Below are 54769 nucleotides of genomic sequence, written 5' to 3' on the forward strand. Positions count from 1 at the left end.
TTTGCAGATAAGGGCACAAAGTCGATCACAGGCTTTTCTCTCTTAGCACTCATGGAAGACAGAGCAGAATCTTTTACTTGTCTGTAGCTGAAACCTAAAGTCATCAGCTCCTTTTTACAGAATCTGCATTGAAATGTATCTATCAGAAACTTCATAAGCACATCAAACAGCGAGGGAAACACAAAGCAGATTGTTACTGACAGGTTTTGAGTTAATCAGTTCCTCTTGACCTGAGTGAATTCTGTGAGAGAAATCACTGTGCCAAACCAAACTGTAATGAAGTTCCTGCTGTCAGCAGACGAGCAAGAACATCTGGAGTGGGAGGGTACAAGAATTATGCTGCAAGAGTGTTTTGCTGTTTCTGGTTTTATAATTTTCTAGGAAAGTACAGCTGGAGGGAAGGAAATAAAAATATAAAGAATTATTTTTGAGGTCCAGGAAAAGCCGAGCTGTTACACACACTGCATGTGATGTCAGTATGTATTTATTTTTCCCTTTGTTAAAACTCCTTTCCTTTCACAGATCATGTCAAGGAGGGGGAATGTCCTCCCATTCTCATTCTTCTACTTCCTACTGTCATGGTCAATCTAGTGACAAGGCAGGTAAGAAACATCTTCCAAAGAGGATCCAAACCCATCCTGTTCCCATGCCTTTCACATTTTGTTTTTCATCCCTTTTCCTGTTACTACCAACCTTGTCCTATGACTTCCACATCTGCAATTGCAGCGGGGATTAAACCACTCACAATCAAAGCTCTTCATTTCAATGTGGTTTGGCTCCAGTTCCAGACACAGGCTGATCTCCTTTCCCATGCTTTTGCTCACAAATGGGTATTTAAATTGTGCATAAATAGAAATGTCAGTGCTGCAAGAGGCTCTTGATTTCCCCACCAGAGCAATCAATTCTTCTTTCTTTCCACAGGGCAGTCCAGAGTCTGTTAAGATACCACCGGCGCGTTGGGCTTCCCTGATCCACTCACTGCCATGGGAGCAGCCCGGCCCACAACAATTCCTGGGCTTCTCCTCAGATGATCTCCTTCTCCCTTTTCATGCTGTCCCTCACTGCAATCGCTGTGCCTACACACACATTCCTGCAGTGCACTCGCTGCTCTGCTGCATGACAATGCCTCCAATAAAGCTTTACCTTTCTGCAATGCAAAGAAAACTGTGTCCAACCATCTGTTTGGTTTGTTAATATTGTATTTACATTTAGGTGGAACAAGCGAGATAAACAGAAAAATTAAGGTTGGGTGAATTATGTGCTGTGGCCCCAAAGAAATGTGTGAATCCTAACTCAGTTGATGTCTGGATAAAATTCTGGAGATGAATCCACATTAAACTCAAGAGTGACACCTATGGGGAAGAGAAAGGGGGGGGGAACCCCTTTTTCATAGCTTATGTTCCAAGGGCTGTGCGAGTAGTTCAGCAGCTCAACTGAAAAATCAGGATCAATTACAAAATCTCATGAAAATTTTGTCAAATCAAAACCACTTTCCTTTGAGTCACTGAACAAGAAATCAATCCCAGCCCTCTCCCAGCTTCTAGATGAGAGTTCTGTCTAATCTTGTTCGATAAAGCAAAGGGTCAGATCGGGAAATGAGTGAGGTGTATGAAAGAAGTTCTCCTACTAACTTAACGTTCAGTTTTTGGGATTATTCCTCCTGCTAAGTTGGAAAATCTGGGCTCAGGACTTTTATTTGCTAGTTCCATATGAAGGAGTGTGTTTCCCTATTCCATAAGGCCATTCCCAGCTCTGCGTGGAGGATGGCAGAGTGCAGGCAAGGTTCAAACTTCCTAAACAAAACCATGCTCACGTTATTTGGGCTCAACAGAGGAAGGTAAAATATTTCAGTCATTTCAAACTTACAGATTGCATTTCAGTGTTTGGTTTGCAGGGCTGAGGAAGCTGCTGAACAGGGCTGGTCACATAGCAGGGGAGTGGCTCCACTGCCACCCTGTCCCAGACCCGGGTGGGTCTCACAAAGCTCGTGTTTTTCCCTGAACAGCTCCTAAATCACTGACATTTCCTATCCTGTCACACACCTGTGCACTTGCACTTCGGTCTGCAAAGAGATCTGGGTCAGGCAAAACATCTTCGTTTTGGATAACAGGATAGTTCTTAGTTTAAAATGCATCAAACTGTTCCATGTTACAATCCAAAGCCAAATTCTCAGCACAGTAGAAAAGAGATGAGTCAGAGAAACGATTTCCCTGGGAAACAAAGGAGGTTTGTAAAGTCAAAGAGGAAATACCTGTCCCTGGAGTCACGACAGGGCTCTCCTGCTCCTGTGCCAGTAACAGACTCTGCTCTGCCTTCCACTCCCTTTTACTTCTCCCATCAGCCAGTGCTGACCACCCCAAACCCCTCAGCATCAGGCAGCTACAATGGCCTTTGGGATCAAATACCTTCTTCAGCCACAGTTTAACTAGGAAGAATGTTTGTGATCCCAGAAAGGAGCCAACTGTGTTCTGGGCTGTCTGTTGGGAACGTTCTTGAGTCTCCTGCTTCCCTTCTGCTCTTTTTTGGGTGGGGCAGTGTCCATACAGGCATTGCTGTGGTTGAGCCCAGTTCTGCTCCACTGGTGTGTCCCAGGAACCACAGAAATAGGTCCCACAGCTCTGTACCAGGGACAGGATTTATCCGTAGGTGACAGACAGCGTGTCCGTCTGGGTCGGCTCACACGGCATCCTCTGGTGGCAATTCAGGAAATATACACCAGGATTTGTGACAGAAACTGTTGTAAACAGTCTCCAAATTAAATTCCAGCCTCAACCCTAAGACACGGTTTGGCCAAGGAAAGAACAGCTTAAGAAACAGTAAAATCGGCAGGTTTGTATTTTCATTTCGCTCGGGAGGAGGGTGAATCCAAAGGTGCTGTGTTTGGCGGCCGGGCCTGCAGGGGGAGCTCGGTGCCGCTCCCGCTTCCCAAGGCCCCAAATCGCGGGATCGTGGCTTTGGGAGGGTTCGAGGGACTCAGTTCTGGCTTCTCCCTGGATCAGAACGTACCTGCAGGATTAAGACCCACAGCACGTGTTTCTTTTTGCAAAGGAAGCTCTTAGGTATGGACGGGTACAACAGCCCACTGCGGCTCCTGGTGCCTTTGTGCACACTCCTGCCAGGCCATGGCACTCCTGGCCACACGGAAATGGGACCACAGAGGTGACACAAGAGATTTCCATCTCGGCCCATGAGGACTCAAGAAATGGGAAAAGAAATTCTGGCTCACTGTGCCTGTGACAAAAAGAGAGACGAGAGGAAGCTGCTCCTGTGATATTTCTCACATTTACCAGCCCACCATAACCATGACAAATAACAGCAGCCAAGTTAACCAAGTACAAGAATTCTTGCAGGAAAAATCCTTTCTCTCCGTATTCCAATTAACAGTTTCTATTCTTTCATGTCATACATAACACAATGGAGTGGTAATCCCAACAAACCTCAGAATTCTTTAAGTATTTCCACATTGTGGCTGTTCCATCCCTGGAAGTGTCCAAGACCAGGTTGGACGGGGCTTGGAGCAACCTGGGACAGTGGAAGGTGTCCCTGCCCATGGCAGAGGGTGGCACTGGATGGGCTTTAAGGTCCCTTCCAACCCAAACCATTCCATGATTCCATGATGAAGGACAAGCACTCTCAGCCACACTGGGGCTGACTCTCAGAGCTGTTTTAGCAGCGCCTAAAGAGAGGTTTCTGCAGGCTGCAATTACTCCTAATAGCTCCGTTTGGGAGCCCACGCTCCGTGGCTCCGCCAAGCCTGGCTCCAGGGAACACCTTTCCCTGGCACACCCCTGTGCTCCCAGCCCTGGCTGGGATCAAAGGCACCCACAGCCTCAGTAATCAACATTTTCTTACAACATTCCCAGTGTTAGTTCAGTTCTTTCCCACAACCCGATGTCGACAATTATGGCAGCACCCAAAAGTTCACAGCGATCACACACACGCAGAGATTTTAAACAAATGCCAACTGCTCCTTTCTGTTGAAAATGTTAGAAATCATTTCACCAGTTCTTACGTTATTAAAGCTGAATCCATTAGGAAAGAGTGAAAAGCCACTTGCTTTGGTGGCCTTGGGCTGCCCAAAATACAGATAACTGGCACAGACCTCGGTTTTTGATGAAAGGAAGATTTAAAGCTGAATTGGGGTGTCAGAAGCTGGTGGAAAACCACAGCTCTCAGTTAAGGCAACAGCCAGGAGTGCCCAGGGAGGGACCTGCCTGGTACACACAAACACGGGGAAAATGCTCCTGGTTGAAAGTGGCACAAACTGTTAAGAGTAGTCAGAAATCCCCTTCTCCTCCCCTAAAGGTGTGTGGCCAGCCAGGGCAGCCAGAGCCAGGGCTCCCAAGGGCTTTCTGTGGGCTGAGAGTTGCCATGAGAACCACGTGTTTACAAACACCTCCCTGGCAGCAGCTCCCAAACCGGAGGCTCCAGGACTGGCCCTTGCAGAGCAACAGCTGGACTTTCTCACTGAGCCCAGCAGAGATCTGGAGACTCCGAGAATTCCTCTCAAGCAAAACTGAGTATGAAATCACCTGTAGGATTGGGGAAGCCCAAATCCAAGGATCCATCAGGAGGGTACTGAGAGAGCTCCTTGTTTTCAAATCCAGAACATGTGTTTAAGGCTTGCACAGTAAAATCTCAGCCCTTACTGGAAGCCGTGGCTTATCCCTATGGTCAGAATATATTCTTATGAAATTAGCAAGAGAAATAATAATCTATAATTCTGTGAGTACAAATACGTATGTATAGATATAAATATATGAGCACATAGATAGAAATAACACGCATACAAATGTTTTACAGAATAAAGCAGCTCAGCTCTGCTATGAACCCCATCTACTCTCTGTTTCTCCCAAATCTGGGATGCATTTTTGAGTAGGAATTTTCCACGTGGCCTATGGGAAGATCCCTGTGATAGCTCCAGGCCTCCTCCCTCGCTGTGACTGCAGCTGATGTGGCCAGAGTCCAACACCCAGAGCTCCCCCGGCCCGGGACAGGCTCAGTGTGCCGGGGTTTGGCAGAGCCTCTGCGCTGCCTCTGCCGCTGCCTGCACAAACCTGACTGCTGGAACACGTCCCCCCGGCCCTTGGATGCTTGGCTCTTAAATAATAGTTTCCAGCCCCATCATACCTTGCTGAGATTTACCAGCCAGATAACAGGTTAAAGGAAGTGTAAAAGTACATCCAGTGAGTTGTCTTTCACTCCTCAGGGCTTGGTGCCCAACTGAGCCTTCCTTCCCACACAATCTTTAATCACACGATAAGAAAATCTGTTTTATTTTCCTGTCTCAGGTACTTTAGTCCTTTATGTGCTTTATCGTTAGAGTTCTGGATTGATAAAGACTTTGAAGTTGTTTATGTTTCTAGGGTAACAGGGACAATAATGAGGCTTTTCCACACCACAGCCAGTTTCAAGGATTTGCCAAGTATTTACACTGCTCGCAATTACTGAAGTGCTTGAGCTTTTCAGGATCTTTTACGTATTTTCCTCATACTAATCTATTAAAATATTCTATAAATGGCAACCGCTGAGAAATTAAATCCTGTAGCTCTGCAGGAGCCTGGACAGGAACGGTTCCAGTTCAGCTCAAATCATTGATCCATCGTTTCTCTTCTGCCAGAAATGACCCAGAGCCCTGGACAGAAATGGCTTGTCCTGTCTCTTACTCTCCTCATCTCTGTTAACACAGAACCCTTAGATGACCTTATTTCTCACCTCTTTCAGTGCAGAAATTGTACTTTCCCACATGCATTTCTCTTCACCACATTCTCTCTACTTTGCAAAAATAGTCATTTTGAGCAAGTTCCCACTGTTGCTCTGCTCTTCCCTCCCCTTCCCCAACCGCTCCCAGCCGTGTGTGCACGTGCTGGGACCTGCCCCTTCAGCACAGAAACATCCTTGTCTCTGAATCTGTTGGCACATTCAGGGAATATATGGCAATGCCAGGTTTGTGAGGATTAAGGGAAAAGATTAATGATGGGCTATAAAAGCCAGACAGGTGAGAAATGTATTCTGGGCAGACATTCACCACAGTTACCTTGCTACCAGTTGCAGATCAGAGCCTGTTGTCATTGGTTCCTCCCACAAGGAAGTTTAAAGTAAAAAATACGGAATTTTGTGCTTGAATTGAAGAGCTGCAAATGTTTCATGCCTGTGGTCTTCAAAAGGGAAGAAAAACATCCCAAGTTGGGATCTTAAGAGGGCCTGTGGCACAATCGGTTGGGTGGGGCAACCAAAGTTTGGATGAGCAAGAGAAGAGATGGAGACTAAAAATGTGGATGTGAAAAGGCAGCACACTATCACTGATGGAAGCAGAGACAGAAAGGAATAATTACCAGAAGGAACAAACGGTTAAACATTTAAAAGGTAGATTCAGAATAATAACTCTACATTGCTCATTCATCCACAGAAGCATCACTGGAATTGCAGCCACCAACAAAGCTGGTTAAAATGTCCAGCAAGTTCATTTAACTGAAATTGCATTAGCAACCCCTGGTAGTAAATACAACAGGATGTGAGAAGAGAGAAGGATATGCCAGAGTCACTCGAGGGCAAGAAAAAAGGGTTTACAGTTAACAAAACTACACTGAAACAACAAGAACGATTTTATAAAGCAGCAGGGACTGGTAAGGCAGAGCTCATAAAAGTAAAGCAGAACCCACTCCCAGCCAGGAGCTTGGGTGTGACTGGATGACTTTGCTTGAAAAAATGTGTCTCCCTTCCCCTCTGATAAGGTGCAGATAAAGGAAAATCCCTGTTCTGACCATTCCTTAAAGGGGAAAGGCTGACCCTACAATAAATTAGGTTTATGGTACTGGGAGAAAATGAGACCTATGCCGACTGCTAAAAGCACATTCTTTCACTGGTCATATTAAAGGCTTTTCCAAGCATTTAAGTACATGTTCTCACCTTAAAGGAGTCCCTACAAAAACAAACACATGCAGTCATTGAGGTAAAACAGAGATGGAAGTTAAAAGAAAAAAACAAAACCTTTCTGGAAACTTAAAATTCAGCACAAATGCTGTGTGAGGGACTGATTTGGTGCTAGAAGTTTATTTGGTGGTACAAATCAGATTAATCCATTTGACAGCGTATCCCAAGCCTTTCCTCTCCTGACATTTTCAGCTGTACTTCCAAACTGCCACGAAAAGCTGCAGTTCATTCTTCGGGAGATTCTTCCCTGCCAGACAACGCAAACCCACCGTGCCTGCAGTACCTGATCAATATTCTGCCAGTGTAACACATGGTGATTGCTGCTTTTACTCAAGGCTTGCAGAGGGAGTGCAGAGGCCTTCCAGAGCCACATTTTCATGAGTTGGATCATAAAACAGATATACATTTCATTTTGCAAAACCCAAAAATACACTGCTTTGAGGTCCTGACGTGGGAGTCCGGGGAATGCTGAAGGAGTATCTAAGGGGAAGGACATTCCTTTCTCCTTGCAGCAGGAGACAAATCTCAAAAAGGACACACTGGGATTTATTCTCCTTTCAGCTTCTTGCACTTCTGTTCAGTGCAGAAAAGCACATGGACTGATGTTCTTTATGCTCCAACTATGGACTTGAGTATTTAACGATAAAATAACTGTTCTCCTGCAGCTTTCTCTCTGTCTGCAGGCAGACTGCAGCCTCCTGACACCACCATTCACCTGTTCACAGCCCTTGGAACAGTTACTGGCCAGGCAGGTTTGTCCCACCCGGGGCTGAACAGGACATTCAGGTCATTTCTCTGGCAGCAGCAGCAGCCCTGTGGCTCTGAGGAGAGGCTGCACAGCTTCACTGTGCAGGTGGAGAGCTCTCTACAGACAGGAAAGAACTCAGCTCGATGTCCAGGGCTGAAGTGTGGTACACATCCTGTGTGTATCCAGTGATTTATTCCATCCCTGAGTCACTGCACGGTTCCTGATAAAGGTGATACAGGTGCTGTTTGTTCTTCCCGGTTCCTGATAAAGGTGATACAGGTGCTGTTTGTTCTTCCCGTGTGCTGTTTGTTCTTCCCCTCCCTGAAGCTGCCCCGCAGTTTGACACCTCTGTACACAGGGAGTGCAGCTCTATTGTGTGGCCTGAAATACCTGGAGCATTTTTCATGGGCATAGAAAGGCCTGGCTGCTTCTGAGAGCTGCAAACGCTGCCAGGACAGCACTCCCCCTGTCTCCAAAGCACTTCTGGGGAGCTCCAGAACTTTGAAGGGAGTGAGAAGGAAGGAGAATGGAAGGAAAGCTGTGATTATCCCCTCGTGTGTTAGGGATGCTTAGGGAGGAGCTTGCAGTAGCAAAAGCTTTTTGAAAATCCATCTTGCATAACAGAAGACTTGAAAATTTTAGAAATAACATTTTCATGACTCTCAAAGACCAGAAGAATAAGTGATTCTGTTTCTTCTCATCACTTCTCTCTTCGAGCAGCAATCAAAGGACTCAGTGTAGAATCAGGCACTTGTTTCTGCTCACTCCCCAGGTACTCAGGGATGTTAATGCTTCTCTTTGCTACAAATGCAGCCATGGCTGCTTCAGAAGGATTCCTGTGTCTGCAGAAAACCAGACTCTCAGAGGCAGCAGGTTCTCTGTCAGCCAAATGGAATGGAGAGCAAAGAAACAGAGAAAATGTCACTTCTGAAAGAAGAACTTTTCTCAAGGGAAATGAGGAAAACAGAGGGGTAGGAACAGGTTTTGTCCACGTCCACACACATTGTTCACCAGCTGGGGTCCTTTCAAGTTCCGTTATCAGGCTGAATCACCCCGTTAAAACTCTTTTATGAGATTACACAAGAAAGTCTTTGTGTGAGTCCCTCTGTGCACTCCCACCCCTTTGTTTCCATGCAGGTAAACTCTGACCAGGTGTAGGAACGCTCCCCTCGGCACGGAGACGCCTCCTCCAAAGGAGGCAGTGGTCAGGGGGAGGAATCGCCTCCCGTGTGTGGAGGTGTTTGGGAAGGAATCAGCCCACTCCACAGCCACTGACCAATAAGGGAATTGCCGTGTTGGCAGAGGGCTTAGGGCTAATAAATTCCACGGGTCTCAGATAACACATTCTGGAGACAACTCCCATTGTCACCGGCTTAAAAGCAGTGGGGTGGGGGAGCAGGGCACACTCCTGCCTCGGGATCAGGAACGTGTTAGTGCAGCTTGGGTTGGGTCCTTGGTTTTCCTCGCCATGGCCAGTTACAGCTTCAGGCAAACCAGCTCTTCCGTGGTGGGGGGGCCCGTCGGCTCCTCGCTCCGGTTCGGCGGCAGCTTCAGGGCCCCCAGCATCCACGGGGGGTCCGGGGGCAGGGGCGTGTCCGTGTCCTCGGCCAGGCTCGTCTCCTCGGGCCTGGGGAGCGGCCTGGGGGGAGGCTATGGAGGCAGCTATAGCAGCAGCTTTAGCTATGGGGGCGGCCTGGGAGGCGACGGGCTCCTCTCGGGAAACGAAAAGGCGACCATGCAAAGCCTGAACGATCGCCTGGCGTCCTACCTGGAGAAGGTGCGAGCGCTGGAGGAGGCCAACTCTGACCTCGAAACTAAAATCCGAACCTGGTACCAAAAACAAGGGCCAAGCCCAGCTCGGGACTACAGCGCTTATTTCAAGACTATTGAGGACCTTCGAGACAAGGTAGGTGTTAATATTTACCAAAAACCATCTTTGATTTGCTCTTAGGAAGCACAGCATGAAAACCCAAAGAGCAAACCTTCCCCAGGGAGCCCCCAGAGGGCCTTGCAGGGAGATGAGATGGATGTGCAAGGAATGGGCGGGGGATAAAGAAAATGTCAGTAGGGAATTACCTGCTTTTTAAAAGCTAGCCAGGAGAAGGGACAAAACAGTCAGTGTGGGATGTCTGAGTACTTAACTCTCTGATAGTGTTTGCTTTTGTACACACACACACATACATACACACATGCTGGTCATGTACACACCTATGACCAGTTAATGTACATATCACCATATATAAACTGATATAGAAAGAGAACCAAGCAGAGACAGCAACCTGCTTGTCTCTGTACCTCTCACCTGCCATAAAGCTTGAAAACCCTTAGAGGCCCCAACATATTGCTTTAACAATGAGAATAAAAATGGGCTAAGGACAATTTCTCTTTCATCTTTCTCCTGCTTAACCTTGGAATGGAGATAAGAGCACTGAAACATTTGGCATAGGGAAGAAGGAAGCAGCAGACACGAAGTAATCAATGCCATATATAAATGCAGGATTTGCCCCAAGAGCCCATGGGTACCTGATAACAGATTGCTGAGGTGATACACACCCTGCAAAACACAGGCAGTCGCTGATTAAACTATGTAAATAAATCAAAGAAAACTTGAGGTTTAGTTTTCGGAGTTCAGCCTGGAGTTCACGACCGCTCCCATGCAGGTTCCTGCTCCTCCTGCAACCCATCCACCTTCACTCCTGACTTAGAATCTGAGCTCTGCTGAAGGCAGAACTGGCAATGAGACTTTTTCCCTTCAGTATTCTTTTCCCACCTTTCTTTCACTCCCCTTCATTAGGAGAGGGTAAATGTTGTTCCAGCTGTTTTTGTGGCTGACCTTTTGAGTTTTAGAAGTGGCAGGCAAAGACGTACTTTCCAGGTAAAACTGAACAGGGATTCCTCCTAAATAAACAACATTGCCTTTAGAGGCTTTCATGATGCATTAAAAGAATAAATAAACACTATCCTGGGTGTTCTAGGAAATAAAAATACGTTCCAAGATGGTACCTCTAAGTCCTCTCCCCCTGAGCCAGTCCATAGTTTTGCCTCACAGTGGAGAGAGGCTTGAGAGAAGTGGCTTTTCTACCTAAAGCCACTTCACACACCAGACACAAGGATACGTCCAAAGCTGCCAATCCTGGCAGAAGTCTGAGATAAATCTGTGCAATGTGTTTGCTGTAGATCATTGATTCTTCCCTACACCTCTGTTTGCAGTAGCTACAGACGAAATAGAGTCTTCACTCTTACCTGCAGAGCAGGGAGGCAGAGAACACTTGTTTCAGCCTCAGCAATGAGCTCTCTTTGTTTGCAGATCCTTGATGCCACCATTGACAATGCCAGGATTGTGCTGCAGATTGACAATGCCAGGCTGGCTGCCGACGACTTCAAAACCAAGTGAGTAGTTTTGGAGAGGGGAAAGGTCTCGTGAGTAGGCAAAAACCCCTGTTGAGCCAAAGGGCAGTGAAACAAGAACAGAATGGCCATAAAACCCCCGTGTGAACACTGGTTTGATCCTGTCTGTGCAGCTCAGCCCTTCATGTATTTGCTAAAAGCACCATCTGCACCACATAAATCCTACAAACCCAGACACATTCATATAAAATAAAGTGTTTCTTGTGGGCTGGTTAATCAGCGAACCTGAATGGGCTTGTTTTGCCTTCTGAAGGTTTGAAACTGAGCAGGGGCTTCGCCAGAGCGTGGAGGCCGATATCAACGGGCTGCGCCGCGTCCTGGACGAGCTGACCCTGGCCAGAGCTGACCTGGAGCTGCAGATCGAAGGGCTGAAGGAGGAACTGGCCTACCTGAGGAAGAACCACGAGGAGGTAAAACCCAGGAAATGTGTTTGAAAGCAGCACTATAGAGACAGCCTGTGGAGATGTGGAGTCCCTCAGGATTGCCCTGGGGTCTCCAGTGGTGAGGAAAAGATTTCTGTGTAGGCTGGGACACCCCACCAGTACTTCAGGGCAGTCAGTCAGCCTTAGCCCTTGAAGGAAGAACAGGAGGTTCATAATGTTTTCAGTGATGATTGTGCCCTCTTTTGTCTCCTCTGCCACCCCCACAGGAGATGAGTGCCCTGAGAGGACAAGTAGCCGGCCAGGTCAGTGTTGAACTGGACTCTGCTCCAGGCATTGACCTGTCCAAGATCCTGGCGGATATGAGAGACCAGTATGAACAAATGGCTGACAAGAACAGGAAGGATGCTGAGGCCTGGTTCCACAGCAAGGTAAAAACCCTCCATACTGTGCAAATACTGACCAAAAAACCCATGAAAGAAACAAGTGCTAAAAGGCACAGAAAGCTGCTGTGACAGCCCTACACCACCCATCCTTCTAACGTGGTGTTTTCTCTGTCTCAGACTGAGGAGCTGAACCGGGAGGTGGCCATTAACACCGAACAACTGCAGAGCAGCAAGTCCGAGGTCACTGACCTGAGGCGCAGCCTGCAAGGGCTGGAGATCGAGCTGCAGTCCCAGCTCAGCATGGTACGTCCAGCTCTGCCCTGCCTGACCCCCTCCCACCGAAATGGGCCCGTACTGCCCTCCCTCCACGGGGTCCTGTACGTGGCACCAGCCCCTCTGTGGTTCCCCCCGGCAGAAAGCGGCGCTGGAAAGCACCTTGGCCGACACGGAAGCGCGTTACGGGGCGCAGCTGGCGCAGATCCAGGGGCTGGTTGGCAGCATGGAGGCCCAGCTGGCAGAGCTCCGGGGTGAGATGGAGCGCCAGAACACCGAGTACAAGATCCTCATGGACATCAAGACTCGGCTGGAGCAAGAGATCGCGACTTACAGACAGCTGCTGGAAGGCCAGGAGTCCCAGTAAGAACCTTTTGTCTGACCCTGCCGTGGTGCTCACTCGCCACAAGCACCTCAGTAAACACAACACTCCTGGGGTTCTACGGTTTGTAACAAATTAATTGTTCTGGACCCTGGTGGAAGTAGAAATGTTACAGCTCCCATTTACATGGGATGAGACCTCAGAGAGTTTCTGAAGGGGAAGACAACACAGGAGATTAAGTGTAACTTAACAGTTAGAGTGATCAGCTGCTTCACAGTCAGGAAAAGTGCAGTTAATAATGTTTTACAGAGTATAAAAATTAAGAAAGAATTCCCATAAACTTCCTGTTGCCAAGGCAGAGAGCTTTTACCCCCCAGGAATCAGTGTGGAAGGAAGTACGTGAAGAGAAGGCAGCGAGGCTGGCCCTGCTCAGCCCCTGAGTCACCCCACACGGGAGCACAGCTCTCTGTCATCTCACACAGCCTCCAGGAGGGAAAAAATGAGACAGGGGTGGAAAGGTTTTGATTTCCTCTATTCCTCCTTTTCCATAATTGTCTTCTCCCAATGCAGTCGTTTAAAAATATATTTCTTACAACAACTCCCTCTCCCTGGCTGAGAAGGAGCACAGGGAGATGGGTATCCCTGCTTTAACTGCACCACAATGTACCTGACCGACAGAGAATTTGCTCTCATCCATCCTTGTCTCACACAGCATTTCATGTGTGTTAACTCCTTGTTCAGCTGTTCTCTCTTTGTTCCACAGGATGTTTGGCTCCCTTTCAGGAACTCCTGGTAAGAATCCTTGCTCTCTCAGGAGAAGCTTTATTTTATAAAAGGAAATACACATAACTCTGGTACTTTGGTCCATTCTAGAGACGGGTCTGCATTGATTTGCCACAGAAAAAAATCTAATAAGTAACAAATGATGTCTCTGGCTAGAATTGAACAAATTTCAGCCATTAAAAGATGTCAGACATGAGGAAAAAAAATCCCAGACTCTGCTACAGTAAAGGCAAAGTAAAGCACAAAACACTTAATCATTTCCCCAGATGAAAGGACACGGGAACTGAAGCTTGGCCAGCTCGGGGGAATTGCAGGAACACGCCACTAAAACCTGCCTTGAGCTGTTAGAGGTCAGCAGTATCTTAAAAGGGATGAGTCAAATCCAGGAGATGGAGAGGAAAAGTTCTGAGAGAAGGGAATGAGAGACGAGGCCCAAGCCAAGCTCAGTGCCTGTCACAGAGTGGGCTCATGTGAGCTGGGCTTAAATAATTGCTGTTCCTTCTCTCCATGTTATTGCAGACAAAAGAGACAAGCGGGGAGATGGGAAACAGCAGTGAGGATCCTCCAAAGGTCATCTGCAAAGTGAGAAAAAACAGACAGCACACGGGGATTGAGACGGAGAGGAATCACTCTGAGCCGCTGGAAACGACTTTTAAAGCACAGAAAGTTCTTGGGCACACAAAGTTCAGGCAGCTTCACCCACAAAGTGGTGATTCAGTTGCAAATAGAGTCAGCTTTGCACTTATTTCTAGGTCTTGCATGTACTGAATTGCTGCATCTACTCAAATAAAGATGATCTTCTTGCAATCTTTGCTTCTTTGGAGTTACTGTGATATGTCAGTGCAGTTTGGCTTTACTCAGGCAGGAATTAGCCAGGCAGCCTCCCCGAGAGGGGAGTGCTCACAGTGTGGGGGTGGCTTGGGCTCCATTCTGATTCCTTCTGTCTCCTCTTGCTGGCAGGAGCTCAGAATAAGGAGGCAACAGCATCCCCAGCCCCTCAGCGGGGCACACAAGAGTGACTCGGGTTTTTAACTACAACACTTTGCACTCTGCAGAGCAGGGGCAGTGGGATGGGAAGTGATTCCAGAGAGCAGCAGGAGCTGGGGGACGTTTCATTAGGGTAAAACATAAAGCTGTTAAACTGGGTCATAGAAAACTCCTACAGGAACAAACAGGGTGAGCAGCAGTTGGGAGAATTCTTCACTTCCTGCCCCAGTTCACACAGAGGTTACCAACCTTTAGCACCAATTTCAGCCCCCTTCTCTCTCATGCTGTTGAAGGCATATTATCCCAGCTGAAATTCCAAATGGAATCACCTTCCAGCCCCAGAAATCAATTATTTCATTTCCTACCACCCCTCTCCAAGCTGACAGCTGAGGAAACTTTTCAGGGCTTGTGCTAAAAGCAAACCATGGCTCCAGCCCAACCAGCACCTTCCCAGCTCCTGCTGTCACCAGAGGCTCCTCAGCTGAGGGGGAGTGAGAACAGGGATATGCCCAGACTGGAAGTACCCCAACACTGCTCTCCCCCAGAGTGGATCAGAGTGCAGCCTGTGATTCAGGGACACATCACCTGATCCTTCAGCACTTCTCTCCTTGGCCTTGAGAATTGTTCACGAGCCCTTGTTCACACCAGATTAATGGAGTGTTCTCGTGGCTCAGAGCACCCCAAAGCTCTGGACCTGCTCCCTCGACACAGGACAACCCTCTTCAGTTGGTTTTGGCTCAGTGGTGACTCAGGTGACCTGTCAACACCAGCTGTCAGTACTGACACCGACAATGCCAGCTCTGCCTCTGGAATGAGGCATGGTGGCTTTAGGCAGTGGCTTCACTGTGACAGGGAAAAACTGTGACAGGAGACAAAAACAGTGATGAAAAGTAAGAACCAGCAAAGAGACACAGAGAAAGGGACAAGATGGGGAGAACAGGGGGAAACAGGGGCAGAATCGAAGGGAGCAGTGGCCTGAAAAGCACACGGGGAGCAGGGGGTTCTTCAGGAGCTCACCCATTTCTGCGGGGTTTGCTTTGGGAAGAGCCAGGAGAAGCAGCTTTCAATGCTTCAGCACAGGCAGTTCCTGAGGGTTGACACATTTGCTAATGCACACTTTGTACCAAACTTACTCCCTACAACAATCAGACCTGGAAACCCCTTCAGAAGACAGGACAAACAACTCCAGGTTTCTTTTTTAATCTTAACAAATCCCATTCCCTGAGAGCAGGTTCTTGTGACAAAACCAGTCGGGTTTTGGTGCAGATTTCTGGTGTTGTCCAGCTGCAAATGTGAACGTCTGGCAAGAAATTCTTTTTGCTCCAGGAATGCAAACTATAAGAATCCTGAATTCTTGCTTTTATAGCCTAATTTTATTTTATAATTTTACTGATTTTGTCCCATATCTGTAGGACAATGAAGGATTTCTGGTGAAATGTTTAATATAAATCGCATACACACTATAATTTTAGAGCCTGGTTCAGGGGAAAAAAAAAAGTTTTGTAAAGGTCTGTCAGGTTCTTCTCTGAGTGATGGGTCTATCACTCATAGAGTGATCACTGAGATGACAAACAAGCTGCTGCTTGACTCGAACTTGCTGTCCTGAGAGGAGGGGCTGAAGTGTGTCAGCTCCGTTAATCCCACAGCAGAGGTAACAAAAGGGTTTGTGCAGCACAGACATGTCAGGGGATGTGTTCCAGGAAAGCTCCGTGGAAGATGACAAACCAAGGAGTTCGTGCACCACAGGTACAACGCTGAGACTGTGCAAGGGACAAGTCTGTGTGTCAAGACACTGGATAAGGAATCTCAGAGCAAAGACAGTGAGACCAGAATAAAGGCATAAGCTGGAAAAAGGGCTCTTCTTGTCACTTCAGCAGGTGATGGGCTTCTGTTTCCCTGTACAGACCATAAGGAGAAATGGCTGTCTGAATAATCTTTTAGGACATGACCTGTATTGGCTGTTTGATTTATTTTTAGTTTCCCAATGGTAAATATTAAGAAACAGCTTTTATCTGCTACCTGTTTTGTAAGTGTCCATCTGATCCGATCCAGAGTGACGCCCAAGGCACGTTAAAAAGCAGCAAAATGTGGTTCACCAGTGACCTACCAAAGGAGTTATCAAGCCTGAGTGAAAGAGGACCGAATGAAAATTCCCCAAAGTTTCCTGCTGAAGTTTGTGGTATTTTCTAGAGGTCTGTTTGCTGGTTGTTTGTTGTTTTGTTTTTTTTTTTAATGGAACTTGATTTGCCTACTGTGTGCTCACTGGGTTGAACAGCCCCTGGCAGCGCACACACCTCGGGGCACTGACATTGCAGGGGTCTCAAAGAGACTCCTTTTATCTTTGGGAGGATTTGTCTGAACTTGTCTCCTGAGCCACCAACCCTTGGAGACACACAGATCTGGCAAGGTATGCAGAGCCATTAATCTGCCCAGCAGCAAAACTGAAGGGTTGTGGCAAAGGGCCAAGTTCGGTTTGAAACATGTTTCCAGAGCTGAGAGCACCCCGTGTTTCGTGCTCAGCCGTGCCCAGAGCCAGCCTGGCAAGGGACATCACAGCTGGACTTGGCCATTTTTTCCCTCCCCAGTGCACATCCCCGGGTGAAAAGGCTGCTCACCCCTGCACCTGCAGTAACATCTCAACATCCTTCACCCGGGGAGTGTCACCGTGGTGTGCAGAGAACGGGGCTCTCCAAACTCCCCCCCTGCCACAGTCCCCACACCCCCATCCCAGCAGGGTGCACAGGCAGCTCACACCTCCTCATCTTAAGCCCATTTTCCTTAAGTTTTTCAAAGTAACAGGATCTTAGTCCTCCTACATTTCCTCTGCTAATTACTTCAATCTTGTGTTACCCTTCTTGACTATCTCACGAGCATTAATAAATTAACTGTGCCCGCTCTCCCTTGCACAGTGATGGACGCTGATTGTTCCTCACACGATGCCATTAATAGGTGCTTTTTCTACTAAAAATTCGGACTCCAAAATCTAAATATTAGTTCCAAGCAACAATCAAGAATAAGAACATTTCAAATTCAATTCCAAAATTTTAAGGGGAAAAACATGGATAGAAAAGGACAGATAACGGTGAGATGAAGTGATGATTTTTCAATGAAAGGAGAATTTTACTTTAACTTAGTTTTCAGATCAAGTTGATTTTCAGAATGTAGCCATGGTGAGTGTTGTAAACGGGCAGGTGGGGTGGGGCTGAACTCACTTTGTTTTTCCACTCTTCAATGTCAAAGAAGTAAACTCCAAGTTTCAGAACTGTAGCCCGAAGAAAAAACACTCATCTGATTCATGCCTTTTGTTTAATTAAAAAAAGAAACCCCAAGCCCAAGCCCCTGCGATGTGCTGCCAGCGCTGCTTGTCAGGAATGTCATCATAATTGGCCTCACCCCCAGGGAGGAGGAATTTTGGAGGGAGGGCTGCAGTGGGGTTTCAGATCGTGAGGGTATAAAAGAGGCACCAGGGCAGTGAAGGCACAGCCTCTCCTCTCTGCCCACGCTGCACAGCTGCCCTTTGCTCCTTCCCTTGCTCCAGCCATGGCCACGACCTTCATGAGCTCTTCCTCCACCTACGGGGGCGGCTTTGGGGGCGCCGGGGGCAGCTCCCGCCTGTCCTCGGTGCGCGCCGGGGGCACCTTCCGTGCCCCGAGCATCCACGGCGGCTCCAGCGGCCGCGGCGTCTCCGTCTCCTCGGCCAGGTACGTCTCCTCTGCAGGAGGCGGCTACGGCGGGGGCCTGAGCGCCGGCTTTGGGGGGGGCTACGGAGGAGGCTTTGGCGGGGGGGCAGCCTGTGGCTTTGGTGGAGGGGCTGGCTTTGGAGGGGGCGCTGGCTTTGGAGGGGGCTCTGGCTTTGGGGGCGGCTTTGACCTCTGTGGTGGCTTTGGGGGCGGCGATGGGCTCCTCTCTGGCAATGAGAAGATAACCATGCAGAACCTGAACGACCGGCTGGCCTCGTACCTGAACAAGGTGCGGGCCCTGGAAGAGGCCAACTCGGATTTAGAAGTGAAAATCCGAGACTGGTACCAGAAACAAGCCCCCACCAGCCCCGCCCGGGACTACAGCAATTATTACAAGATAATTGAAGATCTCCAAGACAAGGTGAGACATTCATATGTAGAGGAGTTATAAGAACATAAGAGAATTATGGTACTGCATATTCCATCTCTTGAAAATAAGCTCAAATAATTAGAAAAGAAATGCTGAATTCCTCAATCCCAAATACACTGAGGTCATGAGCATTCTAGCAGAAAAGAGTAGCTTGTTTTCAATTTAAACACCAAGTATCTTATCGTGACAATGTGGTGTTTGTTGAAATTAAAATGTTCACATTAAAAGTCAGCAAAATGTGGCAAAATGTGTTTAGATTTATCAATATATTTTTTCAGGAATCAAATCGTAAAGAATGTGACAGGTAGGCCTCAAAAGCTGGAAGGGTAATTCTCCTGGCTACAGATAAGATCAGGAGTTGTACACATGTATTTCCTAATTATGGTTCTAATCCATGTTGCAGAGAATCCTCTGGTTTGCTCACGGAATGTGGATCCCATATTTCACCGTTACTCACAGGAACTTTTCTCTGTGATTCTTAATTGCCAGATCCTTGCTGCTACCATCGACAATTCCCGGGTCATTCTGGAGATCGACAATGCCAAGCTGGCTGCCGACGACTTCAGACTGAAGTAAGTTCACCTGGGGCACATTTGTCTTCACTCCGCTTGTCTCCTTCTCTCAAAACAGTTTTTTGAAGCTTGATGTTACTTTTTATGTAGAAAATAAAGTTCTTCAGTCACTGAAAGGCACATTTTGAAATTATGGGCAGGTATTTTTCCTTGGCAAATTCCAATGCAAAAAACCCTGGCAAACAGAATCAACTGATGAAGGACCAATTCAGAATATAAACCTGACAGAACACAACCTCCAGATCACTGAGCAGTTTGCATAATGAGTTATAGCCCAGCTCTTCATTTTTTCATGATGCTCTTAACCATTTTTACTAACCTGAGTCATGGGGGAAAGAAGGCAGGAATAGGTTGGGATTTTCACTGAGGAGGAACAGAGTGGCAGGAAGAGATCATTGTGGGGCTGCAGAAATTCTCTGCCACAGAGCCTGAAATTTAGAAAGGAAAGACCAACATGGGGCTTTTCCATCCCCTGGGCTCAGCAGCACATTCAGTCCCTGCACAGCTGCTTTCCCTTGCAGTGGTGCACCTGCAGGTTCTTATTTTCCCTCTTGTGTCCCAGGCAGCCCCGGGTTACCTGTGCTTTCCTCCACTCCAAATCCCAGAGGACACTACAAACGGCCTGTCCTGTGTGACAGTGTTTCTGTTGATGCTGATAATCCTCATTAGGTTCTGCCAGGTGAATGGTCATGTCCTCCTCAGGAACAAAATGAGATGGCAGTGCCTGTGCTTCCATGTGCCATAGCTGGATGTTGGAGAAAAACACGTTCGCTCCTTTTACACTTCTTCTCAATCTGTATACTTTCATTTACAGCCCACTGTTCCTCCTGTATTCTGTATTAAACGTGATCATTTCACACTGTACTGAGTATAAACTAGGACACGTTCCAGTGCTTGTTTCTGTTTTGAACTGCAGGTATGAGAACGAGCTGTTCCTGCGTCAGAGCGTGGAGTCCGACATCAACGGCCTGCGCCGTGTCCTGGACGAGCTGACCCTGTCCAGAGCTGACCTGGAGATGCAGATCGAGAGCCTGAAGGAGGAACTGGCTTATCTGAAGAAGAACCACGAGGAGGTGAGTCCTGACAGTGCAGAGAGGAGATCACTTCCCTTTGGAATTTATGTCTCTTGTAAATGAAGCATAGGTATAAGTCACATGTAAAAATGTGTGTGGTGTGTGAGTACACGGAGAGTAGGGAAGCTCGTGCAAGGAGAGAGAAAATGGGATAAATGTCTCATGTGTGTTGTACCTGTGAGACTTGACAGCACAGGTCCTGTGTGCCATGGCAGGGATCACTGGGGCAGGAAGGGTGTGAGAGGAGGGAACCTGATCTTTCTGTGTCCTCTGCCTTCCACTCACGCAGGAGATGAAGGAGTACTCGAACCAGCTGAGCGGGACAGTCAACGTGGAAATGGATGCGGCTCCTGGCATCGACCTGACCAGAGTTCTCTCTGAGATGAGAGAACAGTACGAAGCTCTGGCTGAGAGGAACCGGAAGGATGCTGAGGCGTGGTTCCTCACTCAGGTACAGTCACACATGCCTCAGCATTACCGCCCTGGCAGGTGCCTCCCTCCCCTCTCAAAATAATGGAATTTTTTTAATACAGTATATATGTGATTTTACAGTTGTTTTTTCCTTGCAGACTGATGAGCTGAACCGTGAAGTTGCCACCCACACACAGCAGATCCAGACCAGCAAAACGGAGATCACGGAACTGCGCCGCACCGTGCAGGGCCTGGAGATTGAGCTGCAGTCGCAGCTCAGCATGGTACGGACCCACCCCGAGCACATCTCCAGGCGCTGCCTCACTCTGTCCCCATCCTCCCTTGCTGTCTTGCCTCTCCCTGTCCCCCTCCGTGGCACAAACCTGCATTGTAACCTGTTCTGACACAATCCTGCTTTAGAAAGCCGGGCTGGAGGCCAACCTGCGGGACACGGAGGGCCGGTACTGCGCGCAGCTGGCCCAGATCCAGGCCCTCATCACCAGCGTGGAGGAGCAGCTGAGTGAGCTGCGCTGCGACATGGAGCGCCAGAACCAGGAGTACAAGATGCTCATGGACATCAAAAGCCGCCTGGAGCAGGAGATCGCCACGTACCGGCACCTGCTGGAGGGCCAGGACTCGGCGTACGTGACTCTGTCCCAACCCTGAGAGCAGATCAGGGCAAACACAGGGACTGTGTGGGGTGGGGTCTGGGGCTGCCGGGCTCACCCCACAGAGCTGAGTCACTGCACACACAGCCTGGGGGGCACTGGCAAAGCAGGTGCCCAGGAAAATCCCTGGTGCTGCCATAACTCCAGCTAAATCTGCACATCGGTGGTGCTGGGGATTTGAAAATACAAATGCCACCAATTTGACTGCAGTGAATTACAGAAGGCACCAGGCACCATACGTACATCCCACATAACCCTCTGTTTGCACTGGAATTAGAGCCTTCAGCCTGAAACTACCTATAAAAACCTGCTCCCTGTATTTCTTTAGCTCTTGGTTTTCCTCATTTGTGCAGAGGTGAAAATATCCATCCTCACACACCAGTACCCCCATCTAGAAAAGAGCTTAGTACAGACCCCAGCTTACTTCAGGAAAATCTGCTTTTTCATGCCCACTTCTCATATCTGATCTACACATGGAATTAGTCCTTATATAGTTTCTAGAAGAGGCATTCTGAGGAGAGCAGCAGTATATGGAGATATCAGGACAAGGAACTGGTCTGACAGCTGTTCACATTCCCTCTTAAGTACCCAGGGGTGGCTTTCAAAGCTGAAAGCACCTTAACACCACCTCTAGTAACAACACACCTGAGAAACCAGCCATTGAGAGCAGCCCTGTGAAATCCTGGCTGTTCACACGAATTCCTAAATGAATCAGTGGTTTCAGGGGACAGGGTCAGGGATGGTCATTAATCAAATATTTCTTCTTTTCTGCAGGCTGTCAGGAGTCAACCCCAAGGACGGTAAGAAACATTTTTATTTAACAAGGGGCTGAAATGAACAGGCAAAATAGGATTAAATAAACCTATTGGCTTTTTGCCTTGGATTTCTTCTTACTACCACAGATTCCATTCTCCCTGCAATGACCACATTCCGTATCATGTAGAGGCAAAACCATAACACTTTATTTTATGTTCACTTTTGAAAGCATCACTTTGCCATAACAATTGCGCGGAAATCTAAACCACCAAAATCTCCCAAAGATTTCTAAATTCCTCTGCTATTCACACAACATACAAGATACTTCCAAATCCACATGTGATGTGCACTCCCAAGCTTTTCTGGATAAGGACCAGGAGGGAAAGCAGATAAGATGTAAAGGCAGTTCTGCCTTTGATATGTGAAAGATCTTGTGAGGAAACAAACACAACCTCATTGCTCAGCTCCTCAGGGTCTTGGCTGTGCGGTGTTTTCTTTCTTCCCTATTTAATTGTTTTATTCCTCCTCCAGCATCATTTGGGACCAGTGGAAGAGTTCGCATTAGCACAGAAGATGAGGGAAGATCTGGATCTGGATCTGGTTCTACCCGTGACAGGAGATTCCAATAAAGAAATACTGAATCCCCTCTTTCACGTGATGCCACATGGAACCAGTGCAGCTTCTATACTGGCTAATGCTGAGAGAAAGAGCCTTTCACTCCCCCAAATCACAAGAATGTATCCAAGAATGTCTTTCCTTAGATTTGTTCTGCCTTTGTACATGAGCATTGACTCGCTGGGGCGGAGATGCCTGTTCTCTGTCAGTGCTCTGTTGTTTCCTACATAATAAAGTTTCTGTTCTGCTTGTGCAAATACATCCAGTGTGATGGAGTTTTTTGGAGTCAGTGTGGCACTGCCACACACAGCCCACACACAGCCCACACACCCTTCCAGCGGGAGTAACAACAGCAATAACAATCATAACTTTAATAATAATAATAACAACAGAGATGGTGATGAACAGATATAAAGTGCCGTTAAATTCGTCCAGGGATCTGGAGCTGGCAGCAGTAAAAAATGGAGAAGATAACATAAAAAACCCTAAAGTTTCTTGTCCTCAATGCCAAGCACACAATTCATGCACAAATAAAATGCACCTCTGCAAAAACTGGTATTTTTCCATCTGTATGTTTGTGTTCCTGTACTGCCTTCAGCACAAAGAGAAATGCTCTCAGCTCCTGAGGAAGCTCCAGGCATGGTCCAGGTGAAATGAGCTGCTCAGAGTTTGCTGTGACTGTTTTGGTTCTCTCCCATCAGGCAGAACCTCCCCATTCCGTGTCAGAGCTGTGGCTGCTGCACTGGCCACACCACCTTCTCCCAGCTGCAAATCCACACCGGAGGAACTGAGGAGATGCTGACAAAGCTTTAAGAGCCTGGTGAATCCCAGCCTCAGGAGTACATAAGGAGTTACCTAAATGCTGTACTTTGCTCCCATAACCTGTTTGGAAAAGGTGTCCTTAGCCCCATTGATGGGTATTTCAATCCACATAACAGTGTCTGCAAAAATGATGTAATTTCTAGAATTTTATTCTCCTTCCAACCTCCTTAGAGCCCCTACTTTCGTGTTTCCTATTTCCTGATACTTAAAGAAGAGAAATCTAAACTGCTGGCACCACCAGTTTGGCCACGAGTGAGGCCACAGGATCACTGGTGCCACTGGTAAGAAATGCACATCCTGCTGTTATTCCCACTGGAAGGAACTGGGAAGAGGTTCTTGAAAAGCAACATCACAGTGCACCAGAAAAGGAAAGCCGAGCAGCACAAATGACCTTTTTTCCTGATCTGAGGTGACTATTGTTTGTATCATTCAAACAGCAAGGGGTGGAATTTCCTACAGCCACAAGCAGCTATCCATCCACTTGAATTCCAAATGGAGGAGTTGAATGAACCAGTGATGGTTGCAGGACATTGACCTGTACGATGTAGGTATCAAAATATTCTCCTATACTTAAAGTGCAGCCTAGAAATTCAGCTCAATCTGCTTTCCCTGTTCCAATTCAGTATAACAAGCACAATTCTGAAGTGAAGCAACCCAGGACAGTGATTCATTCAGCTCCATTCCCCAGCACTCAGCTCCCAGGGAGCATCCAAGGGTGCCATCTGCTGACAAGGGTTTATTTCCTCACTCGGATCATCACTTCCATTCTCTGCTCTGGGTTAAAGTGGTGACTAAACCCCAGACCCACAGTGCAGCCTGACAAAGAGCTGTGTCAGGTTTGGAAGTAAGTTGTTTGGTCTTTTTCATGGATCTTCAACATGTGTGAATGAAAATTGTGTGGTGTCTTTTCCAGTTTGGAAAGGTTGAGCTGCAGAGGAAGCACTTCCCGTGTCCCAGACCACCTGTGCTCTGTATTACTTGTGAGAGAAAATACAATTCTGGTTTTCACAATGTGGTAACTTCATGAAACTCTCAGGGAGTAGGACAGAGGCTCTCTGGTCTCACACACTGCCAGTCTCACTGCCAGGCAGCTTGGGAATATCCCACGAAACGAGGGATTCATTTTATTTCACATACTAACTCTGTACCTACATGTGCATTTCCATTTCCATGTAATAGTTCATAGACAGCAGCTTGCTGGACGGAGATTCAGTCTGAAAATGATCTCTGGTGAGATGAACTGAACAGCAGGATATCATCAGTTCTATAAAATTTGAGGGTTTTTTTCAAGTTAGGCCCTCAGTTTTTGTCAGGTGCTTCAAGCTCACCCCGCTCTCCAACAGCAGGGCTGGCCCTGAACTGCAGCTCGGACAGTGGCTGCTACCAGAGTGTTTGGGGAGAGCCAAGCCTGGCACTCACTGGATAACCCTGTTTTCAGTGGGTAGTTGTCCCAAGCAGTTACAAACGGCAGCATCTCTCCACAGCGGAGTGCCTGAGGAAGGAGAGGGAGCATGCGCTCCATGGAAAGGGAACTGGGAAAAGGAGAGGAGCAGGTGCTGAGCAGAGCCGAGCCCGAGCCACAAGGAGGAGCCCCGCACCTGCTCCGTCAGGAAAGAGGCCGGGAGGTACCCAGGGAAGGCTGGAGTGCGGCAATTCCTGACTGCTGCAGCATTCCGAATGAAACAGAGAAAAACACACCCCTTCAGGTTTCTGCCAGGACGGTGTAACTCAGCTCCGTGCAGTCTCCCTGACCCCACCAGGCTGAGCAGCAGGGCCGAGGCAGACCCCGGGAAAGGGCTGAGCTTTCACCTGGGTAAGGAAACCAGCCTCTTCCCAAATCTTTCTCCTCCATCCCATCCCTCAGTTGCACACCAGAACTACCCTTAAAGACAAGGTAATCCACTAACCCCAGCGGCTGCCATGGGAACACTTCCCAGTTTAGCCCCCCCTTACCAGCAGGAGGAACAGGACTCGCCCGTTCTGTGTCTGATGGAAGCAGCTCCACAGAAATCACTGAGTCTTTTGAGGAAGACTATTCCTGAAGGATTGCCAGGTCCATTTCTAAGGCTGGCAGCTTTCAATGATTACTTGAAGCTTTTGAGTGTTGCTACAAACTCACACTGTAAATATTTTCTCTAGCTAAGAATATAAATATCTTAACTGTGTTAATGCTGGGAACAGTAGGAAATCCCTGCATTGCTGCCTATTGTGACAAGACCATTGGAATAGGACTGAACCTCAAATCGTGAGAAAATCAGTAGAAAATATAAAGTATCTAATTCTCATATATTTCCCCTGCGAATGGGCAGCTGTGGGGAACAGCTGGGCATTGCTGACTCCAGACTGGAGGTTTTTTAGTGTAGAAGTTGGATCACTTCATTAAAGCCTGGTGTCTCCTGCAGGCTGAAGCTGTTGGTCATTAATGATGGCTGATAAGACACGCTGTTTTTGAGGATCCACAGGTCTGAGGATCCACAGGCTGCTGTAATTCTACATCTGAGAATTTGGACAGAAAGCATCTGCAGAGCCCCATCCCTGCCCCAGCTCCCCATTTATTCCCCTCATGAGCAGGAAAACATAACATGCTAACTACAGGGTTAGAGAGAAGTCTGAGGCAGAGCTGATCCTGTTCCACACCTACGGATTTTGGCCACACCTCATTATTATCATATGAAAAGAAAAAGAAAAAAAACCCAAACAAGCGAAAGGAAAGCAATCCGGTATGTGGCTGATTCCAAACAACAACAGTGTGCAGGCTCATAAATGCTTCAGAATTGACCAAGAGGAAGCACGTTTCGTGATGACACAATCTTGTTGCTGTAGTCATTCATCGAAGGGAAACTCCCACAGGAAAAGGCATAAAGCTGCTCAGGGAAGGCGAAGAGGCTGCTCAGTGCTAGGCAGCCAAAGCCGGGGTTCGATTCACACAGAGCTAAGCATGAGCACCAGCCAAGGCCCTTTCCAGTTTTTTTCTGGGTCCCTCAGGGGTAGTTCAGGGTGTGGTTTGGCCCAGCAAGGAACTTCTTACAGAGCGTCAAGTGCAGACGGTGGTGCCAGCAGCACACATCCCTCCTTCTCCTCCGCCAGACCCCTCTGGCTGCCTGCAGGAGGGGCACCCTGGGCAGGCTGCGGCGAGCACCATGGGGAAAGCATCTTCCTGGGGGGCAATGAGAAACAGACCATGCAGAACCTGAATGAGCGCTTGGCTGCCTACCTGGACAAGGTGCGAGCCTTAGAAGCAGCCAACGCTCAGCTGGAGAGCTGCATCCTAGAGTGGCACAGGACAAAGTCTCATGGAAAGAGGCATGACTTCAACCAGTACGAGCAAAACGTCACTGACATGCAAAGACAGGTAAGTCAGAGCTGGGACTGTGTCATTCTGTGCTCTTCTAAGGAATCTGGGCTCTCCTTTATGCTGGTGGCTTTCCTCTGAAGAAGTTAAATAAAACCTTTGAAATGTTAGAAATCCCCAGGAAGGTGGTTCCAGGGCCTGGGCATAAACATTCTTTGTGCTCACCAGGAGGAGACTGGGCACAAGAAAGGCTGGGAGGGGGCGAGGGGGGATTGTGCAGAGACTGGAAGAATAGAGGGATCCGTGTGCTGCCAAGTGTTCCTTTCTGCACTGAAACTGGGTTTTGAGTAACTGCGTCGGGCAGAATTCTGGCTTTTTGACGAGCAAATTACAAAGCAGGAGGAGAGCAGAGCCTGCCCCTCTCCTGCCGCTGTCTCCAGACAGACTGGGGCATTCCAGCTCTTTGATTCCTGCGGTAGCAGACAATGAAACTACAGGAGTTTTGGGACCAATGAGCTTATGTAATCAGATGGAAAAATACTTCATTGTAATTAAGAAAATAGCAGTGACAAATTCCTTGTGGATGTTTTCACTATAATTAAAAGGAGAATTTCTGGTTCCTGCCAGTAGTTAATATTAATGTTCAACAGTAACTCTTTCAATCTCCCAAACTCACGTGTCTTCAAATTTAAGCATAATATTAATCTGTATTCATAATGAACATCCTTAGCACTGTAACCAGCTGTGTGACTAATCAGTGTAATTAACTTTACATACCCATATGGGGCAAAACCCAAAGCTCTTCCAAATGCAATGCTGTCGTTTTCCCTCCACTTTTTACAGTACGATTACTTGGCATTCTCAAGACCCTGAGAAATTCTTTTCAAAAGGGCTTGGAAATGATGTTAATCCATATCTTTGCCGATTGGGGCCAGGGACTTAATCAAACTCCGTGCTCACTGTTAAAAGTGTTGCCTCCAGGCAGAAGATGAGGCGCTCTGACCACAGCCTGTGTACAGAGAGCCAGAACTGTCATCACCCATTTCTGTTTTAAGGATAAAGAAAGGTCACCGTCCCCAGACCTGGCACTGGAGCACTTTCCTTTTTAACTGAAAGAGAAATAAAAACTTGTTCATCAAGAACATAAATGTGTTCAGGTTGATTTGGAATTAATAGATTAGAAAGATTTAGAAGGACAGGCATAAACCCATGATGCTGATTGGGGTAAAGCCCTCACTTTTGAATAGGCTGTACCCAAGCCACTGATTTTTAACTCTCACCCCTTAAACAGCTGTCCCTGGCCACAGGAACCTGGAGGCCAGTGGCTGTGCTGGATGAGGCAGGAGGGCCAGGAAAGGATCATTTACAGGTGACAACTCAGTGCTTCAGCCCAGAATTTTAACTTTCTCTGCAAATTATTGCAATTAGCACCAAGTCTGCCAGTAAAATGAGTGAAAATATAGTGTCTAATTATTAACCATAATTAAATTAATTAAACGTTAATTTAAAAGGTGAAACTAATTTAGCACCTGAAATAAAATTTAGACCAAAGTTAGGATCCTATATCCAATAACCCAGAAAGCCTATTATAAACTGTCTGTCTGAACCTTGGAGGCATTTAATCATTTGGGTCCTACATTTTGGACTGCACTCTTCCCTGGATACCTGAATTCAGGATGAACATTTCATTGGAGTGAGAGGTTGCCTTGCTCCAGCCTGATCCACTGTAACCCAGACACACAGTGAAATGGCACCTGTTCTTCAGGTAACTGCCTCATTCAAACACCTTGTGCCGCTAAATAAGCAAAGTGATCTACAGAGCACTCCAGGAGATGGGACAAAGGACACGAGACATGTGAGGAAGAAGCCAGTGCAGGAAGCCTTCTTGGAAAATCCTCAGTTTGAGAAGGAATTGGAGTGTATTTCCTATATAACAACATGTGAGTCCTCAATGAAGTTATCTGTGAGTTTGCAGACCGTACTAGTGTGCAGCCACATTCACGAGGGATGCAGGGAGGAATTCTGTGTGATTATGAACAGGCAGCTGGCACATGTGGTTCCCTCCTGGCTGCAGAGCAGTGGGCAAAGCACCCACGAGTGCTCAGATAGCAAGAGTCACACAGCAACTCCTTACACCTGTGTGGTTATGAAATGGCACAAAGATGAAGAACTCGTGTTGCTTTCTCATCACCTTGTAGATCCCACGGTAGGATTTACCACTCTCCAAGGCTGGATTCAAGAATTGCCTCTTCTCTGACACCAAATTCCAGGCAGCCACACGTTCAGGGTGTTATAGTTCTGCTGGCCTTGATTGTGTCCCAGGGCAGGATCCGAGGTGTGCTGCTAATTGCTCAGGAACGCACAGTCTGTAACAGATTAGTTAAACATTCCACCTTCTTATTTACTACACGAGGTGAACCTTTGACACTTCAGGAGAATTTTTGTCATTTCCTTATGTCTTTGTGATTCACTGAGGTGTGGGAAGTTTAACCTGAAGGTGCTGAGGGCTCTGTAAATGATTTTGGTACAGCCATGATGCCCCTTGGTGTGCTCTGTGGGTGCTGAGTGAAGGTGACTGGTGCTATTGTGACCACACTCCTCTTTCCTCTCTGTTAGAAAAGGACTCAATGCCCTACATTTATGATTTCCTGAGAATTATGTATGGGTTCCTGCTGGAATTCTTCCAAAGATTTTTGGAAGAAAAGCTCAGTGCTGAGCTTTTTGCATTCAGATCTATAGTTAAAAGCCATTCCATGTTATCAGGGGCTCTCAAGACTTTCCAGTGTGTGCTGAGTACACTAAAGGAATTAGGAAGTTGTGCTTCCTCTTGCACCTTTTTGGGCAATTTTCAAATCCCAAAGCAAAATCAGAAACATGAACTAATCACTCCGTGCTGCTGGAGTTACAGGTGAATAATTGAATGGAACACAACCCCATGCCAGTGGCATTGTCCATGTGACTCCAGGATGAAGCCTGTGGTGGATTGAGGGCCCTGCCCAGGAGTCGCTGCCACCATCCCTGTGGTGCCTCTGCATCACAACACCGACTCAGCAAGGTGTTCCTGCACGTGCTGCTTTTTAGTATATCATTAATGCCAGCGTTTGATTGTACTCAGACACAGCTTAATGGTTCTTACTGAAATTTGCTCTAAAGATGCCCAAGGCAGCTTTGTCAGCGATGCTGAACAGGATCAAAATCCGGTCACAGAACCAGAGCAAGGCAGTGACTGTTACTCTGTAATAAACTATGAAGTTTGTGTAATATAAATCATATCCTCTACCTGGCCAGAAATAAGATGACAACTCTTGGTTCATACCCAAAAAAGTAAGACTAAGAGTAAAGTAAGATTATGGACAAAAATTGCAGAACATCTAAATGAATCAGGAAACTGAGCTGCTGTTATTCCTGTGCTCTTGTTACATGGAAATTCTACTATTTAGATGCTTCCTACAAGCAGCAGGGAGGCTAAACCAGCACGGGTTATCTACTGTCACCCCATGGCCACACTGAGTCTCCTGTGGGATTCTCTGTTTTCCAGATTGAGGATGGCAAGATCACCAATGCCAGTATCCTTTTACAAATCGATAACGCCAGCATGGCATCTGAAGACTTCAGGCTCAAGTAAGCTCTTCTTTGGTTTCCTGATCAAGTTCGAAAGAGGATTAAGCAAAACATTGTTTTTTCTTGCTAATCCAATAGTGAAGTGATTTTACTGAGGTTCTCTGGTGATACTGGATGAATAGAAACAATGTAGAGCAGGGAAAAAAACCCCAAAGTATGTAAAACCCACAAATGATTGCTGAAGAACCTTGAGTCACCCTGTTTATGATACTTAGTGTAGGTCCTGAGGAGCAGGTTTGACAGCAGACACTTGATACTTGTGACAAAAGGCACTTAAAACTGTCATCTGGGATTACAAATTATGGGATTACAAATTATCCCCTCTATGCACTGCACTTCCCAGTCCAGCCCAAATCTATTTCCTGGATTTATCACCTCTTCTGCCCATGGCAGCATCTCCCTGCCTGCGGCTCAGTGCAGACACTGCGAGAGGTTAGAGAGGAATTGGAATAACTGGCTTCCTTCAGATTTTTCCTGTCCTCTGAAGGACTGAAAAATTACCATTTTGGAAAAACTACAGCACGCATTGATTGCTGGTACTGTTTTCAGAGAATCATATTCTCAAAGCTTTCACGACCTGGTGAATATTAAAGTGCAAAAAGGGAAGTGAAAGAAAGAGCGATTTTATTTCTTACCATATAGGAGGAGTTTGTGAGGGAGAGAGGAAAACGAAACACAAAAATAGTGGAAACCCATCTTATTGTTAAGACTATTCAAAAATATTCCAACAGCATATTTTAGAAACAGAATTTGTTCCCTCGGTTGTTTGTTCTCTCTGGTTGCCTACACACAGGGCTTTAGCACGTCTAACTTCTCTTTGATGTTCCGTATGCAAGAGCCTGAGTTGGGCAGCTCTCAACACGCACCTTGTGTCCTCTTTCCTCATAAAGATACGAAGCGGAGAAGTGTCGCAGGCAGGGAGTGCAGCTGGATGTGGAGAACCTGCGGAAGGAGCTCGACGGCCTGACCATCATTAACACAGATCTGGAAATGGAAATCGAGGGCTTGAGAGAAGAGCACATCCTCAGGAGGAAAGACCACGAGGAGGTAGAAAAAGTTCCACTTGGTAAAATCCTATCGCTCAAATCTTTGCTAACATGTAATTAACTGAGTAAGACCCACAATCTATAAGTGGGATTGATGATTCAGGACCTAATCCTGTTTCTGAAGCAGCCATTGAGAGTCAGATGAGGCACAAAGCCTGTGTCTGCTTTACCAATTACACCAGGGTTTCAGAGAGAACAGGCTGTTGTAGTCTCTCCCACCCATCTGTCACGCACAGCTACTAATAACTGACATATTGGACAGAAATGCTCTCAGAAAGATACAAATACACAAGATTTCAAGGAAATAGGAAATGTTACTGGGTGCTGTTGGGTTTTAATCATCACAGCCTTTTCCCTCAATCCTGGGTATATCACTTCCCAGACTCACAGAAGGTTGAGGGTTGGGAGGGACCTCTTGAGGTCCCCTTGTCCACCCCCCTTACTCAAGCAGGGTCACCTAAAGCAGGCTGACCTGAGCTAAACACACCCTAAGTTCTTGAAGGATCCAAATTAAAAAGAATGTTTGGCGAACTCAAGCAAAATTACTCCTTCTTGCAAAATCCCAAGCACAATAATTAGATAATAATTCTCAAAAGCCACGCTGCTCTGAACTCCTCCAGAGCTACACCCAGTGCTCTCTGTTATTCCACATTTATAACCCCACTGCTCGAAACGTGCTGGTTTCGTTTTGATCTGGTGCCGTTTGCAGTTGTTGCCTCACACAGAACCCAACGCGCTGCTCGGCGTCTGTGGGTTGTCGAGGCGGGCAGGGAAGCACTGGGGTTACACAGCAGCAGGGGAAGCTGCCTTTGGCTGCCCCCCTGCCAGCCAGCCCTGGCTCTGGGAGGCAGGGATCCAGCAGAGCCATCCCTGTGTCCAGCTGATCCGCACTCGGTGATGTCATACCCCGAAAGGCTCCTCTGCCTGGGCGCTTTGAAAATGGTACCAGGCACGGAAGGCTGTGCTACACCAGAAGGAATGTTACCCTACCTGCCCGACTGGTCCCGTAATTATGTTGTTTACACAGTAATTATATGCTTTAATCCAATTATTCCTTTAACAATTACATAGAACTTTTACATTACTCTCCTGTAAACTTAGTTATAGTTCCATAAATATTAACGTAAAGGGTAAGAAAGATTAAATTACTGTTAGATTTTCGTCAAAGGTTTTGGGTTCCTAATAGATAAATAAATAAAAAATGTCAGTGCTTCTTCATTAAGTCTATCTTCCAGGAACATTCTATGAAAAGATCTCCTCACACATTTTTATTGAGTTAAGCAAACATAACTCACTGGTTTAAGTCACATAAGAGTGACATCAAGATGTAAATTTTCCAAATAATGTTAACTTAGTATATATATATATATATTTTATATATATATATATAACAATTCCCCCACCAAACCATTCTGTGGTTCTGTGAAAACTTTCCACTTCCATAAATGAGTTTGAGTTTGCTTGTTCCCTCTGCTGACACGTGAACAGGACATGCAGGCAAATCGCTCCTCACAAGACTTCCAAGTCAACGTCAAAGTAAACGCGGCCCCTCCTGAGGACTTAGGCAAGATTCTGGCAGAAATAAGAGAAGATTATGAGGCCATAATTGAAAAGAATCGTCAGAGCCTGGACAACTGGTACAAAGAACAGGTAACAGCTATTCCCTGCTCGTTTCCAAGATCCCCGTGGCTGTACCTGCCTGACCAGGGTCAGTAAAGCTTTGCTGTTGGTTCTGCTCCCCAGAGCTCAGTCATGTCCCTGGCAGCAACCCCCAATCCTGAGGAGATCCAGCGCAACGAGAACGAGATCAAGGAGCTCACACGGACTTTGCAGGCCCTGGACATCGAGCTGCAGGCACAGATAAGTAAGGTATCTGCTGCAGACATCATAGGCTGCTCTTTCCTACCCCAACTCAAAGTTGCCATGGACCAGTTCTCCATTTAAATCTACAGCCTAGAATAACTTTGTTGCAGTTGCTAAAGTAGGAGGGAAATTGGAATTCAGATCGTGCTCGACTTTGACAGAATATGCCAAATAGATTCAGCAACCATCACCAGGAAGTGAAAAATTCTTGTCTCTCCTTAGAACAAAATATGGGGAGGGGAGGAGAAGGGATAGCTGATTCCATGGTCTAGAAAGCAAACACATCCAGAAGACAGATAATAATGCAAAGTTCGTATTTGCAACCCTTATTAAATGCATGAACTGTTAAAAATGAAAAATGCTGGTGGGGAACTTTCACAAACACTGCTCAGCTCTTGTACAGGTTAAAGCTCACATCCCAGTGACCTGGAGACTTTGGAGCAGTTGTGGACAATCCATGCAGGACTGACAGGAGAGGCAGCAGTGCCAGGAGCAGAGCTTTGAGCAGAACGGATACAGCAGGGAGAAATGACTCAGCTTTGCCTCTCATGCACACACGACACAGCTTGGTGGTTCTGCTGCCTTCACAGGAATACTTATGCAAATGCATAAGTGTTTAAATTACCACAGCCTTAATTTTGCAATCTTCTAGCTAGAGACCAAATTCTCTGGCATTTCTGCGTTATATCTACCACATAAATAATAATCATGGTTCTTGGTATTATCTGCTCTGCCAGAAACACATGCTGGAAGACACCTTGGCCGACACTCGGAATTACTACGCTGCCGCGCTTCAAAACATGCAGCAGATCATCTCCAGGTGTGAGGAAGAGCTGAGCCAGGTTCGTCACGACATGAAGCAGCAAAATAACCAATACAAGGTTCTTCTTGGGATCAAGACCCGCCTGGAGAAGGAAATTTCCACGTACCGCCTGCTGCTGGAAGGGAATGCTGACGGGTAAGGCAGAGCTGCCCCGACTGGAACAGATGAGAGGAGAGTCCTCATATTCGGGTTATTTATTTGTTTGTTTGTTTATGCTTAATCAAAGCTTGTGAGTTCCATGCTACATCAAGGGTTGGTATTTTAATGTGATGGATCATAATAAAAAGCCAGAGCCACTTGAAGTACAGAGACACTTGTATCCATGTAATTTGGATTACCTAAATTAATATGACTTTTTATTAAAAAAAAATAAATTCTCCACTCCCACAGCATGGCCATCTCAGCATAGGAAAGTGCTGCCCTCATCTTTGTTCTCTCATCTGAAAAGGAAGAGTAGCAGCCTTTAGAACCCAAACTCTCAGGGAGGGAGGCCAGTGTGGCCCCCCCCAAGGGTGGTGGGATTTGTCCAAAGCCAAACTGGGATCAACCAGAGCAGCTCAGAATACACAAGAACCAATGCACCTTCCCCAGGAGCAATAGTGAATGTGCACAGGGACAGTTCCAAGTGGGAGCTGGGAAAGCTCATGTGGTATAAAAGCATAATTTTTTTTCCTTTTTTTTTTTTTTTTAATTTTCTCTCATAGTGGGATGAGGTCTCCTTAGAATCAGTGAGAAGAAGAGGATTAAAAACTTCTTGAAATTAGTCTAATCATTATTTTCTCTCTATTACTTTTACAGGACAGCAAGAAAATCTGAAGCTAAAGGTAAATGTCCTTTACTTTGTTCTCTGTAGTGACTCTTAATTACTGTCATTTCCAATCAAATTTTCCTCAGAGTAATTTTAACCTCACCCGACTGAGCTGCGGCAGGTGTGTGTGGCAGGGAAGGCTCACACAGGCTGTATTTGAGAACCCTTTCAGTGGTTCCTGGGTGCTGTGAAGGGCTCTCTGCAGAGCCCGTCGGGCTGTGCCTGCTGCTCCTGGGCTGCCTCAGCCCCAGCGCCGTCAGCCACACACGTGGCCACAGCTCAGACTCCAGACTAAAGCCTTCCTGGGATATGAGGAGGCACAGAGACTCATTGGGTGACTAAAGCAGCGTTAGGGCTTGAGAGCAAACCAAAAATCTGCATGTCTGGGAACTCATATTCTGGCATGAGCATGACCTGCAGACATCCCGCATAATCTGCTGGATTTGCATTGGCTGGGCTGTCGCTGTGTTATTCATTTGCCTTGACCTGGACCAGACCCAGGGTGACTTTCTGGCAGCACATTTCACACAGAGCAAGAACAAATATTGACTTAAAGGGAAACATGCAGAGATAACTCAGCTGAGAGGCAGGTAAATGAAGCTCTCCCTGCGTTGCCCCTTGGCTAATGAAAGTCCCCTTGGCTAATGAAAGTCCCCTCTCTTCCAGAACACGCCGGGCTGAGCAAACGGAAGCTCAAGGCGATTGTGCACGACAGCGTGAACGGGGAGGTCGTGTCCTCCACCATCAACGAGATCCCCCCACAAGCCTGAAGGAAGGTCCTGCCAACCAGTGGCTCTCCTGGCAGCAGCTCCCACAGCCCCCCGGGAACGGGGGTGTGCTGTGAGCCAGCTCCCCGTGTGTGGGACAGGGACACTGCAGTGAACTCGCTCCTAACATGACCTGCAGCCTAACCCTGCAAAGTGCCACACAGAGCTGGGTATAGCTGATATTGGTAGTTTAAAGAGCTTTTAGTCACCCAGACGCTGAAGAGAAGCTGATCAGCGTCAGCACCTGGCTGAGCTGGTGACAGATGTATCGTGCACATCTCCCCGGGGCAGGAATCTCCGTCTGGGATTCAGTTATCGCTCTGCAAGTTAACTATAATTTAAAGGGAATAATCTCTCAACTTTTTTCCTGGTCTTATGCCTCTCATCATATACCTCACTGCAGCCAATAAATTTTTATCCATTACTTGTTCTGGTCCTTGGAATTTCTGATTTTGCTTTCCCTTACACATGTCCCAGTGCCACTGACATGGCTCAGGACTGTCAAAGCCCCATTGTTTCAGGAGGGACAAAACTGGAAGGACACAGGAAAGAAAACGGGTGACACAAGTTAAAGACGGCATTTACATGAGCAAACTATTCAAATTCCCCATGTACAACTTTTCAATATCACCACTGAAAACAGCATTATGAGTAGGAGTGTTGTAAAGTCACTTTACTAAAATAGTCACCTAGAAACATTTCTTTATTCTTCAGCTTGAGAGAAATTTTCTTGCACTGTCTTTACACACTTTCCTTCAGAGCCTGCAAGTACTTTTCCAGATACTCTCAACCTTTCTCAGTGACCCAAGTAATTCAAAAAAACATCTCAGTTATTTGGTCTGATATTAATGTTCACTGTATCTCTCAGATTAATGTTCACTGTTTCTCTTGGTGGGTTCTGCAGTCAGGACAGGGTGGTGATTGCACTGGGTGCTAACGTCAAGGAGAGCCCACAGGCTTTAGTCACATCCAGGCTTCCTCCCCCTCCTCAGCTCAGACCCCGACAGAAACAGTGCTGTGCAAAGCTAAAATATGGGCAAGGAAAAGAGAAACATCATTAGGATGTTTAGATGAGGAAGACTGCAAGGCAGAAGGAAGAGAGACAAAATGGAGCATAATGAGTGTGTTAAGGATTTGCACTCCAAAGTCACCATCTGCGTGTCCAGGGCAGGCTCACAGTCGAGTGGCATTGTCATCGTGCCCTTTCATCCCCACTCATGAGGGATTCTCACAAAGGGCTCCTGTTACCTGCCTTGCTTTGAAACAGGGCTCACAAAGGAGAGGGAAAATTTCAAAGAAAATGCAGATTAAACTGAACAAAGTCCATCTCTGTGATACAGCGCTCTGCTACCGGCATGTTCGGACCAGTTCCTGACCCCCCCTTTGCCCCCCGCCCCCCAACTCTCCACCCTTGTTGCACAAAGAGATCCCAAAAGCATTGGATGGATTACCTAATGGTTTCTTTAAACTGGGTAAAACTTGTAATACAGGATTAGTAACTCCTGGCTAATTAACAGTGTCCTTCCTTATGGCTTACCAGATCCAACGAGCCAGACCTGGTGTTTGTAGCATCTGGACAAAATGTGCCGAGGTTTTCTTGAACAATTTTCAGAGTTATTTAAAGATAGGTTCATTTACCAGATTTACAGAGCAGAACCGCATTGCTGTGACACAGATAATTATAAAAACTTCTAAGTAGCCCCTTATTTCTACATCAAAGGAAAGTATCTGCTTTGTGCTGGGTTATTGTGCTGAACTACAAGGAAAGAAGAAGGGAAAGCAAGCAATTGAAGTGCTGTGTGGAACACGCCTGTCCTTATTTCACACTGCTGAGCGATGCCCTGGCTTCACTCTGCCCTGTGCAGGCGTCCCCTGTGCAGAGGTGGGACGTGCTCCCCGTGCCCTGCGTTACACTCGGCTGTGCTGGGTAAGAGGCAGCACAATTCCCATTCTCCTCTGCTAAGAGGCAGCACAATTCCCATTCCACCCCACCACTCTGATGATTTTAACCTTCTCTTACCCCCCTGCCGCTGAGCTCTGTACTGGTCAGACCAGTAGAGCCCAGTACAGCTCACAGCACCGACCTCCCAGCTCACTCCGTTACAGACACCACCATGCACCCACGGCTCTCACAGCCATTTAAGTCTCTTTTACTAAGTGGAGTAAACCAGCTAGTCCTTAAACATACAAATACTTGTTACACCACATGCTGTTTTCCAAATGAAAGCAAATATTCTATGGCAAAAGCTGCTGATTTCTGGAGAATCTTCCACGGCTCCAAACACTCTGCACAGTCGCAGGTTTCCTCCGAGCTGGACGGCTCGTGTCACCAGCCATGTGTGCCCTGTACCTGCTGGTTACTCATTACCTCTGAATTTGTGCTCTGGTAGATAAGTTATGCATTTCTAAATGTATTTAGGGTGGGTCTGCACCTTAAATAATAAATAATGATGCTAATATTTACCACTTGCATGCACTGTTAACATCATATTCTCACACCACACTGAGAGATGAGGGAGATAATGAACGGGGGCAGTATTATCATTCCCATTTTATTGCTTGAGAAATTGGAAAAAGAGATGACACAACTTGCTCAAGGCTGCAAAGAAAGTCACTGATAGCCACTAAATTAGAATTCATCACTTCACAGCTTCTACTTAGCCCAGCTATTAGATAATACAACTTCCTGAAGAGCCATTCCCCACTCACAGCAATCCTGTCTGTGTCTGATTGCTCGGAAGAGATAATTCCATTGATTCATTCCAAGTGTTTACGGCCGGTCAGGACCCTGCACACACTCTGATGATGTTCAGTGTGGCTGTGTCAGCAGCCTGACTGAAATGAGCCCTGTACAGAACACAATGCTGGTGTCTTTGGTGGCTTTGTAGTATTTAAGAGGGTTTAAAAGAGGGCACAAGTGGTGCTTCTTGAAATCTCAGAGCAGCGGCTCGAAGGGAAGGAAATCTTCGGGAGTATGATGCTGTATGGCTTGAAAAATTACTTTATTAATTCACTGTATTGAAACTGATGGAACTCTGCCAGCTGGTATTTTGTCTCCTTCAGTATTCCATACACACACAAGTGCTGTTTTGACACCAAGGAAATGACAGAGCCAGGACCAAAGGAAGTGCAATATGAAAAATTTGAAGTACCATACAAAATAACGCCCTCCAAGTGAATAGATTCTATTTCCCATAAATGGATAACAGAGAATTATGAGCAGGAAAGAACAGCATTTCTCACTCTAAGTGAATGATGCAACAATACTTCTGCAAACCAACAAGACACAGGAACTCAGCCTATAAAAGGAGGCTGAAACCATCAGTGCTCGCAGCCGGCTCCTCGCAGTTTCACCTGCCATTTAAGGCAGTCCTGCACGGAATAATCCTCAGCGTGATTTCCAAGAGCCTTGACTGCTCTCCAGCCTGGGCATGAGTCACAGCTCATTTCACTTGTAGAAATGTTAAAACTTATTAAGGTGTATTACAATAGGCAGCTCTGGTAAGTGAAGTGTTGATCCCCTGGAAGAGGTGTGCGATGAGGTAATGCAGCCACAGTTTGTGCTATTAATCACACATTCTTCTGGGGAGCTGGCCCCACACCGCCAGGGCTTGGCCTTATTTATCAACAGTCACTTCTGCAGAATGCAAGATTTTTGCTCTCTGTTCCTTGTTAATGCGGATGCAAAATTAACAAAGTCATTTATAGAGAGAAGAAAGGAAATCTCTCCTTTAGAGCACTGCTAAACCCGTCGGTTCCATGGATTATTGAAGCAGAGAGAATAGGTAGAAGAGCCGGTAAAACATTTCACAATGTCCACACCCTGACCTATAAAGGTTTCTAAAGTTTTGCTGGGAGATGCCCATTCGTGTGTATGAATCATTTAGAAAAAGGAAGGATCTATAAACAGGGAAGCAAGAAAAGAATAATGCTGGAGAGGCTGCACCCCCTGTCCCCCCATGTCCTGCATTATACAGCAAAAGCATGTTAATTATTGACTCTACCAGGACGTTTGGCTTTGAGAAATCACAGCTAATGGTTTGCTCTGTGTCGCTTCCTCATCATTCCTCCCTCTGTAAAATTTTTGTTTCTTTTCAAGCTGCATTTTTATGATATCTTTAATTGTGTGACTACACTGAAATTACCTACTTGAGCCCCAGGCCTAGGGCTGCCATAAACCAACTGTGTGCAAAAATATGGCACGAAACAGAAGCATCAATGTCTGACAGTTTGGAGTGTCCCTGTGGCAGGAGCTCCTGGTGTAGGACATGACCTAATGGTGAGGCAGGTGCAGGGCTGCTTCTCCTGGACACCTTAATTTGCCTTTTGAATGTCTGAATATGCATCAGAAGCTTAAAGGCATAAAATCATAACACCAGCTGTGGTAAAGACACTTTCAATAACTATCTAGACTTCAAGGGTAAATTTTTTTGGCTTTCCAATGTCCTAAGGACAAGTTCAAAGGACTCAATGTGATGGGCTGTTATTAGGCTCTATAGAAAGCAAAAAAAATGAGGAATATAATTTGAGAAAAATGTATTTCAATTAAGAGGAATAATTGGTTGGAGGTTGGAGCAGGCAGAGAAAAGGAGAAACAAACAGGCTGAAGTAGCTACAACCTACAGTTCCTCCTTAGAACAGAAGTCAATGGTGTGCTGCCTCTGCACCCCCAAACCATCCATATGAGAAACGAAAACATCGAATGCATCAAACAAATGCACTGGGAGAGACTCCTGCCAGAGTAATTCCAAAGCGGGAAATCCGTAACGTTGCTGCAAGCAGACAGGAATTGTGATTGTGAAGTTATCAGTGCAGGGAAAAAAACACTTTTTCATGCCTTGTTAGTGAGACAAATGACCAATTTTTGGAAGCTGTTTCAGCACCCAGGCTCTGCTTCCAGGTTAATCTCACCAGAGACAGTCTCAAACCAGTCACCAAGACATTCTGGGAATGGATCCACTGGAAATAACAGCACTACTCTGCATAACAAAAACCATAGAAACACAACCAAAGTAACCTTTTCTTTAGAGTTTATCACTGCCTAAAAACTGAGATACTCAGATCTTCATAACGAAGGGTGTAATTTGAAGTGATAATGAACATCCTGCTCTCAAAGATTTAGCTGTCAAGATTTAGAAAGACAGCTCATACTTCCTGCCACTGCTTCCAAACCCACTCCTTACACAGCACTTGCATTACGACTGGTGGCTCCGAGGAGAAATATTCCTTTAAATGTTTGGCCACGAGTCATGTAACAATATTTCTTCTGGACCGAGGGAAGTGTGGATGGATCTACGAGCCTTTTCGTTATGTAATCTGCGAGTTCCATCCCTCGCTCGGCTCCGCGGTGCGGATTCTCCCGCGGTGCTCGGCACGGGAGGGCTGGAGAGCTCCGTTCCGAAGGCCGGTGGTGGCCTCTAGTGACAACCAGGGAGATCCGCACGGAGCCCGGGGCCTGTCCCGGCCCTGCGCTCCTCCGGGGCTCCCGCAGCTGCCAACAGCTTCGAACTGGAAATTTCTGCTGCAGCACTTGTGTAATGAACATCCGTCACGGTGCCAAACTTTCTCCAAGGGAGTGAGAAGACGGATTTTTGGCTCGTTTCCTTTATTAGGATTTTTTTGGATACCCGATTGGCTGATGCAGATCCCGATGCTGGGATGGTGTTTTGGGTTCCAGGCAGCCCATAGCTTGCTCCTGGCTGCACAAACCCCGGGAGAGGGGATGCCGTGGGGTCACTGGGATGCACTGGAAGGATGGTTTTCCAGAGAGGTTCCAAACAAGAAGCTGCAGCCCTGCCTCTGCCCAGGCACCTCCTGACAGTACGAGTGCAGTTGTACCCTGGGGAAAAATTGAGTTTTAATTCTGATCTGGGGGCTCCAAGCAGGACACAAGTCAGGTCCCCAAAACCACAAGGATTTATTTTTTTTAACACCACCAAAAAAATCTACACAGATGTGAACACATGCAGTGCAGTGTGTTTGCACATCTCCTTCATGGTGTACACTCAGTGTGTGCATATATTTGCACAGGGTCATGAAAATTGTATTTGCCTTCTGAATCATATAAATATGTAAGATTTTCTCATGGATACTGACCTACTCCAGGATTATGGAACTGAGAAAACCAGTAAGCTGGAATTCTCTCCAGTTCACTGGTTTTCTCCTTACCCTGACACCCTGGTTGCTCAGGGTTTTTACAAGAGAGAGAGATCTGCCTGCAGTCCCGTGTTAGAGCTGATCTTAATGGCACTTTTAGGGGAGAGAAAAGAGAAGGTTCGTTTGTGTGGCCTGGAGCTGTTTTTGTTGGCACTGAGATCTGATTCTGTTGGAGGAGAGCAGCTGAGACAGGAAAGGCAGCTCCTGACTTTCATTTTCCACCTGTGGCTGGGGAGGGATGGAACCCACACACTGCCTCGTGCACCACTCCAAGAGCTGGAACACTTCTCTAAGTACCATAAATATTTAAAGTAATGCTTTAACTTACCCCTCTGGTCAAAGCTCCAAGCAGAAAGAAATAAGGTGCAGTGGTTTGAAGATAGAGGTGTTTTCATTGGACAGAAGATAAAAAGGAGAGGGAAATGAGGGAAAAAAATGTATGCAAGGCAGACAGTGTAAGGCTGCAAATGTTCAGGGCTCAAATGAACCCAGTGGAGTTGGTGACTGCACCTGGACCTTTCTCTTGTCTGATCCCACTCAGCAAAGCACAAAACACCTTGCTCTGCTCTTTGGAGAGAGCAGGCTTCCAGGGCACAGCACTGGCATTTACAGCGGTGCCAAGGTAGCTGAGGAGGAGGGAATTTCTCAGACCCAGAAATATTGAATACTGTAATATGGCTGGAATATCGACCAAGGAATACCTCTCCCTTGAATGCACTTGGCACAGCAGAAGTCCTTTCAGGACTGTAGCATAGATCTTTCAGGACACCAAACCCAAACACAGTTACAGGGACCAACAAACAGGTGGTTGGATTTCACCCCTAGAATGAATATTTGCTAAAGACTGAACTGAAAGACTTTGCTTTATTCAAATCTCTAAGTCAGCCAAAAGAGAAGCATCTGTTCCACCTAAAGGCAGCAGAAAGACAGCCCCAAAGCTGGGTGTGTCTTTTTTCCTTGAACTCTCCAGACTGGTTGCCTGTGGCTGGTTGGCACAGGTGAGTCAGCCCGACTGGCATTCGTGTTATCAGAGCCCTGCAGGACTTATCTCCACGGCTCTGGAACACCATTAAACTTCTGTCACACAGACGACATTTCTTCACGAAATCAGAAAATTTATTAGTGTTGCTATAGTGTTTTATTATGTCTACAGAAAATCTCCTCTGACCGAGCACGTCACTGAAGGAAGTGTTACCCACGAACCCACAGACTGTCCTCTACATTTGAGAAAAGAAGAAAAACAACACTAAGAAAATTCAGCCCAATATCTCTTCACACCAGGTCTGCACGATGCCATTGCTCTGTGCTTCCCGTTGCATTCACTTCAGACACTTCCACTTTCCAGAGGGCTCTGGAAAGAACATAGCTGCTGGAGGTTGACCCTGAACTAAAGCTACAGAGCTATAACACAAAGCAAATGTCTCACCTAAGCCTGACTACCACTTTAATTAAGATCCCTGAATTATTTGTCTTTTGCTCACTAAAAGAAAAAATAGAACCTCCAAGTGATGTTTAGAAAAAGCACCAGCAAGGTTATATGGAAACTAATTTTAATAAATACTGAGAAGACAAAGCAGAATGTTTATATTTCTTAAATATACTGTCACAAAATCCTGCAGAGATCTAGGAGTGAGAGAGAGCTGAGAGATGTAAGTGCAGCAGGATCTCTTCTGTACTCCTCTTATAGCTATAAAGGTGTAAGCTCTGCCCTGCTAAGATGATCAATTCTTACTCAGCCTGAATAATTTTAATGAACAAAAGATGACCCACCTTGAGTCTCTATAATGACAGACCAAATGTCATGACCAGTGTACTTTGGTTTCACATCTCGTAAATGTTTTTTATTATCAGTTACACCCAAAGACGTTCAAGGTCCAAAGACAATCCACAGCATCCTCCCAGAAAAAAAATCCTGCCTTGGACACTGATCATTTTGGTTTGGAAGCCATGTGTAAGTAGGACAGTTAAACTCTCTGCCTTGAGCCAGTACTAGTTAGACCAATCCCTAGTGCAGTAGCTTAAAAAACTTGGCAGTACTGATTCCCCAATATCCCGGGTTGGGTGTTCTCAGAAATGTGAAGGTGCCTCCATACACAGTTTGATGCCCCCAAAGCTCAGTGTCTCACCAATCTCTTTGCCCCAGGGTGGGAGATCAGTAGGTACAGCAGCTGCTCTCCCTCACACAAGCCATGTGTGCTCATTGTTCCCCCTGACTCCACCAATAACACACCACAGCACTGTCAGTGCAGTGCCCCAGGAGCTGCACCTCCACACTGTCCCAGCACACACCAGCCACCTGCTCCCCTGCAGCACCAACAACCCCGCAGCAATCGGGTTCTTCCCTTGCTTTCCACATTCTCCCTGCATTTTCTATATCCAAGGTGTGCACCACGCTCAGCTCAGGACCCTCTGCATGATCAGCAGCAGGACTGTTGGGTTTCTCCATGCCCTGCAAAGGCAGCTGGTTTCCTGTCAACAGTCACAGCCCCCAGGCTGGGGACAGACCCCCCATAATGGCACCAGTGGTCTCTGGAATACTGATGAGGCAGGAGGTTTGCTTTAACTTCAGCCACACAGGAGGGCTGGAGGCTCATTCTGCTGGAAGCTGGAGCTCAACACCTCCTGCCACTCCATGGACCTCAGTATCTCACCTCATGTGAAACACAGTGGGCAGTGAAGGCCTCCAATATTCTCATTCCTCTTACTTCATTTAGGGACAAAGAAATAGTCTTCCTGCTTAATTTCAACTGTACTGAAAGCTTGAGTTCCACTTGCAAGGGTATTCTAATACCAAACAAATACATATTCAATGCAAGCTGACAGCAACAGCCTCCACTCTCCACTGGCAGTGTGGATGTTGGTTTGTGCTTACTGTGAAATGAATCCACATGGAAGTACAGCTGCTTCCTTTCTAGTCATTTATACACTGTTCTAGACTGTCCTGAGGCCCAAATTATTGCTTAGTCAACAGAAATACACACTTGATTGCAAATATAAATGTTATAAGTCTCTTGTCACATACAGGTAACTCTCATTTTAAATTCATGCACTGCACAGGGGGGTAAGAACCTAGTCCTTTGTTCCAAAGGGCTACAGAGAGGATGGCTGCAAGTACATGGTTATAAATGATTCAGCAGATCATTTGTGCTTTATCTTTTATTCAAAACACTAAAAAAGCAAGCCAAACTACCTGGGGAGTGTTTCTTCAAACATGAACAGATGAAAATCGCTCTCTGTCATGGGGAGGGGGGGCAATAACCTGTGTGCTCTTTGTGCTGACACCAGTGACATTCTGTGTCAACAGAGGTGGGGTTTGCAGCCACTGTGCTTCCTCTTGGACCCGGTATAAAGGTGCACAGCACACACGCAGCTCCTCACTGCCCATCTCTGCCCGTGCTGATTTACCCGGCTCCTTCCAGCAGACCAAGAGCAAAAATGGCCTTCTCCACCCGCAGCATCCAGTGGAGCACGAGCAGCCGCCTCCAATCCGCACCCAGCGTCAGCGGTCTGACCTCCAGGAAAATGTCCTTCCAGAAGATCCAGGCACCCAGTGTCTACGGGGGGGCCGGGGGCTACGGCACCCGCATATCCACCAGCACCAGCTTCGACCAAGGCCTGGGCGGGGGCCTCCAGCTCAGCATCACTGGCAACGATGTGCTGCTCGCTGGCAACGAAAAATCCACTATGCAGAACCTCAACGACCGCTTGGCTTCGTACCTGGAGAGGGTTCGCTCCCTGGAGAAGGCAAACTCCCTGATCGAGAAGCAGATCAAGGAGTGGTACGAGAAGAACACCATAAGCGTAGGGCAGGACTACAGCTCCTACTTCAAAACCATTGAAGAACTCCGAAGCAAGGTAAGAGATCATAGAGCCCTCTATAAATGTAGGAATCGCGGTTACTGGGGAGACAGAGAATAATCTATTGTAGAAAATGTACTTTTTCAAATTGCAGTTGTTCCAGCTAAGAAAAATAAATGCTTAATTTTGCTCAGCTACAAATTAGTTACAGATTTTAGGTAATTTGTAGTACCAGATATATGCCTGCAGATGTGAGTAATCTTACACATGAAAAACCTTTGACTCAAAATTAACTAATTCTACGATATTTGCCTTAGGTGATTTTAATTAGGGAAAGTACCAATGGTAATCTACATATTTAAATATAGTTTAGCAATTGTCTATTTCAAAGTGGGTTTTTAGAAAAGAAGGGCAAATGCTCAGAAAAAAATAACAGATCACTACTTAAAATAGTAAATTACCACTGGAAACCAAGAAATATTCCCAGCAATTAGCTGACAGGTTTGTCAAATCATATTTCCAGAACTTCCTTCAATCTTTCTCCTCTAATTTTGTATCAGTTCTATTTCCCAGCCTTTAAAAGCAGATCCCTTCAGAGAGCAGCTCATCCCATTTGATACACTTAGTTTATGACAGGACAATTTGCCTTTTGGAGATCCATAATTCTTTCCATGCACTTCAGAGGGAACTTAGCTTAAACCCAGCTGACTGACAGACAGCTGAAGTGAAGTGGGATGAAGCCCTCCTGCAGTACTCATTCCCAGGAAAGGATCAAGAGTGCATTTCTGTGCAAAGCTTCATTGCTTGTCCACCATCCCCTTTAGATTGCTGCTGCCCAGCTGGAAAATGCCAGGCTCGTCCTGCAGATCGACAATGCCAAGCTGGCTGCTGATGACTTTAGACTGAAGTAAGTTCTGTGATTTTACATCAGTTCTCTTTATTGCTCTTCTTACTTAGGAAAGCTTCTAGTTACTGGTATCAGTGCCGAGAAGTGAACATTTTCCAGATTAAACTTTAGTGAACATTTCACAACAACTGTGGAAGTTACTGATTCCAGCATTTACACCAAACTATTGCATTCCAATGATGACAAAAGACACCCTCTTGTACAGGTTTGAGAATGAGCACCTGCTCAAGCAGAGTGTGGAGGGCGACATTGCCGGGCTGCTCCGTGTCCGTGATGACCTGACTCTGACCCAGGCTGACCTGGAGGCCCAGATCGAGGGTGTGAACGAGGAACTCATCTTCCTCAAAAAGAACCATGAGGAGGTGAGAGCAGCTGAGCACTGCCAGGGAGAGGGTTTTTAAGTGGAAAACATAAACAGCCTCACTAGGAAGCATTTCTTTCCTTCCTGGATGTGGCATAACCGTGTGTGGCACTAAGGGACACCCAAGCTGTCAGGGATCAAAGGCTGAACACTCCTCCACTCCAGGAATGAAGGAGTGAAGGTTTTCCCAAATAATAATTTATGGTTTAGGAGTTGCTACCCCAAAAAGTACACAAATGGGAGCCATGACTTCTACCCCCATTCCACAGATCCAGTCCTGAGGAAATCATCTTTCTATAAGACATTTACCTATGATATAGCATTTATTGCTACAAAATAGTAAACAGTACTTATGAGGTGATTAAGTTGTCTTGCCCTGAGGTGCTATTTAAGGATTACTCCTCTGCATGTCGATTTTGAGCCTGGTTCCAACACCCAGGAGTGAGAGCTCCCTGCAGCTGGTGCTAACAAAGTCCCCCTTCCTGTAGGACTGCAACCGGCTGCGCAAAGAGGTGAGCGGCTCCGTGAACGTGGCCGTGGATGCTGCTCCTGCCACTGACCTGGCAGCTATTATGGAAAACATGAGAAAGCAGTATGAAGAAATGGCAGAAAAGAACCGCCAAGAAGCCAAAGAACATTTTGAAAAGCAGGTAAGGTCAACTGCTTAAACATCAGCAGCGACCTCAGTCATGCCTGGCTGCAGTTCACAGTCCCTCCGTTCCTCATTCCAGACAGCAGAACTGAACCAGGAAGTTGCCATCAACGTTGAACAGCTCCAAGTCCAGAGGAAAGAGGTCACGGAACGCAGACAGATCTACCAGAGCCTGGAGTTGGAATTACAGTCCCAGCTGAACATGGTAAATAACAGAGAGCATTGAAATAAGGACTGCTGATAGCAGACGGTTACATGGATAAATATAGAAATGAGGGCTTCACAATCAAAAGGTTATTTTAACACAAAAACGTATCCTTTGAATAAAACATCTCTGTTCTTCCCATCGGCTGTAGAAACAGACCCTCGAGGCCTCAGTGGCTGAGACAGAAGCACGGTACAGCTACCAGATCTCCCAGATCCAGGCAACCATCGCCAGCCTGGAGGCTCAGCTGAGGCAGCTCCGAGCCGACATGGAGGCTCAGAACAGCGCGTACAGCAACCTGCTGGATATCAAGACTCGCCTGGAGATGGAGATCGCCACGTACCGCCGGCTGCTGGAGGGAGAGGAGACCGGGTGAGCACACACACGTGGCCTTACACGTTGGGTTTCTTGTAAATCTGCCACTCTCCAACTGCTTTGGGCTGGGGGGAGTCCACTGCCCAATTCCCAGGCGCAGGGTCACAGCAGGCTGCAGTTCAAGCTGGGTTGCTGAAGCTGCTGTGAATTTTGAGGTGGGCTCTCTCAGCCTACAGACTGTTCCTCTGTGAGCTGGGTAACTGGGTCGATGTTCACACACCAGGAGCATCTGTCATTCAGTTTTGGATGGACTTGTCCATCCTGGGCCAGCAGGCAGTGGATCTTCCCCCCAGGTTCTGCCTGTTCAGCTGTTCTGGCTCAGGAACTGGCTCACTGGGCATGAGCTGAAGTCCTGGCATTGTAGAGATGAGTCTGCAGATTAATGGCACCTACAGCTTATGCTTAGCAAGTTTTACTTTACCAGAGAGAACTCCTTTTAATGTCTTGATGAAAGGGCATTACCTGTCCTGATCAAATGCATGGGAAATGTACAAGGATGTTTCTTCAATCCATTAGGTCCCATATATTTATATTTTCTAATTTATCATTTGAACAGGCATTTCGAATTGGAAGTATCTACAGCAGAGCTTGAAAAAGGTATGTCCCACCAACTTCCTTCTGTTTTGATGGCTGCCTGATGAACTGTTATGGAATGACACAGCCTGATATAAAAGAACAGCTTCAGAGCAAATAATCAGCCAGTAGAATCTCACACCAAGAAAGCAATCAAATGTATAAATAGTTACCCTGCAGGGACTATACAAAGCCTGGGTTTATGTATATAATTCAGGTGCCCAATGTAAAACCACAGACTCACCAACTCTGTGATTCTGTGACTCCTCTCAAAGAGAACAAGAGAGTTACTGGAGAACTGCAGAAGCATCTGCTTTGCCCCGCTGACTGCACACGGAGACTGAGGCTCCCAAACAACACATCCAGTTTAATAGCAAAAATACTCATTTTGGTGTAAGACTATTCTAAGGTTTTAGGTCTACAAGTTTGTGCTAAACTAAAGCAAAACTATCAGAGGGATAGTTATTGAACCCACTGTCCACTGAACATCCAATGGAAGAGAAAGCATATCCTGCACACCCCAAAAGTTTACCTCAAGTACCTGTGGATTGAAGATGCTTTTCATTATTTCCTCATTGGCTGCCAGTACTGCAGCAACATGACTCTGTCAGTGTACATTGCATGTAATTAATTCTCTTTTCCATTTCCTTAGCAGAATCAAGCAAAATGAAGAAGATCAAGACAATAGTTGAGGAAGTGGTTGATGGCAAGGTCGTCTCCTCTGAGGTCAGAGAGTTCGAAGAGAAGATTTAAATGGCACCAGCAGAGGAGATGCCTCTGAGCTTCCTGAACCTGATGTCAAAACTAAAATATTTATAAAGAATCCCATCTAATCCTCCCTAAACCCCAGCAGGGTTGAAAAATGCCAAATTATCAAATCTCAAATAATTGTTGTTATTGTGGGGGAGTGTTAATAAAAATCAGCAAGTTACAACTTACAAGACTTTGGGTTTACTTATGTGGTGACTAAGTAGCTTTATTGAAAAAAAATGTAATCAGCCTGGTATAAATGTGTAACTGCTTCCAAGACAGATAAAAACAGAAGTATTGGGTTTTTTAAATGCCTTAAGACATCAATTCAGCACACCTTCTCTGAACACAAACTCCCACTAAATAGTAAGGCAGCCTCACAAAAACCTGATTTTCAAAAAAACAATAAGTGTCAATTTGCTTTTCATAATAAATTAATGGGAATAAATAAATTGAAGTAGCCTATTTGATATTTTTTCACCCTCTGTGAATGATTATGGCACCAAGGACTACAGCAAGCCAAGATGCTTCATCAAGAAGAATCTACTTGAAACAACCCCCACCTCTGTCAAACCTTTCTAGGCCAATAACGTTCCCTATCCCACAGGGAGGCCCCTGTGCCACACCTGGATCCTCAGTCCCAGGAGTTTACATTTTCCCCTTGAGAACATAAACACAAAAAGCTCTTCCCTTTGAAATCTCACCTGTCCAGTGTCATTTACTGAATATAAACAGCTGCCAAAGAACTAATCCTAATCCTCTGCTCTCCCTGCCCCGAGTCACTGAGACCAGGCTATCAGCTCGTTTCCACGGAAAAGCTTTATTTACACCTTTGATCTTCCGCTCCTTTCTGCCCCAAAAGCACCCCTGCCCCTGGGTGCAGAGAAGTCAAAAATTAACTCATTTCAGTTGACAAATCCAATGATACAATTAAGCCAGGAGAACCATACCAAAATAACTTCAAAAGAAAAATACACCGGTTTGGGAGGGAGGGTTCCCGTGCCCAAACCTGCTCCCAGAAGCGCTACATTTGATCTTCAGATTTGTATTATAAAAAGCACAAAATACAGAAATCAGATTTCTTATTTTGAGATAACAGCGAACTATTTACCAGAAACAATGGTCAGTTTTCAGCTCCAAAGTACAAACTGGGATATGCTACATGCTACAGACTATATGCATATCACAGCGAGGGATTTTGATGATAAAAGGGTTGGCACAGAAAACCCAGTTCCAGATCATTTTGGGCACAATCCACTATATTTATGTTTTCCTTCTAATGATCACCCTGCAGCTCCTTAATGCCCATGTGCCCTTGGACACCTGAGGGTCACTTTTCTTGTTTCCTATGAAGCATCCAGGAGCACTAATCCGGCAGAGGCTCCTGCCAGAAGAGCATTAGGAAAAGAAAGACATTCCTGCCGTGCACACTGGGAAGCAGGGATCAAAGGGATCGCTCTGCTGACTTCAGCAAACTCCTGTAATAACAGCCCCAAACCCAGGAAGCACTGAATATGCAATGACAAACCAATTATTTAGGAGGGATTTGAATGCGAAAAGCACTTTTTGTGCTCCGTTGCACATGGCAGAACAGGATCGTGATGCCTCAGCTCCACTCCACCCATTTCCCCTCATACAAATACCTGGAGGGCACCAGATTTCCACGCCCGTTGGCAATTTCGGTTGGCACATATCATTTCAGTCGGTCGGGACACACTAAACTGACGTGCCCTCCGAACAGGAGGGAGAGAATGGAAGCTCTCCCCAGGAGGTGGGGACTCCTCCTGAAACACCCACTGCCGTCCCCATATAAAGCTGCCCCTGCTCCCGCTCTGCCCTGCTCTCTGCCGTGCCCTGTGTGGAGCACACCCGGGCCCCTCGGCCACCATGGCCCTTTCCGTGCGCACCAGCGGCGGGTCCCGGCAGTTCTCCTCTCGGAGCGGAATTCCCGGGGGATCTCTGAGGATCTCCAGCTCTAGTGGTGGAGGAGGCTTTGGTGGCAGCGGGCTGGGGTTCGGTGGGGGGTCTGGCGGAGGTTTTGGTGCTGCTTCCCTGTTGGGCTCAGGCTCCGGCTTCGGTGGGGGCTTTGGGAGCAGCTTAAGCAGTGGCTTTGGGGGAGGCTTTGGAGGGGGTTTGGGTGCTAGCTATGCCAGTGGCTTAGGCAGCGCTTTTGGGGGAGGTTTGGGAAGTGGTTTTGGCATCAGTTCAGGTGCTGGTTTTGGAAGTGGCTTTGGAGGTGGCGCAGGGTCTGGGTTTGGAGGTGGCGCAGGGTCTGGGTTTGGAGGTGGGTATGGCCCTGCCGGTGCTGGGGATGGTGGCCTCCTTTCTGGCTCAAAAAAGGAAACCATGCAGAACCTCAATGACCGTCTGGCCGCGTACCTGGACAAGGTGAGATCTCTGGAGGACGCCAACACCGAGCTGGAGCGCAAAATCCGTGAGTGGTACGAGAAAAGTGGCCCTGGCACTGGCACCCCTGGATCTGGGAATGACTACAGTAAATTCTATCCTCTCATTGAAGACCTTCGAAGCAAGGTATGTCATCCAAAATAAGAAACTCCTTTCAGAAACCAAGAGCACATTTATCCTGCAGAACCAACCCCTGCAGTGACCTCGGTCACCTTGCACTGTGACACGTGCTGAGTTTTTCCTGTACATTAAAGCAGTTCTGTAGCTGTGTCACACAGTGTGACTGGTCTAATCTGAATAAAGAGAAGGCAGTGATGGAATCCAGCTCTACAAACCCTCGTAGATAACAAAGTTTAAAGCTATTACAAAGCTTCTGTGAAGCCTTTGGGCTGTAAAAACATTCTCTGAACACTGTTTGTACTCCAGATCATCAATGCAACCATCGACAACGCGAGGATCATTCTGCAGGTCGATAATGCCAGACTGGCTGCTGATGACTTCAGACTGAAGTAAGGAAATCTTAATACTACAAAAACTCCTACTAATATTTTAAGGAAAATCTTCTTTTCTATTAAAAATCTCCTTCCTTGCAGAATACTTGTAATAAAATTATTAAACAATATTACAGAAATTAAGTGTATTAAGATTTCATATTAAAAGCTACAATAAAACACATTAACAGTTTGCATTTGACCTCGTTAGCCACGTAAAAAAATAATATTCAATTCCTTATGCACAGATATGAGAATGAAGTGGCTCTTAGGCAGAGTGTGGAGGCCGACATCAACGGTCTGCGCAGAGTCCTGGACGAGCTGACCCTGACCAGGGCGGATCTGGAGCTGCAGATTGAAAGCCTGAACGAGGAACTGGCTTACCTCAAGAAGAATCACGAGGAGGTATGTTTTTTCCCACTGGGAATTCATAACAAGGCAGATGGAATTGTGAAACATCAAATTATTCCCCTATTTAAGCCAGTGAGACTTCCTGGGTTTCATGATTTGTTTTGTTTGCTGTTATTTTTTGAGTTTACCAAGTGAAAGTTTGCAAGCAACGTGCACACGAGATCCTTGTTTAAATGGAATTTATATCACATATATTTCTTTACATTTATTTTTGGTAGAACCATTTTGCCTTTTATTAACAGAACCTTTCCTTGTTTTCAACCTCTCCAGGAGCTTCAGGGCATCCAAAGCAGTGAAATGGGCCAAGTCAGTGTGGAAATGGATGCTGCTCCAGGGACTGACCTGACCAAGCTTCTGAATGACATGAGGGGACAGTACGAAGTCATTGCTGAGCAAAACCGCAAAGAGGCCGAGGCGTGGTTCAATGAAAAAGTAACAACCAGAGGGAGCAAACTCGGCAAAACGAGTGGAAAAATGAGTTCAGTACTTGGAACAGTAAAATTACACCCCATTCTTCCTTGTCATTTCAGAGCGGGGAGCTGAAAAGGGAAATCTCCACCCACACTGAGCAGCTCCAGTCGGGAAAGAGCGAGATCACGGATTTAAAACGGACCCTGCAGAGCCTGGAAATAGAGCTGCAGTCTCAGCTCGCCATGGTACGTTCTAGGGGAGCTGCTGACTGCTCAGAGCCGATTCAGCAGCTTCAAATACTATTCCACAGGATTTAAGATTTGCATTTATTTCCTATTAAATCCTACATTCCCTTAGTTCCTAAATAGCAGTAATACATCTAACTGGATTGCAGTAATATATCTAACTGGACTGCAAGGAGCACATCACAAAGCAGATCAGCTTTTGTCTTCCCATTCAGGGATGTGACGAGGGCCAGTTTTCACACTGGTATTTCAAGGAGAAAATAAAACCCTCTAAGCAATGCAGCTGTACTCACACCCTTAAACTATTTCAGTTGGTTTTGTCTTTGTAAAGAGTTTTTTTTTTTTCCTTAATCAGAGATTATTTAATATCCTTACACAGAAAAAATCCCTGGAAGACACTCTGGCAGAGACGGAAGGTGGTTACTGCGCTCAGCTGTCCCAAATGCAGCTGCAGATCGGGAACCTGGAGTCGCAGCTGTTCCAGGTCAGGGCTGACATGGAGCGCCAGAACGCGGAGTACCAGCAGCTCCTGGACATCAAGAGTCGCCTGGAGATGGAGATTGAAACCTACCGGCGCCTGCTGGATGGAGAGTTCGTGTAAGGGACTGACACAAAATATCACCTTGGTTTGTTTTCTGTAGCAAAATCCTTTCCAGGTAAAAAGAGGTAAAAATAAGTGGAGCATTCTCCAAAGGACAGTAAGGCACATACAGTGATCTGAAATACCACTGACTGAGGAGAGGAGAGAGAGCCATTCTGTTCAATAGTGAAATAATCTCTCAATGCCACCATGGAAAGGGAATTCATCCCAATCCTATCGAACATCCTGCAAACACACGTGTCTCTGATTCATTTCTAGGGGCGGAGGACAGGCAGTCACGTTTGAAAGCTCATCCCTGACGGGGTCCAAATCTCAAACACAATCACTGGATTCTTCTCAGGGTAGGTACAACTTGGTTGATAAAATTTTGTTTCTAAAGTCATTCTTATCAATAAAATAATACATGTTATCCTACATCATACAGCTCATTAGAACCAGAAGCCAACAGTAAAGGAAAAGGTGGTACCTGGTCGTGTACACCCTGCTCAGCTTTACAATTTTTAACATGTTGATAAATATTTTTTGTTTTGTTTATGTTTAGATCCAACCAAAACTAGAAAAATCAAGACAATTGTTGAAGAAGTGGTAGATGGAAAAGTTGTAGCATCCCATGTTAAGGAAGTTGAAGAGAAGATATGAGGCACAATCTGATGTGGCAAAGGATCCATTCGCTCCAAGCCAAAATGGATAAATAAGTTTATTCCTTTGTATGAAGTGATAAAAAGTTGGCTTTGTACTAAGATACTCTTACATCAGACAAAGTCAGCACTTTCATTCCTAGCAGTCATGCAATGTATTTCCTGCTTCACTCTATCAGCATTACCTGTATGATTTCCACAGTGTTCTTTAAATATATCATCAATTTTGTGTTCAATAACCAGAAATACAGAGTGCACATTTAATCAGATCTGCTCTTTTATAATCTTTAGTAATCAATAGATAAAATAATTTTGCTGTTCT

At 46.4% G+C, this 54769-nt stretch overlaps 5 protein-coding genes across 7 annotated transcripts; all 5 read left to right on the forward strand.

The window, feature by feature from the left end:
* Nucleotides 1-8880: 8880 nt before the first annotated feature.
* LOC113976375 (keratin, type I cytoskeletal 19) lies at nt 8881-14032 on the forward strand. Its single transcript, XM_027701505.1, has 8 exons — nt 8881-9587; nt 10989-11071; nt 11343-11499; nt 11739-11900; nt 12033-12158; nt 12271-12491; nt 13214-13242; nt 13753-14032. The coding sequence occupies exons 1-8, from the start codon at nt 9150-9152 to the stop codon at nt 13788-13790; spliced, it is 1254 nt and encodes a 417-aa protein (XP_027557306.1). The 5' UTR covers nt 8881-9149; the 3' UTR covers nt 13791-14032.
* A 3728-nt stretch (nt 14033-17760) lies between these two features.
* LOC113976372 (keratin, type I cytoskeletal 15-like) lies at nt 17761-22684 on the forward strand. Of its 2 annotated transcripts, none has more exons than XM_027701499.1 (8): nt 17761-18321; nt 18820-18902; nt 19819-19975; nt 20265-20426; nt 20545-20670; nt 20807-21027; nt 21829-21854; nt 22342-22684. In XM_027701499.1, exons 1-8 carry the CDS (start codon nt 17761-17763, stop codon nt 22437-22439), a joined length of 1434 nt encoding a protein of 477 aa, XP_027557300.1. In that variant the 3' UTR covers nt 22440-22684. The 2 variants fall into 2 exon arrangements, with proteins under 2 accessions (XP_027557300.1, XP_027557301.1); XM_027701500.1 differs by having other exon boundaries at nt 20807-21022; nt 21823-21854.
* Nucleotides 22685-24988: 2304 nt separating this feature from the next.
* On the forward strand, nt 24989-35866 carry KRT23 (keratin 23). Of its 2 annotated transcripts, XM_027701502.1 has the most exons (9): nt 24989-25060; nt 26335-26599; nt 30078-30160; nt 31051-31207; nt 32695-32856; nt 32950-33075; nt 33807-34027; nt 34691-34716; nt 35367-35866. In XM_027701502.1, the coding sequence occupies exons 2-9, from the start codon at nt 26429-26431 to the stop codon at nt 35468-35470; spliced, it is 1050 nt and encodes a 349-aa protein (XP_027557303.1). In that variant the 5' UTR covers nt 24989-25060; nt 26335-26428; the 3' UTR covers nt 35471-35866. The 2 variants fall into 2 exon arrangements, with proteins under 2 accessions (XP_027557303.1, XP_027557302.1); XM_027701501.1 differs by lacking the exon at nt 24989-25060 and having other exon boundaries at nt 26048-26599.
* Nucleotides 35867-44935: 9069 nt separating this feature from the next.
* KRT20 (keratin 20) lies at nt 44936-49396 on the forward strand. The gene is made up of 8 exons (XM_027701503.1): nt 44936-45478; nt 46246-46328; nt 46534-46690; nt 47178-47339; nt 47421-47546; nt 47698-47918; nt 48478-48518; nt 49150-49396. Exons 1-8 carry the CDS (start codon nt 45059-45061, stop codon nt 49245-49247), a joined length of 1308 nt encoding a protein of 435 aa, XP_027557304.1. The 5' UTR covers nt 44936-45058; the 3' UTR covers nt 49248-49396.
* Nucleotides 49397-51131: 1735 nt separating this feature from the next.
* Nucleotides 51132-54466, forward strand: LOC113976371 (keratin, type I cytoskeletal 12-like). The gene is made up of 8 exons (XM_027701498.1): nt 51132-51776; nt 52077-52159; nt 52390-52546; nt 52823-52984; nt 53083-53208; nt 53588-53799; nt 54068-54150; nt 54351-54466. Exons 1-8 carry the CDS (start codon nt 51132-51134, stop codon nt 54446-54448), a joined length of 1566 nt encoding a protein of 521 aa, XP_027557299.1. The 3' UTR covers nt 54449-54466.
* The last annotated feature ends 303 nt before the right edge of the window (nt 54467-54769 follow it).

Source organism: Neopelma chrysocephalum, unplaced genomic scaffold, assembly GCF_003984885.1.
Source record: "Neopelma chrysocephalum unplaced genomic scaffold, ASM398488v2 Primary Assembly neopelma1_158, whole genome shotgun sequence".
NCBI classification, from domain to species: Eukaryota; Metazoa; Chordata; class Aves; order Passeriformes; family Pipridae; genus Neopelma; species Neopelma chrysocephalum.

What these genes read in the sequence shown, in the direction of transcription:
- LOC113976375 (XM_027701505.1), top strand. Translation starts at nt 9,150, where the DNA reads ATGGCCAGTTACAGCTTCAGGCAAACCAGCTCTTCCGTGGTGGGGGGG. An exon ending in TGAGGAAGAACCACGAGGAG is followed by an intron (nt 11,500 to 11,738) that starts GTAAAACCCAGG and finishes CCACCCCCACAG; the next exon opens with GAGATGAGTGCCCTGAGAGG. An exon ending in TGCAGTCCCAGCTCAGCATG is followed by an intron (nt 12,159 to 12,270) that starts GTACGTCCAGCT and finishes TCCCCCCGGCAG; the next exon opens with AAAGCGGCGCTGGAAAGCAC.
- LOC113976372 (XM_027701499.1), top strand. Translation starts at nt 17,761, where the DNA reads ATGGCCACGACCTTCATGAGCTCTTCCTCCACCTACGGGGGCGGCTTT. An exon ending in GCCGACGACTTCAGACTGAA is followed by an intron (nt 18,903 to 19,818) that starts GTAAGTTCACCT and finishes TTTGAACTGCAG; the next exon opens with GTATGAGAACGAGCTGTTCC. An exon ending in TGCAGTCGCAGCTCAGCATG is followed by an intron (nt 20,671 to 20,806) that starts GTACGGACCCAC and finishes ATCCTGCTTTAG; the next exon opens with AAAGCCGGGCTGGAGGCCAA.
- KRT23 (XM_027701501.1), top strand. Translation starts at nt 26,048, where the DNA reads ATGACACAATCTTGTTGCTGTAGTCATTCATCGAAGGGAAACTCCCAC. An exon ending in GGAGGAAAGACCACGAGGAG is followed by an intron (nt 31,208 to 32,694) that starts GTAGAAAAAGTT and finishes ACACGTGAACAG; the next exon opens with GACATGCAGGCAAATCGCTC. An exon ending in ACAACTGGTACAAAGAACAG is followed by an intron (nt 32,857 to 32,949) that starts GTAACAGCTATT and finishes TCTGCTCCCCAG; the next exon opens with AGCTCAGTCATGTCCCTGGC.
- KRT20 (XM_027701503.1), top strand. Translation starts at nt 45,059, where the DNA reads ATGGCCTTCTCCACCCGCAGCATCCAGTGGAGCACGAGCAGCCGCCTC. An exon ending in AAGAACATTTTGAAAAGCAG is followed by an intron (nt 47,340 to 47,420) that starts GTAAGGTCAACT and finishes TCCTCATTCCAG; the next exon opens with ACAGCAGAACTGAACCAGGA. An exon ending in TACAGTCCCAGCTGAACATG is followed by an intron (nt 47,547 to 47,697) that starts GTAAATAACAGA and finishes CATCGGCTGTAG; the next exon opens with AAACAGACCCTCGAGGCCTC.
- LOC113976371 (XM_027701498.1), top strand. Translation starts at nt 51,132, where the DNA reads ATGGCCCTTTCCGTGCGCACCAGCGGCGGGTCCCGGCAGTTCTCCTCT. An exon ending in TCAAGAAGAATCACGAGGAG is followed by an intron (nt 52,547 to 52,822) that starts GTATGTTTTTTC and finishes CAACCTCTCCAG; the next exon opens with GAGCTTCAGGGCATCCAAAG. An exon ending in TGCAGTCTCAGCTCGCCATG is followed by an intron (nt 53,209 to 53,587) that starts GTACGTTCTAGG and finishes ATCCTTACACAG; the next exon opens with AAAAAATCCCTGGAAGACAC.